General features: G+C 44.7%; 1 protein-coding gene and 3 pseudogenes across 3 annotated transcripts; 2 read left to right on the forward strand and 2 right to left on the reverse strand.

Annotated features, from left to right (window-relative positions):
* The first annotated feature begins 247 nt into the window (after positions 1–247).
* Positions 248–10,941, forward strand: LOC143390246 (helicase MOV-10-like; annotated as a pseudogene).
* A 1,104-nt stretch (positions 10,942–12,045) lies between these two features.
* On the reverse strand, positions 12,046–14,572 carry LOC143390239 (rho-related GTP-binding protein RhoC-like). Of its 3 annotated transcripts, none has more exons than XM_076842744.1 (4): positions 14,438–14,572; positions 13,396–13,477; positions 13,001–13,131; positions 12,046–12,165 (listed from the first exon to the last, which is right to left on the reverse strand). In XM_076842744.1, the coding sequence occupies exons 1-4, from the start codon at positions 14,570–14,572 to the stop codon at positions 12,046–12,048; spliced, it is 468 nt and encodes a 155-aa protein (XP_076698859.1). The 3 variants fall into 3 exon arrangements, with proteins under 3 accessions (XP_076698859.1, XP_076698858.1, XP_076698860.1); XM_076842743.1 differs by having other exon boundaries at positions 13,396–13,516; positions 14,417–14,572; XM_076842745.1 differs by lacking the exons at positions 13,001–13,131; positions 13,396–13,477 and having other exon boundaries at positions 14,417–14,572.
* A 5,934-nt stretch (positions 14,573–20,506) lies between these two features.
* Positions 20,507–30,422, reverse strand: LOC143390227 (protein phosphatase 1J-like; annotated as a pseudogene).
* Positions 30,423–33,679: 3,257 nt separating this feature from the next.
* LOC143390228 (chemokine-like protein TAFA-3) lies at positions 33,680–35,951 on the forward strand (annotated as a pseudogene).
* Positions 35,952–71,677: the final 35,726 nt, after the last annotated feature.

Raw genomic sequence — 71,677 nt, forward strand, 5'->3', positions numbered from 1 at the left:
CAATGTGCTATTTAAACCAGTTTTATTTTGCCTTGGGAAGTCCCATTGCCTTGCCTGAAGACGTTAAAAATTTCTCCTGTCCCCAGCCTGAATCTCTGTGTCCCTGAACCCCAGCCTGCTCTGCGGCAGAGCTGGTGTGTCCAGGACAGAATGACCCTCAGAGACCCTTGACCCCCCCTCCCCCCACACCCGTCTCCTGGCCCTGCCTTCTCCTCAATTACCTGTCTCCTCTTCTTCTGGCAGCTTTGGGATTCCCGCCCCTGACTTCACCTTCATGCTGTATGGAATGAAGATTGCAAATCTGACCTACGTCACCAAGACTTGGGTCAAGTTCTTCAAACTCAACTGCTGGACTGACTCGCGGCTCCCAGAAAAGAGGAGAATGAAGCTGAGCTCAGATATCAGCAAGCACCGCAAGTCACTGCTAGCCAAGAACGTTGATAACAGGTGTGTGTTCATGTGTGTGTTTGTTCATGCACACACAATTGCTGGTGAGTGGTGCTCAGGGCATGGGGGAAGGGCTGTCTAGCCAAGAAAAGAGTAGTTTGCTCAGGTTGTGGGGAGGCCTCTTCCTTAAGGAATGGGGGAAGCAGGTGTGGGGCTTGGTGGGAGCATGGCTGGCACTCTCCCCAGGGCATCCCCCAGCCCAGGCCGCTCCTGCCCTGGCCCCCACCCTTGACTCCCACTCTACCCAGGGCTGAGTATCTTCACGGGAAGCATGGGGTAGACATGTAAGTCCAGGGGCCACATGAAACACGAGAGGGGCAACTCCTTATCCACCTGGATTTGAACTGCACAAAGGTGCTGACCCTGAGGCTCCAAAACGGAGGAAAAAAACCTGTTACCTTCACTCACCTATTTCTACTCTGCCGGACACCCCATTTTGCCTTCTACGATGGTGACCAGGAGCTTCCCTGCCCACCGGGCCCAGGTGAGTAGCTTTCCAAAGGGAAGAACTCTAGTGGGCAGGGCTTGTCCTAGCAGGGCTGCAGCTTTGGAGCACACACTCTGGCTGTCCAGTGGTCTTCTCTCGGGATGGGGCCGACTGGGTGAGTGTCGGGGTCAGCATGTTGGTGGGAGGGTCCCTGCCTTTCCTCCCCCCTCCCATTCACTCAGCCTTCTTCCTGCAGGTGAATGCTATGAGTTGCATGTGCACTGTAAGACCAGCTTTGTGGGCTACTTCCCAGCCATGGTGCTCTGGGAGCTGCTGGGACCTGGGGAGTCAGGTTCAGAAGGAGCTAGCACTTTCTACATTTACCATTTCTTGGCTGCCGTCACCCACAGCCATCTGGATGCACAATTGAAGCCCATGACTCCCTTCAAGTGCACCTGTATCACTAGAAACCCTGTGTTGACCCACCAGATAGAGGAAGGAGAAAGACCTGACCCTCCTCTGGGCTCAGAACCTTTTTTTGCCTAGGAAGCAAATTTCAGGAGAGTAGCAGGTCCAAGGACAGTATGAAAACATTTTTTTAAGAAGTGTTTTCACTGTGTAATGGATTATCAGGCAGCCCATTATAGACCGACACACCTCTCTCTCTCTCTCTCATAGCATTGGGGATAAAAACCATGCATGCTAAGCCCATGTTCTACCCAGCCCCCTCTCTTCTCTTTTTAAATTAAACAAAAATTTGTGGTACTGGGAATTGAAATCAGGGACAATTTACCACTGAGCTATAGCCCCAGTCCTTTTTATTTTGAGACAGGGTCTTGCTAAGTTGCTGAGACTGGCCTTTAACTTTTGATCCTCTGTCTCAGCCTCCTGAGGTGCTAGGATTATTGGCATGCACTGCCACACCCAGATCTCTCTATTTTTTAAAACAACTTTACTGAAATAATTCGCATATTATACAGGTCAGTGATTTTTAGTATGTTTATAGATATGTGCAATCATCATTACAGTCAGTTTTAGAACATTTTATTATGCCAAAGGACAGACCCAATACCCTTCAGCTACCACCCTTTTATCACTTACTCACCTGCTCAGTGCTTAGCAGCCACTCACTTTATCTCTGTCTCCAAAAATTTTCCTATGCTGGACATGTCATGCAAGTTGACTCATGTGTAAACATCCTTTCGACATAGCTAGCTAGTTACAAAATACTGTAGGACCTTCACAGTTAGATAATTGTTCACTTTTTGTTAACAATATATAGGTGCGAGGTGCAGTGGCATATGCCTATAATCCCAGTGACTTAGGAGGCTGAGGCAGAAGAATTACAAGTTTGAAGCCAGCCTCAGCAACTTTGTGAGGCCCTAAGCAAATTACTGAGACCCTGTCTCAAAACCAAAATTAAAAAGGTCTGACTGGGGATGTGGCTGAGTGGTAAAGTGCCCCTGGGTTCAATTTCTGGTACCCCAAAACAATAACTATATATATACACATATAATATAAATTAATCTGGAAGCCTGCATACCCCCCAAAATTAACATTGGCTGTCCCAGGATGGTAAAAATGTTATTATAATTTTTTTCCAGATTCTTTTTTAATAATGAAAATGTATTATAAATAATATTTTTTAAATATTCCAAGTATTGGGTTTTCCAAAATTGGTCCAGCCTTGGACAGAGCAGCCCCATGAGCTAGTGAGCTCCATGTCCTTGGGCAGAAGCTGCCGACCACCCTTTGGCAATGGCATCACAGAGGTCCTTGTGCATCCTCCATGGAGGGGCATTCCCAGATTTTTGAAGGTGACAAGTTCAATGTTTATGACAGCATTTCCCCCCACTTCTGCAGTACTAAAGGCTATGACTTGAAGCTAAGTATGGCACTGGGGACAGACTACCCACCCCCACACCTCAGGCAGCTGCTCCCCATCCTTCTTCAGGGAACAAGTGTCTTCACTGCCCCAAAGGAAATTTCTGAGATAAAGTAAGTGCCTCCCCTCGGTACCACACTCCCGTCTTCTCTCTCCCTGCTGGCCTCTTCCTGTTGCTTTGGATGTCTGTCCAGCCTCCCAGGCTCTAATCCTTCACCTTTGCTGAGCATGCCCACTTGCCAGGTGCTGTTCCAAATGGGTCTTGCCCATTCTGGTGGGGAAAAGTGAGCACTGATCATTTCTTTTATTTTATATTGTACATTCCATATTGTTGTGAGTGCTTTGAATAACTCACATAATGCTAAAGTAAAACCAAAGCAGGACAAGGGGATGAATTGGTGATGTTTTACAGAGAGCAGTCAGTCCTGGCCTCTTTGAGGAGGTGACATTTGAACAGAGAATGGCATTTGAATGAGGTTAGGGTGTGAGTCATGGAAGGAGGATCTGGGGGAGAATGTTTCCACCATAAGGTTTACCATGGATACTCAAGTCAGGTCTGAGGTTGGGTCAAGGACATCAGAGGAAATAAGAGTTGGGCCTCCCTTTTTCAAGGCCTCTTACCCCATCCATTTCTCTGTCCTTCTGGTCATCTCTGCTTCCTGGTGTGTTCCTAGTTGCAAATGGGAGAGGGTAGATACTCCTGGTGATGGGGGTGCTTGACCTGTCCCTTTCCTGCCCTTCCCACTTCCTCTCCCAAACATCATTGCCAGGGTCCAGCTGGAGACAGCCCTGATGTGGAGGAACTATGAGGTGAAACTCTGCTGCTGTACCTAGAGGAGCTGCGGATGGAGCATGACATCCGGCACTATGACCTGGAATCGGTGCCCATGACCTGGGAACCTGTCAACCAGAACCCCAGCCTGCTCACACTGGAGATTGGTGCTCAGATCAGGTGCAGAGAGGGCAGGCTCAAGTTAGCCAACCTGTATAGGCCATTCCTAAATACAGGGCAAACCTAGAAGAAGGATGAAATGGTTCCTGTCCCAGAGAGGTCAGCAAGGGGTAGGGTGGGCATCTTTTGTCCAAAATGGTGTCAGAGAAGGACATTGGGATTTTAATCTAGACTTTGCTACTACTCGCTGTGTGATCTTGGGCAAGATCCTTGCTTTCTCTGAGCCATAGGTCCCTTATCTAAAAATCTTTGAGCTAGACTGGATAATTCTTAGGGCCCTTTCTAGCTCACAGATTTTGAATGTGTGTACCTTAGACCAGAATTACCCATGAGAATGAATTTCTGCACACAAATGCAGGTGGGAAGAGAGAACAAGGATGATCAGGGCAAGATGACTATAGAAGATGAGTTTTAACAAGATTTTAAAGGCAGTATAGAACTGAGCTGGTGAGAGGGCAGCTGAGTAGAGTGGGAAGCATCTGCCAGGCCTTAAACTAGCACCCTGGAGTTCTGCACCTATGAACAGCTTGGGAAAGTTGTCTCCTTCCTCTCCCCACAACTCCTGTCTGGTGGGAGAGGAAGGGGAACAGGGAAAACGCAGTTCTCTGAGTCTTGGGTTAGAAGGCCAGAGCCTCAGGTTTCATCCCTCAGAGGTCTGGAGAGCCTGGGGGTTGGGTCCTTCAGTGACCATGCTTGGGACAGAAGCTTGCTAAAGTTTACACCCTGTAGGTTCCTGGTGTGACTGAGAGCTGTCCCTCAGTTCTGTGGGGAGACCACCTGTTTGCCCTTCTGTCCTCTGAGAAACACCAGGAGGACCCCATCACCTATAAGGGCTTCGTGCACAAGGTAGAACTGGACTGTGTCAAACTGAGGTTTTCCATGAGGTGGGTGTGGGGCGAATGCTTCTTCAGTCTTCTCCCTCAGGCCAGGGGAGACGAGAGGCTTTCTCCTAAGATGAGTGGATCCCAAGCACAGGGCAGGGACTTTTCTTCCAGGGAACTTTGAGTTAGAGAGAGCTTTTATGGAAGTCTTGGAAAGAGGGAGTGGAGCAGAGGAAGGTGGAGGGAGGTCCTGGCTTTTTACTGCCTGGCCCACCTAACTGGAGCTCCTCTACCTTTCTCCCTATCCAAAGCCTCCTGAGCCGATTTGTGGATGGGCTGACCTTCAAGGTGAACTTCACCTTCAACCGCCAGCCCTTGTGGCTCCAGCATCAGGCCCTGGAATTGACAGGGCGCTGGCTGCTGTGGTCCATGCTTTTTCCTGTGGCCTTTCGTGGGGTCCCGCTGCTGCCTTCAGAAGCGAAGCTCAAGTGAGACTGAGGGCAGGGGACTTCAAGGCTGGTTGGGTTGTGGGCATTGGGGATGGAGTCCTAGAGGCCTCTGGGATGCTAGATAAGTTGAAGTTCGGATTTCTGGCCTCCCTGCCAGGCTGTATGACCGGAGTCTGGAGTCAAACCCAGAGCATCTGCAGGCCACAAAGCACATTGTTATGGGCACCACACGTCTAGCCCCCTACATCATCTTTGGGCCTCCAGGCACTGGCAAGACCATCACATTAGTGGAGGCCATTAAGCAGGTGAGGCTTGATTATAAACCTGGGACCTATATCCTTGACTCCCCCAGGTGGAGTGGTTCTGGCCAAATTCTGCTTTCTTTCATCACCCTGAAAGTTCTTACTTCTCAGCAGCCATCAAAAGGAGGTGGGGAGGGCTGGGGCTGTAGCTCAGTGGCAGAACACTTGCCTAGTATGGGTGAGGCACTGGGTTTAATCCTTAGCATCACATAAAAATAAATGGATAAAATAAAGGCATTCTGTCCATCTACAACTACAATTTTTTTTAGAGGTGGGGTGCTAGAGTCAATGTGGCTGTTGAGCACTGTTGGGTAGGTTGGGCACTGTGTGGCTCTTGGAGTGACCTTTTGCATTTTGGTCTTCATAGACTTGTGTGTTTATTGCAGTTGTTGTCCCACGTCAAAGTGTTAATTTGAGTAGCAGGGCTCCAGGATAGAACTTGTCTTTTATATCACTGCCTCCCTTAGCTGTGGGAGGCAGATGCTGCACTGCCCCAGTGTGAGTCACCAGAGTTTGTGAAGGTGCTTCCCACACTCTACCTGTCCGCATCTCAGGTGGTGAAGCACTTGCCTGAAGCTCATATCCTAGCCTGTGCTCTGTCCAACTCAGGTGCTGACCTTCTCTGTCAGCGGCTCCGGGTCCACCTGCCCAGCTCCATCTACTGCCTCCTGGCCTCAAGCAGGGACATCCACATGGTACCTGAGGACATTAAGGTAAGGGAAGTGCAGAGGGTCAAGGGATGGCAGATGTCTGGGAGACACTAAGGGTAAACCAGAAAACTAGGGAGACTTGGATCCTAACCCTTGGGTGGGTGAGAACCCTCCCTAGGCCTCAGTTTCCTTGTCTATAAAGTGGCCCATTGCCAGAGTGAGGGTGGGAATTGGTAGAGCCAAGCTGATGTCTCATGTTGCTTCACAATCCACAGCCCTAGTTTAATGGGGATGCGAAAAAGGGGGAGTATGCGTTTCCTGCCAAGAAGGAACTGCAGGAATACCTCATCTTAATTACCACTCTCATCACGGCCAGCAGGTGGGGAGTGTGTTTGTAAATAAAAGGGTAGTGGGCTGGGAAGATGGGGAAGGGTTCTCAGTGGGTGAGTGAGGGACCAGATTGGGTGAGCATTCAGGTTTGGTAGTTGGGTGCCTGGGGATGACCAGCCTGGCCTGACACCTCCCAGGTTGGTGTCGGCCCAGTTTCCCATCGATCACTTCACACACATCTTCATTGATGATGCTGGCCACTGCATGGAACCTGAGAGTCTGGTGGCCATAGCACGTGAGTGGCTCAGGGTGGGCTGCAGGTGTGCCACCCTGCATGGGGAGATCCCACCACTTACCTTTCTCCTCATACCACCCTTGCCTTCTAGGACTGATGGAAGTTAAGGAAATAGGCAATTCAGGAGGGCAGCTGGTGCTGGCTGGAGACCCGCAACAGTTGGGACCTCTGCTGTGGTCCCCACTGACACAGAAGTATGGGCTGGGGTACTCGCTGCTGGAACGGCTGCTCACCTACAATGTCCTGTACAAAAAGGGCCCTGATGGCTATGACCCTCAGTTCATAACCAAGCTGTTACGCAACTACAGGTATCCCCACACCCTCATCTCTTTCCACTGCTAACTCATGCCTTTGCACCCACTATGCCCCAGCAGGAGGCTCTGGTCTGCATTCCTCATTACTGGTGCTCTGCACCTCTGTGATGCAGAAAGGACTATAGACTGGAAGGTCAGAGGCCTCCTTTAGCTAGTGGTTTCATTCTGTACTAGTGAGATTATCTAGATATGCGGGTGGTCAGACACAAGGATGTTTCTGATGTCTGTCTCAGATGGCATTTCTAAGCAATGCAAGGAGAAATGAGAAAATGAATAATTTTTCATAAACATTATCAAATTAGAGGGCTAGGCAGGATTGTTTGTTTTGCAGTGGTGGGGATTGAACCCAGGCTCTCACACAAGCTAGGCAAAAATTCTACCACTGAGTTACATCCCCAGCCCTGTTTTGTTTTGTTTTTTTAAGAGTCTCTTTGTTGCCCAGGCTGGCCTCAGGCAGTCCTCCTGCCTCAGCCTCCTGAATGGCTAGCTGGACCTACAAGCACACAGAACCACACCCTGTTTATATACTTCTTTTACTGAATAAGTTTAGACATTAAAAATGCTTGGATGAGTACCATATAGGACAGTTGCAGAAAGGAAATGTTATTGTGTCATTACTTCTTTTATTTTTGGATTTAACATATTATATCAAATAAGGGTAATGGGAAGTGATACATTGTTTTTGCACTGCACTTCCCTGGCAAAATTGAAATCTGAGTCCCTAATTTCTTGGTTTCTTTTCTTTTTTTTTTTCTTTGAGGGGTAGGGTGTGCCAGGGATTGAACTGGGCATGTGACCACTGAGCCACATCTCCAGGCCTATTTTTGTCTTTTTTAGAGACAGGGTCTTACTGAGTTGCTTCAGTGCCTTGCTTTTTGCTGAGGCTGGCTTTGAACTGGTCATCCTCCTGCCTCTGCCTCCCAAACCACTGGGATTGCAGGCATGCACCACCATGCCTGGCAAATCTTTGTTTTTAAAAGTAATTTGAAAAAAATAATAATAATTTCACTGGTCACTAGATCCCTATAGACCCACAAGTTCTGCTTTATGTGGTGTGCAATGCCTGGCAGGAGAGTTTGCAGGTGAATGTGTCCTGCTATGCAGGAAGCAGGAAGCAAGATGGTCATGTGTGGGCCTAAAACCTGTCCCCCCAGGGCAGGACAAAAGTAATGCAGGTCTTGGTCTAGCTCTCCCTCCCTCCTTCCTCCCAGGTCCCATCCCACCATCCTGGACATTCCCAACCAGCTCTACTATGATGGAGAGCTGCAGGCCTGTGCAGATGTGGTGGATTGAGAGTGCATCTGCTGCTGGGAGGGTCTGCCTCAACAGGTGAGGCTGGACAGAGCAGGGCTCAGGCCCCCACCCCCATATCTTGACTGTTTACTGAAGGTAGGAAAAGGCTCGACTGGACACCAGGGTTCCCTCCAGTTGTCACCTTGGCCTGAGCTTCCTTATTCCCTGCAAGGTTTTTGGACTGGGAGGGAAGGGAAGCAGGGAAGTCCAGCTGAGGGTTTCTTCTGACCCTGTGACCAGGGATTTCCTATCATCTTTCATGGTGTGATGGGCAAAGATGAGTGTGAGGGCAATAGCCCATTCTTCTCCAACCCTGAAGAAGCTGCCACGGTGACCTCCTACCTGAAGCTGCTCTTGGCCCCTTCCTCTAAGAAGAAGAAAGCCCGCCTGAGCCCACCAAGTGTTGGAATTATCTCACCATACTGGAAGCAGGTCAGGCCCTCAGTTCCCAGCAAGGATGGGTCCTCCCCAAGGTGATACCTCTCGAACACCTCTGGCTTCTGCTGGCCCTATATCTCAGAAGAGTGCAGAGGTCAGCTGCCTCCTCCCTCTTTGCTCCCTAGCTCCTTGGCCTCCTTCCTGCCTGGTTCCTCTTGAATTGAGGTGACTCAATAAGAAAAAGATGCCTTTCCCTTCCCTCCAGGTGAAAAAAACCCCCATTATTGCATCACCAAACTTGACAGGGAGCTTTGGGGACTGGATGACATAAAGGACTTGAATGTGACACACTACTCCACATTCACTCTCACCTTTGTACCCTTCTTTTTCCCAAATCAGAGACCTCAGCTCCTATGCCACTGCTTTAGTCTGGCCCATGTCCCTGTCCTACCTCCACTGCCTTGGGACAGAACTGGGTTTTTCTCCAGCCTGTTGCTCCTCAGAGCTCCAGCTTATAGTTCTGGCATGGAATCAGAAAGCCTGCATGTTTAACAAGCTCCCACATCACTGTGATAGGGCAAAGACTCAAACCTGCCCTAAGAATGAAGTCCAAATGCCACAGCCTACTCCCGCCTGTCATGTGATATTGTTGCCTCATCTCCACCCTCAGTAGCTTACCACTTGCTCTGAGGTGGTGATTTGAAGCTCTTAGTACACAGAAAAATCACTTGGAGGGCTTTTAAAACTGCCAGGGCTCCTTCCAGCCAATTAACACTGCTATGGGGGGAAGCTGAGCCAGGGCACTAGTATTTTTTACATCTCCTCAGGTACAAGCCTGAAACCTACTCTTTTGAGATTTGGAGACCTCTGCCTTGAAAAATTCTGATCAGGAGGTCTGGGTTAGTGCCCAAGGTTCTATAGTCTTAACAAGTACTTGCTGATTATCTCCAGAAAGTTTCAGAAACACTGTTTGTGGTTACTGTGTTCTTTGCAACACTGTTTGCTTTGTTCTGATGGCTTTACAGGCCCGATCCCAGAGCTGGCTTCATTCTTGAGGTTTGTGCTTCCACAGCATGCCTCCTGTCCCCTGTGGCAGCACTCACATGTTAGAGTCTGTAAACAAGTCAGGATATCACCTGGCATTTTGCCAGAGAAATGTTAGAGTCTGTAAACAAGTCTGGATGGCGCCTGGCAAAATGCCAGAGGGAGTGGTTTGTGAAGTAAGGCCAGCGAACCATTAAGTTCGGAGATTATTTATTGGTTGACTGCTGTATCTATTTTATGCTAATTAAGATAAGCTGTGTGGAATGTATAAATACCACTCCTGTCCTACAATAAACGGCTCCTACTCCTGCTGTATCAAGGTACACAAGTTGTTCGTCACCCCCTGGTTATTTTGCCCAGCCAGCCGGGCTGTGGCACTCGCCCACTGATCGACAATTGCCCAGTGTACCCTCCTTGCAGCTCAAGCTCCATGGGGCAGACATTGCCCCTTAAGTTCCCCTTGAACCCACCTATTCTCATGCTCTTCCTCTATCTCTTCTAGGTGGGCTCTATGGAAGAATTCCAAGGCCAAGAACACAGCGTGGTCCTGATCTCTACTGTGCAAAGCAGCCAGCTGCTTTTGTGCACTTTAACCTGGGTTTCCTTAAGAACCCCAAGGTTGGAGGGCTGGTGGGTGTGGCAGGAATTCTTCCTTCCTCTGGCCCTTCCTTCCCATGACCACAACACTTCTTCCTTCCAGAGGTTCAACATGGCTGTGACCCAGGCCAAAGCTTTGCTCATCATAGTGGGAAACCCCCTTCCCTTGGGCCATGACCCTGACTGGAAAGCTTGAGCATTGCTGCCCTGTAATCCCTCTTGGTGGCCACAAGTCCCAGCTTAGGCAGGTATATCTTCATTAGTACCTGCTTATGGCTCAATCCTCAGGATCAGTTAATCTTCATAAAACCTCCATCTTATTTGTAAGTGAGCTGACATTCAGAGCTTTAGCAACCAAGGCTGAGATGTGGCAGGCCCAGGCCTGGCCTCCAGCCTGTGATGGTACTCCTCATCCAGGCCTGCGCAGCTCTGTGTGCCAACACCTCTGTACCCCACAGATTTCTGGAGTTCTGTAAAGAAAATGGAGTGTATACAGGGTGTCCCTTTCCTGCCCAACTGGACCTATAGAACGGACAGAACTTACTTCAAGATCTGAGCAGGCTCAGCCCCTCTATCTCAGGTATGGCTGGGCCAGGGTGGGCCAGGCAGGGGACAGTGGTGAAAGAGAAGGTAAAGAAGACAAAGCATACGTCCTTTCTTTCTAGGGCCCCATGGTCATGACTACCTCCACCAGGAGCAGGAGAGTGAAGGGGGCCTGTCCCTCCAAGTGGAGCCTGAGTGGAGGAATGAGCTCTGAAGACACAGCTGCCTGCCTTCTCACACCAAGCCAAGCCTTAGCCCGCTGCACCCAACCCTGAACCAGAACCCAGCTGAGCTGCCCCTCTAAGGGACAGGAAGGCTGGGGGAGGGTGTTTACAAACAAGCCATTCCACCCCTTCCCCTGCTGGGAAGAATAACACATCAAGCTGCTTGTTAGCATTGTTATGGGGGAAGGGCGAGGAAGAAAAACTCTGAAAAAAAATCTTGTTCTATGCAAAAGCCTCTTGATCATGTCACCTCAGCTTGGCCCCAGCTTCCTTTCTCCCCAAGCTGACGTGCAAGAGGGTGAGACTGTCACACCCAGTCCAAGGCCACATCTCCTCACAGCCTCCATGTCCAGGGGAGAAAACTCAATAGGCAGGGAAGCCACCCACCGTTTTCTAAGTTTAGTCCAGGCTAGAGACCATGCTCCTCACTTGTCTCACAGACCGAGCCAGGCATGATCTCATCTCTGCTCTAAGATTCCACCCTTCCACCCTAGTCATGCCCTTGCCAACAGGGGGCCAGTCTGGCAAGCAACTTGGAAATTAAGAGAGAGATTGTACGCTGGGCTTGCAGCCAAGATAGGAACCAAACAAAGGAAACAGAAAGCTGCCACAAATGTGTTGGAACCTGTGGCCTTTATTCATGCCCCCCAACAAGTGCAGTCAGAGACAAGGCCCCTGCCCAAAGGAGAAACTCCAATCCACCAACCTTAGAAATGCTCCTCTGAGCCAGAAGTATATAAAGTGCTGGTGTGTGACCATCCTCTGGGGAAGGCCAAAGGGAGCAAGAGCCCTACCCCTGGACCAAGGCAGCAGGTTGAGGGACTGCTCAAGAAAGGCAGGGCACAGACCCAGCTCCCAGAGGACAGGGAGGGAGGGCAGGCCCACCACCATTCTGGGGGCTAGGGAAACGATGCAGTCCTGGGCAAGAGGGAACTGGAAAAAGGAGCCTTCACCATGGAGTCCTAAGGGTGGAGCTCAAGTGTGGGTGGGTGATCCCTAAGCCCCTGTGAAGGAAAGGGGCATCCGGAGCCGTGGGGATCTTAGAGAATGATCTAGCCCCTCCGGCACTTATTGTTGCAGACCTGGAGGCCAGCTCAAGTGGCCATCTTGAAAACCTCCAGCACTCCCTCCTTGGCTTTGGCAGAGCACTCAAGGTAGCCAAAGGCACTGATATGATTTGCCATATTCCAGCCTTCCTCAGATCGAACAGGATCCTGAGAAGACAGAAGATAAGGCAGAGGAAGCTGGTGGCTAGGTGCACCTCTCACCTCATCACCCATAAGTATAGTAACTCCTCCAGCCCTGAGCCCACAAAGCATCCAGGCCCTGGCTGCCCCAGGCAGGTATCTAAACCTCATGTTTACATTCAAAGTTGTTCCCAGATTAGCCCCTCCTCTCCCACCTAGTCGCAGACCCTATGGTACACATATGATTTGCCTGAATGTGTGTCAGCTACCTCCTAAATGACCTACCTTCTCCATCATCCCTTGAACCCATCCTCTGCCTGCTGTCCCAGTTTAATACCTGCCTTATATAATTATCCTCTCAAGATAGTCTCTATTCCATACCCTGGCAGCTTCCTGTAATAAACTCTTCCTCTGGTCAGTGGGCCACTAAGTGAGACCCTGAATAAGCCAGCTCCCTCATGCCCTAAGCCTTTCTTCAGACATTGATGATGCCCTTCCTCCCCAGGTACCCTGATGGCGCAGTCTGCATACCCCAAGTGAAACATAACCTGTCTCCCTGTGGACAAGGACTTCCTTATTCATCTTAGTAACCCCAATTCCAAAGACAGAATAATAAACTGGAATAAATGAAAATGCCAAGCGACCTTGGACAAGTCACTTCATTCTCTGATCATCTGATTTGATACTGAGGTTTCTTCTGGTTCTTAGCAGGGCACACACATGGGAAAGAAAGAGGTAGATATCACTATCACTGCTTAACACAGGACAGTTGGCTGGAGAGAGAGCTCCTTTCTGCCCCAGCCTGAAACCCCTCAGAGGGCACCTTCCTCCCCAAAGTTCCCCATCACGTAGCCCCACCCACCTTCTTCATCTTAGCCAGCTCTCTCCTGGTATGCTCATCTTGCCTCAAGTCCTTCTTATTTCCCACTAAGATGATGGGCATGTTGGGGCAGAAGTGCTTCACCTCCGGAGTCCACTTCTCATGAACGTTTTCTGCACAGACATGTCCCAACAGGTACCTCAGCTTTAGCACGTGAGCCCTGGTCTTCCTTCCCATAGAAGTCTGAGGCTGATGGTCTCCTTCATACCTCAAAACTCCATCCCTTGTAGCGTATCCTCCCCCAAGCCCTTCCAAACACCGGAGATGCCACAACAAAAGAGCCAGCAGGGCCTGAGTGGCCCTTGTGACTCCATCCCCACAGCCTCAGAAATGGCTGACTCCAAAGGGTCTCCACCTCCTCTCTTCAAAGTCCTCACCCAGGCTGTCAGGGCTGTAAATGGAGATGCACATGAGGATGACATCTGTGTCAGGATAGGAGAGGGGCCACAGACAGTCATAGTCTTCTTGCCCTGCTGTGTCCCACAAAGCCAGCTCCACCTGACAAACAGGCAATGCATAGCTGACCCCAAGGGCCCCAACATGCTACACAGAGATCCTCTCAAACCACTGGTCCTTCTGTGTGCCAGGCACCATATTAATCACAGTCACAACAAACTCAGATGAGTTTTTCTTAAATGATCTAAGATGTAAACTGGATGTACTCGTGCATACCTATAAACCAGCAATGAGGGAGGCTGAGGCAGAAGAATCGAAAAGTTCAAGGTCATCCTGGGCAACTTAACAAGATGCTGTCTCAATTTGTTTAAAAAAGTAAAAAGGGCTGGGGATGTAGTTCAGTGGCAAAGTGCTGCTGGGTTCAACCCCTAGTAATCCCTCTCCCACAAAAATCACTAAAATGTGTTTGACTTTTGTGATCTCAAATGAATTGCTATCATGAATACCACTTTAATCCTCACACTCCTTTGGGGTAAGTCATGCCATCATCACCATTTTGTGGCGGTGGGGAGTTTAAACCCTGAAGCAAAGGGATTTGGCCCTGATTACAAAGTGAGTATGTGGTAGAACCAAAAAATATATCCAGGTTTTCTTTGGGTACTGGGTATTAACTCAGAGCCTCACACATGCTAGGCAAGTATTCTACCAATAAGCCACACTCCAGCCCTTTTTATTTTAGATAGGGTCTGGATAAGTTGCCTACACTGACCTCAAACTTGTGATCAATCTTCCTGCTTCAGCCTCCTGAGTAGCTGGCATGATGGGCATGTAACACCACATGTGACTATATCCAGGTTTTCTAAAAGAGCAGTTTCATTTCTCAAATTTTACTTGTTCCCACAGGAAAATAAAAAAAAGATGTGAGTGGGTGGTAAGGAAGGACATACTACATGACCAGGAACAGGGTTCTAAGGCAGGATGGAAAAGGGCTCTTGGCCTTACCTGCTTGCCATCCACCTCAATGTCTGCAATATAGTTCTCAAAGACAGTAGGGAAGTAGACCTCTGGAAACTGATCTGTGCTGAAGACGATGAGGAGGCAGGTCTTTCCACAGGCTCCATCCCCCACAGCCACCAGCTTCTTTTTTATTGCAGCCATGGCTGGGATGGGCAAACAAGAGGCATTAGGGATTTGGGAGAAAAAACAAACAAACAAAAAAAAATAGTAGTCCAGAAACTGCTCTGTGGCCTCCAAAACCTCTTCACAAACCTGGGCAAAGAAAGAGAAAACAGAAAAGGGGGTTGTTTCGGCACATTCTTGCCAAGCACCAATTCTGTAGGAAATAGAGTTTAAGATTCCTAATTTCTGGGGCAGGGACAGGTCTTCTCCAATGGGTTAAAATATAGCAGTGGGAGGTGGAAGAACCCACTTGGGAACCAGAAAACATGACTTTCAATGTTGTCCACTCAACTGAGGGGAAACATTCAGCAAGGTGTTCAGGGATGCCTCCAAAAGAGCCAGCTTTTATCTGCTTTGCATATTGGAGTCATGAGACAGACTTCATTTGTAACAAGATTTTGATACATTTAAGGTTTAATAATTGCTAAGGTGTAATCTAGAACAGATTGTCCCTCAGCTTGAGACATGCCTGCCTAGTCACAAACAAGGAGTCCCTGTACAAAACCAGATACTAGCAGAACCACTTACTGGGTGACTGATAGGTAAGAGAAGGAATATTTATAAAGCCCCCAGGTGCCCTCTCTTTGTTGGGTATTTTGACAAAAATTATTTCCCTCAGGTTCCAGTGGCTTTTTAGGTGAATGGTGCACTTCCCATTTTGACCAACAAGGAAAAACACTAAGGGTTAGATAATCAGAGTGTCAAGGACAGCACTCAAAGCAGGGATGTATGCCTTCAGAGTCTCTGCCTTTCTACATGTCACCTCAGATGTGTAAAGAAGAGCAGGAGGAGGAAAGCCCAGACAAAAGACAGAGGCAGCAGCCAGCAGCTTCTCTGACCCATCCCACCCGGTCGGTCCCCAAAGCCTGGAGTCACACAAAGGAGGTTCAGTCGAGGCAGTGCCCACAACTCACATTCAGGCAGCCTGCCTTCCTCCCCACTTCCTCCTGGGCCTGGTGGCAACACTAGGTTACTCCGCCCTCAGTAGGGAACAATGACTACACTATAGGGAGTCACTCATCCACCACAGCATAGAGACAGAATAATCCACTAGGGAATCACCTTTACCCACTCTGGAACAGCCCCTTCCTCCCTCTATCCAGCTCACTTTTATGCCCTGCCCACCCCTCCCTGTGACTCAGGGCAAGGAGTCAGCTTCCCAGTGTTAGCATTTGTCCCTAGTCACCAACACACATGAACAAGCAGTTAATCACACCTGCAGTTCATCACACCTTCACAGCTCCCCTCACTTCCTCCTTCCCCAGGGAGGGAAGCCAAACTCCACCCAGCTAGATTCCCCAGCGCTGCAGTCAGGGAGAAAGAGAGGGTGGGCTCTGGAGCTGAAATAAAATCTAGGCTGTTGGGAAGAGCGAGGGAGCTAGAGCCTGGGCTGGGAGGAGCCACAAAAGAAATGACAAATGAGGACCAGTGCCTGCACCAACTAGGCAGGGAGCACAGAGTATGGTAAGTAACCTGATCTCTGCCTCAAACCTAGGTTTTCCTCAGTCCCACATCCTGTCATGCTGGGCTGAGCTCTTCTAGTTCCTGCATCCCACCACTTCACACTATATAGCCTGGGTCTGCTTTTTGGGAAGCAGGATACTCCAGCCCCAGGCTGTTTCTCTTCTACAGTGGGATGCTAGGTGGCCCCTCCCTCTCCTCCACTTACACATTCAGAAAACTGGGATGTGGGGGAAGAGGATATGAGTCACTGAGAATTTATAGGAGCCACTCTCCAGATCACAAAGGGGCTCTTCCTGATTCCGCAAATGACAGGGAAGATGTGCCCTGCCAGCACATCCCTGTCTACCTAGGTGACTGACTCTAGGATTTCTTCCAACTCCCCCACCTACTCCCATTAGTTCAACTCATTCAGCTGTGTAAACACGGACTGGGTTAACTCCTACCCAGGCAGTGCAGATACAGAGCAATCACTAGTGATCTACCAGTCACTTAGGCAAGAGTGCACCACTGCCATCCCCCAGCAAGGCAACTGGCACCAGATGGTGGGAGGCAGAGGCCAGAACTTCAGGACAAGGACAAGAATTAAGTGACCAGGAACCCACAGCTCAGAAGACTTTCCCTCCAGGCTGTGGTTGGGTCAGAAGAGCAAGCAGTCCGGGCCAGGCCAGGACACAAGGCCCAAGGCAAGAGGGCATGAACAACAGTTCCCTGTGAGAGACTGCCAAAGAGGAACTGCCCCACTGACCCTAAAAGGTGCAACTAAACCCCACGCAGAGACTGAAGTGGAGCTGGAATGGAGGAGCCTGGAACTTCTGGCTCCTCCCCTGAGACAAGACATGTGGATATGTAGCTCATTCTCTTGATTTTCCTGAAGATCCAGTGGGCCTCCTACCAGGCTCACTCCCCCTGAAGTTTGGGAAAGACTCACTCTTCAGTGACATCTCTTTCTCAACTTTAAAGCCAGAACTGAGAGAACTCTGTGCCCCGGACTCCCCAGCCGACACCCCTAAAATAAATCTTTAGCCTAGCTGGGGAGTGTGGAGGGTAGATTTCTTCACACACTCACATGAACAAACACACTAACACACACGGGCTGGATCCTTCCGGGTATCCCCTACCCCAGGCAATCTCCAAGGACTGTCGATGGCAGCGTCGTCCAACCTCCACCGAGCAGTGGCAGCCCCCAAGGGTCACACTGTGCCCTTATTAGAGCCATTCCACCATCCGGGCCTGGGAGAACTCCCAGCCCATGCCCAGCAGCCCAGGCCAGGTCCGCGCTGGGCCATCCAGCCTGGACTAGCCAGGGCCTCTGGGCTAGCCAGGGAGGGAGATCAAGGCCGCCCCCTTATTCCGCGGAGGAGACTCAAGGAAGCCCGGAGGGAAGGGAAAGGGCTCTGTTCTGGACCTCAGCAAAAGAGAGCCCCTGCCAGGCCGCTCCCGGGGCCCCTCGCTGCAGTCCAGGGAGGAGCCCAGCAGGCCTGACCCCAGCGCAGCCCTTCCAAGGGGAGGGAACGCGGTCCGCACTCCGGCCAAAGCCCCCTCGCCTACCCCGCCTGAGCTCCCTGCGAGTGGAGAGGAGGAAAGTGTTCTCCCGGGAACTGGGACACCCTTCTCCCCCTGCCCTGACCCCAGTACCTTCCGCTCTATCGCCTCCAGGTGCGCGGGCCGCTGCTGGAGTCTGAGACTGACCCTAGGGGCCGGGGCCCGCCCCGCCCTCCTTCAGCGCCAGGGCGGGGAGGGCGGGCCAGCAGGGGGAGGGTCGGCCCGGTGGCGGCCCTTGGCCCATCACCGGCCCCAGCCCCAGGTGGCCACAGGTCGCCTTGGCTGCGGCTGGAGGATTGGGGGCGCCTGTCCCGGGCTGGGGGAGAGGTTGGAAGGAGAGTCGCAGTGAGCTGCCAGGACTGCAGAGGAGTGGGCGGTGACCGGAGTGGGTGGGACCCCGGAGGACTCAGCCTCTGCCCCGCCTTCCAGCCCCTAGGGGCAGATGGGCGTCGGGAAAGTTGAGAGGCGCTTGGGGTGGCCTCAGGGAGGGCAGCTGCTGCCCTCCCGCGGCCAAACAGCACCTGCTCCTGCCCCACCTGGGCGGTCGCGGGAGGCAGGACAGGGAAACCCGGTAGCCCACGCGGGAGATGGAGTGGGATGTGGTGTGTGCAGAAGACCACTCTCTGCCACTAGAATCCTTGCGGAGCAAGCATAGCCTGACTTCATTCCTAGTCTGAAGGTCCTCCAGGACCTTCTGGGACCTGCAGACCAAGATCACTGTTCTGCCTCATATTCCCTTCCTTCCACTGCCTGGAATTTCCCTGATTCCAATTCCTACCTACTTCTCCAAGGGTACTCTTGGAAGTGCTTCTGGATCCCCAACCGAGAATACAGTTCCCACTCCTATTGTATTATTGTGCCATTAGTGACACTTAGCCTCTTATGATTTGTTACATACCGTATTTACCTACATGTAGATCTTCCTTGTAAAAATGACTGAGGAGGTGGGCAAAGAAGGAGAAAATCTATCAACATTTTATTAACTTGTGTATTCTAGGAACTACATAACTCAACCTTTTAAATACTTGTCACAATCCTTTCAGAGGAAGTATACCCATAACCTTTTGCCTGTAAGGAAACTGAGGTTTGAAGATGCAGCTTAGCAAATGTTTGAGATTTCTGATAGCAAGAATTTATACAGTCAGGCCTGTGTGACTACAATGCTGGTGCTGTCTTCTGATGGCTACCGTGCTCCTCCTCCTGTCTTCCCCTCCCCTCATCTAGCACAGTGTGTGGCAAATGATCGGTTTTCAAGAAATATTTGCCGAATGGATGCATGTTAGAAGTCTTACAGACTTTAAAGATCTGAAGTATAGGCAACACATTTGGTAAATGAGCAAACTGAGTTCAAGACCAGTTTGGTCCCCAGGCCTCTTAATCCACTCAATAGTTCACTCAGTATGAAGTGAGAGCTATGTGCTGAAGATTGATTTATGCCTTCAAATAATTTACAGTCTAAATGAGGAATATAGACAATCTCAAGATATCTGACTCTTATGGAACCTGACTCTATGTACGTTAAGTATTTCAGTCCTCATAATAACCTGATGGCCTAGTAGTGTTATCTCCATTTTACTGATAAAACAAATGAGGGCTCAGAGAGATTGCAGAGTTGATGTTGTGTCTGGTCCTAGAATTCAAACCAATGGACTCTAGAGACCTTGCTCTTAATTGCCACTCCCTATGGACAACTCTTGCAGGTGGCCATACAGGAGGCATTTGCTGTTGGGGGGTGGAGAGAATGCATTAGCTGTGGGATGCCCAGCCCTGAAGAACAAATGAAGTATTCAAATTAGGTTGATGTGTATATTTTAAATAACAAGTTGAAGCTACTGCAGGCCTACAGAGTCATGAGAACTCCCCAGAAGACAGTGAAGGTGACGGAAGATGAGGCTGGAGAAGGAAACAGGAGATAGACCATGAAGGTCCTTATATGCCATGCCCAGGAGTTGACTGTGAATTTTACTCAGGTGCAGCAAGGAGCTGCTAGAGTTAGGAAACTAATATAATGAAAAACTAAGGAGGTGACAGTGGGAGTGAAGATATGTGGGAAAAGGTACACACACACACACACACACACACACACACAGATACATAAATGTATATATTCAACAATACAGTTATGCATCATTTAATTATGGGGATATAAGAAATGCATCATTAGGCAATTTTATTGTTGTGTAAACATCATAGAGTGTACTTACACAAACTGAGAAGGCATAGCCTACTACACACCAAGGCTATATGTTGTATACCATCATAAATGCAGTTCATTGTCATCATATAGCACATGATGGTATTAGTTATTGATTAGCATGATGAAGAGGAAATTAAAGGGTTGCCAACTCCAAGATTTCTAATTTGAGCAGCCAAGCTGATGCCCTTTGAGAAGATGAAGTAAGAGAAGAAACATGCTATGGGGAAAATAGTGGATTGAGATGTGTTGAGGTGAAGTGCCAGTGGGCTTTCATGGAAATGTTTGGGAGATGACTGGTATGTTTGAATCTAAAGCTCAGGAAAGATTTGGGAAGAGACCCCAACATGGAAGAAACATCAGCAGATGGATGAAGCTACAGAAGTGTCTGAGAACACTCAGGGCAAGTGAGTGGATTGAGGAGAGGAGAGGGCAGAAAGAAGAACCTGGAAAAAAATTCATTTTTTGGGCTGTTCTGATGTCCTTTCCACCATGGCACATAACTTTTCCTTAACTTTTAGTTTCTAATCAAAGCAAATAAAGACACACACCTTTATCCACCAGGTTTATTTGCCAAGAGCTGTAATTCTGGGTCTAGTAGATATCCCTTTTTTGGTTAAACTGCCACTAAAGGGAGGCAACTGCAGAATTTGGGCTGAGAGAGGGTAAGCATGGAGAGGCTAGATGGTGGTGGGAGTGATGGACTGAGCCCCTCAGGAGTAACTGCCTGGCCCTCCCAGAGGGATGACAAAGACCGAGATGTCATTCCCAGAACCCAGCTTGTTGTTAGAGAGATGCCAGCCACAATCCCAGGGGGTGCCCTGGGCCCCCAGGACCAGAGCTTGGGCCAGAGCTGTATACCTGCCAGGAGCACATGTGCACATTCATGTATATAAAAAAATAGACACAGAGGCCCACATGAGGTCACCAAGCATTGCTTCCCTTTGCCCTTTCCTTTGCCAGTGCCATCCCCTTACCATCATGCCATGGAACCCCTACCTACTGGGGTCATTGGGTTCATAGACCAACAGCACCCTGTCCACAGTGGCAGCTACCTCACAATCATTGGTGACATCCCATAGGCCATCTGTTCCTAGGACTAGCACATCGTCTGGGCAGTGCTCATACTGTGTCAGGTTATATACTCGAAACTGGTGGTGAAAGAGTATAGGGAGGATTGAGGTGTGGGGTTTGCTGGACAGGGAGCTTGGGGATAATAGGACCCTGAATGAAAGCCAGCTTGAGACCCACAGAGGAGGGAAGGTATAGTTAAGGAGGCCCCCATACAGCTCACCTCAGGGAAGAAGGAGAGGAAAGGCTTGATGGGCAGGGTGGATCTGCAGACATTAAGGTTGTAGTCTCCCAATCCCCGGGTTACCCCAATAGTGGCCATCACTCGGGCCTGAGGGAAACATTGAGGGGGACTTCTATTTAGTCCTCTGCCAGGCTCTCTGAAACCACACAGCCCTCCCACACCTACCCTCAGGTAGAACCTCCACCTCCCTAGACAAATTGTGGTGGGTCCTCCTGCCCTCTCCCACCTCTACTGTGGAGTTTACCTTTTTGCCCTCCCCACAGACCAGAGGAAACCTGAGGTCCTCCAGCTCGATCTTTTTGTAGCCATGGGGAGGGGGGGAGTAGATGTATCACCTAGGCATCAAAGCCCCCTCTCTTCTAGGAGCTGCACACAAGCACACAAACCCTTAGAAGGGCCCCATTCCCCAACTCCCAGTTTGGGCCAGCCTTCAGCTTCCATCTTGCTACTGGTGAGGGACTGGTTGGGTTGCCATGGGAACAACCCAGCTCTGAGGGAAGTGTTACCAGCCAGTCATGTTCTGGTCCCAGTACAGCATCCTCTGCCCGGGATCCTTGGGCTGAGCTCTGCAGGGGAACTCAAGGTGGGTGAATTCACCACCCAGTAGCTCTGGTTTCAGGAAGCCCTGGGGTTGAGAATGGCCAAACAGAGCAAAGGGCCAGAGGGTGTTGCACTCACAGCATACCCTGGTACAATATATAGATTATGTTATTTTTCTCTTCTTTTGCAGTAATGGGGATTAAACTGAGGGGTGCTTTACCACTGAGCTACATCCCCACCCCTTTTTAATTTTTATTCTGAGACAGGGTCTTGCTAATTTTTTGAGGCTATCTTTGAACTTATGCTCTTCCTGCCTCGGGCTCCCGAGTTGCAGGAATCACAGGTGCACCACACTGTATTGGCTAGATGTTATTTATTATAGCAGACCTTTAAGTATAGTTCCACATGCTACACACTATTCTGATACACATATTAACTCAGTTACTCTTCAAAACAACCCATGGGTTAGGAACTATAACTGCACACAGAGGTTAAGGAATTGCCAAAGGTCACATAATTAGCAGAGAACAACAAACCAGGATTCAGTATCCAGGCAGTCCAGTTCCAGAGCCCAGGGGCCTTTTCTGTTCCCTCCCCCACCTATGATTTTACTTCCTTCCTCAGCTGGGGCCACAGTGGGTGCTCCAAGCCAGCTCAGGCTCCTTCCTGTAGCATTATCCCCTGGGCTCAGCCCTGCACTCAACAGCCCACACAGCCGCCTTCCCAAGAAGCTCCCAGTAGGGAGTGTTCTGTGTTTGCTGGTGGTGGTGGTGGTGGTGGTGGTGGTGTGTGTGAGAGAGAGAGAGAGAGAGAGTAGGGTTGGGGGGGGTATTCTCAGGGACAAGAGTGCAGAGAGGCACAAGAACCAGTAAACAATGGGGGTAGGAAGTTTGGTTCCAACTTACAAGCAGCTGAAGACGCTGGTGCTCAGTCTCCGGGGTAAACTCCCGGAACATTGGAATGATTTTACCATTCCAGACAATGATGGCCCTGCCCAGAGACAGAAAAGACCTGGCTCTCCTCAGCCCCCTTCATGGATAATTCCAGAGGGAAAAGGCCTTCCACTTAGGACCCCTTATCCAGGACTCCATCTTTCCTCTCCTTGTGGATATATCAGGCCTTTCTTTATATCTATGGTCCTCCAAGCTCCTTCAATCTTTGGGGTTTCTTTAAATATTATATTTTATTTTTTTAAAGTACTGGGGATTGAACCCAGGGCAGCTTTAGCACTGAGCTACATCCCCAGCCCTTTTGATTTTATTTAGACCCAGTTTAATATAGGGTCTCACTAAAGTACTGAGGTTGATTTTGAGCTTGTGATCCTCCTACCTCAGCCTCCTGAGTTTCTGGGATTACAGGCATGTGCCACCATGCCAAGTCCAATATTTGACTTTGAACCCCACCACCTCACTCTTCTATCCCCCCATCCTAGAGAGTATGGTCCCTTGTAGCCACTTTTAAAGCCCTTATCCTCCATACCTGGTGTCACCTGCAGTGGCCACATATACCTTGCCTAGCAGGTACACCACAACCAGTGCATAGCAGCCCCCCTCTACTTGGTGGCCATGACACTCCCGCTCCCAAGCCATCTGCTCATCCTGCCAAGTGAGTAAGGGTTAAGAGGGAGGAGAGTAAAAGAAGAGTTTGCAGACACTGGGCCACCCTCCACACTCCCATCTGCAGAAATCATCTGGCACAGCCAGACCACAACTGAAAAATAGTGAAACACTATCCCTTTTGCCTCCCCTCAGAACCAAACTCTGCTCTGGCTCTCAATGATGTTGTAGGTTCTCAGGGTCAGTCCCTAAGGCCACCTGACTGTCACACAGTTGGCCAGAGTGTCTGCCTAGCCAGCCTTTGGCCCAGGCCTCCCACTCACCATGAGCTGGAAGGCATTCTCAATGGCCCCTACCACCAGGCTTTCATGAGTCACTTCCTTCTGTGAAGACCGGCAAGACTGAGGACCAATCAAGTGAGTAGAATCAGAGCAACCTGGGGTCCCTGAGGTGCATGGGAGGCAGAGGGGAGGTGGTGAGGGGTCTTGAAGTATTTCTATTAGGTCCTTTAGTTGCTCCCGGATGTGGCGATGCAGGAGCTATGAGGCCATTTCGCAGCTCCACCACAGGCATGTCCATCAAACAGGCCCCAATAATAGAAGCAGAGTCCCTGGTGGGGGGAAAAGTTGAAGGTGAGTAAATCTGTGTGTGTGTGTGTGTGTGTGTGTGTGTGTGAGTGTGTGTGTGTGTGTGTGTGTGTGTGTATAGTATAGTATAGTATAGGGAAAAGAAAAAGACTGTAGGCATCCAATAAATATCAGAGAGGTTGGCATTACAGGCTAATTAGATTTATTCACTTATTCACCCAGGGCACACTATGTGTCAAAAGAAAGGAGAGCCTCAAAAAAGCCAAATTCTGAGGATAAAAGATGCAAAAATCAGCATCAGTAATTAATTAAATTATCCCTAATACACAAACATCTACATTTGAAGTAGAAAAGTAAACAATCATCTGACATGGCAGGACTTAATGATTCAATGCCACATAAGGGTTCTGTGGCAAACACAGAAAGCTAGTGAGTTAGGAGGCAGTCTCAGAAATAAAACCAGATGCCTGATATCCCTTAGGATGAGTGTCTGTGTCTCTGGAGGCTAAGAGAAGGGGTGAGGTCTTACTGGGCTTTAGCTAGGCTCCCTAGGGGCCCCTGTAACACTCCTCCATCCTTCCACATACACCACTTCACAGCAAGCCTGGTCCTCATTGTGCAGGTTCTTTCCAGCATTGATGACCCTGCCAGGCCAGAGTGACCACATCAGGTTGGACACCAGATGAGGTCCTGGAATAACCCCTACATTAGACATATACACATCCTCCCCTGTCGGCTGGCCAAGCTGAGAAAGGTCACAGCCACCTGAGATTCAGGCCAGAGAGAAAAGGAGCAGGTAGAACTGATGAGGAATACTGTCTTGGTGGCAGGCCCTACTTCATAGAAAGGTAGACAGTAGCACCTGCCTGCCTCAGATCCCCCCTTAAGTGGCAAAAGCGGCTCCCTCAGGGGTTCTGCTGGAGTAGCCAAGATGAGGGTAAGAAGCTTTACTTCTCTGTTCACCAAGACCCTTCATTCCACCTCCAACCTCAATCAGTTCTCCCAGTACTTTGTCCCCAGCAATCCAAAACTGATGGGCCCACTCACCCTCACCCTAAAACTACCCAGCAAAAGTTTCTGCCTGTTTGGCAGTGAGGAAGTGCTTCAGCCCAGATCCAGAAAGAGGAATTGAAAGTAGAGTAAGAGTATAGGCCCACCTGGACTGGGAAGGAGCCACTTAACCACAAACTTCTCCCTTGTAGGAAGTTAAAAGAGGTGATGTTGGGGCCATGAGACCACCAGCCACCTTTCTCAGCAATCTCAGTATCCCCAACTCCCTCAGGGTTAGGTTTTCTGGTAGATACATTAAAAAAACCATGTAGCATAGGAGCATGCCCGCCGTCCTGATCAAGGGGTCTATTTCCTTGATCTGCTGCACCAATAGGTCCACCTGGAGAATGCAGTCCAAAGGGTACCCTCCCACTGCAGTGGGCTGTCCCCTCCCCCACCCTGGGAGCCGGTGGCCTTCTGGTGTCAGGCTATTTCTGGGTGTGGAGGGTGAGGGGAACGGTAAGAGGGACAGGGAACTGGAGCTCTAGGGCTGGGAAGCTGCTGATAGTCTTTCCAACCACTATCCCCTGGTTAGAAGGAACTCCGCTCCTTTTTGAACAACCGCCTCCACCCGGCAGTCCCTTAGCCTTTAAACTGCCAAGCCGCCATTAGGAACTGGCGAACTCATCTTTGGCAGGGGCCCCCATCCCCCACCCCCCAGCTCTGGGAGACAACGGGGTTTTGAGGGGAGAGAATGAGGGTGATCAACGAGTTACAAAGTCCTGAGGAAGTTGACTCAGGCTGCACCCAATTGAAGAGAGGGCCTGGAGTGGGTGGTGCCCGAAGCCCAGAGGATAGCAAAGGTCCCGGGAAAGGGGGGTTCATGGCTCCAAGCGCAGCACGGGGGCGGGGGGGGGCGCATCCCTGGTGCGGGGATGCAGAGTTGGGGAGAAGTGGTAGTCCCATCCAGATTTGGGTGCGGGGGTGGGGAGGGAGGGCGCTCACTCGGTGTTGCCAGTGCTCCAGGGAAGGCTGCGGCCCCTGTCCGGAGGGCTTTGCACAGCCCGGCCCGCGTGGTCCTCTGTGCGTAGCAGCCCCCCCCCTTCCCCCCGGACTCAGCTGCAGATAGGTCGGTCAGGAGAAGCTCGCTGGAGCCTCTACGGTCTTTGCTGACGCCCCGCTTTCGCTCCCTGGCCTGGATGGAGGGCTCTTGGGCATTTCTGGAGCGGTGGCCGGGGGCGCCGAGGTCATGCTGGGCAGGTCTGGGGATTTGGTGCGCGGAGGTGAAGCACCCCTAGAGCTCACCAGGTGCGCCACTGCCCAGCGCACCAGGTTTAGCAATGTGCTTCTTGGCCACGGCCTAGGCCCTGCCCCTAGGGCTCGGCGTGGGCGGTGCTTACCCCTGTTGGTCCTTTGAGGCCATTGGCTCCCTGCCGGGTTGGGGCTGTGCCAGGTAGAACTTCCCCTAGCTGTAGCCCACCCAGGAAATCGCCCCACTGGCTCCCGATCTCTTCTCCACCTCATTCTGGCTTCGTCCTGCAGCAGTTTCTCAGAGGGAGAAGGTTTGTTGTGGGAAAGGTCTGAGAGAAAGAAATTTTACTTCAGTCGTGCTGTAGGAGAGACATCAATTAGACCTTCCTTATTGTGACGAGGGTGGTGGAGGTGGTCTCCCCGCTCCTGGTTCAGGGTGGTCAGGCTGCCTTCAGGGCAACGAAGCTGATGACCTCAGAGCGAAACAGACGCTTCGAGGCCGCTGGGTGTGAAACAGCTGGTGTGACAACACCTCTGGAGATACTGGAGTGAGAGCGAGAGCAGCCAGCTGGTGCAGAGTGGAGGCAATGGTAACCATGCAGGTCACAGCTGATCACCTTGGATCAGAGAGGCGGGGTAAATTCCTGGACTTTTTACGCTACTGTTATCTCTGAAGGCCACTTCCACGTGTGGGAGAGCGGTTGCCACTCCTACCCCACTTACTTTCTCAGAACCTTCCCCGTACACTCAGATTTAGACTTCTCATCAGTTAATAAGAATAACAACGTAATATAATAAACAAATAAATACCATTTATAGAAGACCTACTGGGAAGTGGCCTTTTACAAAGCACACTCTATACACCAATTTGTCACTCCCATTTTACAAATGAGACGGGACTGGAAGTACCTGTCATTTAATATGATGTGTCAGAAGAGATCATATGGCCATTGAGAGATTCATAACCACATCAGTCTCCTGATACCAAAACCTGGTTCTGACTTGAGAATCAAGTTGATTTCTCTAAATCAGGGAGGGAGAGTTAGGAAGAAGATGACAGCAGTTAGAGGGATGAGGTTCCTCCTCTGCCTTTCTCTCTTTGCTCAGAGGCTGGGGAATCCTGGAATGCTGGGCAAGTTCTCTTTCACCAGGGGGATACAGAGGCCAGGTTAAACTCCTGCCTGGGTGGATTAAAAGCCCACTTGCTCCAGGACTGAAACTAGACCAAGTACCAGGTGGGATGCTTATTCTTTCTGCTTTCTGCCTCCTGGGGGAGTGTGGTACTGACCTGACCTGGGAAGAGCTCTATTCCTAAACCTGGTATCAGGGAATAGATCATTTTAGGTCCCAGGTACGCCCACACAACACACAGTTCAAATGAGGTCAAGGTCTCTGTGCCCTAATGCAATTTGGGCTAGCCATCATGGGCCACTAGAATCAAGTTCATTATAGGGACCCTACCTCTAGGCTCTGTCCATTGAGTGCTTCCTGACAATAGCATACTCTGTACCCCAGGCTAAACTGTGCTCCCAGAAGGGTTGGCTTTCCTGACCTACAAAAGTCACTCAGGTGTATGGATTTTCTGTAATTATGCCCGAGATTTTGGCAGAAAGCCAGAGCAAATGAAGTCACAAGAGGGAAAAAAACATCAGACCCCACAGAGCAGCAAAGACTGGGATAAAGAACACGCTGCTGCTTGTTATGGGTGTTCCTCTCCTGTTTTAGAAAAACGGGAACCAGCTCTCTGATAAATGACATAACATCACTGCCAGCTCAAAGACTGAAGAAAAATATGACTCCTGGCTATTTTTATTATTCAGTGTTTCTGGGATAGTTTACTTATCACTTCTCACTGTCACACAGCTCCTTATTCCCTGCTCTTTCCAGCATCTATGGAGTGGCTGCAAAATAGGCCAAAGAGTTAGGGCCTGGAGACCCCTTGCTTCTGTACCAGATGATCCCCAGGGAAGTTGGCAGCATCTGTGGGCTGTTGAACAGCACCCCAGCCTGCCCAGACCATAAGAATTTCATCTCACTGAGCTACCCACCCATTCCTGACATCATCACACCTCCTCCATCTTCAGACTGCCCCAGACCTGGTAACATGGTCATTGCCCCTATATCAAGGTGGCAGAAGGTGAGAGGAGAAAGGTAGCAGGCTGGGAAGAAGCAAATCTGTGGGATGTTTTCCTTAGTTCAGACTGATAATGTCTAGCCATAAAGGGGGACTGGAGAGCCTCAAGCCAGGCCCCTTTTTCACAGTCCACATGCAGGGGTTCAGGGCCTATTATTTTTATTATTTGGTGTTTCAGGGATAGTTTGCTTACCATTTCTTCATCCTTGCCTTTTCCTTCCATATTACCCCAACCCCAGAGCCCTATTTCAGTAAGACTTATGTCCCTCCTATGAAGAGAAATACTCACAGAACCTTTGTGCCCTTTATTTTCCTAGTACTTTTCACATACAAAATATAACCTTACAAAGAATTATACAATTGCCAGGCATAGTGGTGCATGCCTATAATCCCAGGGGCTTGGAAGGAAAATGGCAAGCTGGAGGCCACCCCAGCCATTTAACAAGGCCCTAAGCAACTTAGTGAGACCCTGTCTCAAAATTAAAAAAAAAAAAAATTAAAAAGGACTGGGGAATGTATCTCAGTGGTAAAGCACCCCTAGGTCCAATCTCCAGTACCTAAATAAATAAATCTACAGTGGAAATTTATATTACAATTTTTCTCTGATGCAGACACTGGGTCCCAGAATTTGGTTCCCAAGTTGAGACTCACACCCATCATCCATAGGGGTATGTGTATATATATATATATATATATATATATATATATACACATATATATATATACACACACACACACACACACACACACACACATATATATCCCCTTCATAAAAGACCTCCTTTCGAAATAAAAAGGATCAGGGATGTAACTCTAGTAGAAGGCCCCTTAATCAAGCCCTAGTAGGAGGAGGACATGGAACAACTTTCTGCAACCATGGGAATGTTCTATATCTGCTTTGCCCAATACACTTTTTCCTAGTTTCTTGTGGCTACTGGACACTTTAAATATCATTTGAGTGCTAAGTAAAGTTTTAATGAGTTTAGATTTAAATTTAAATAAAATGCAGCTAGCGACTACCCAACTGGACAATGCAGTTCTGGAATCTTCAAAGCTCAAAGACACCTTGCAGATCCAGGCAATGACTCCTCACTTCCAGCACCCCACCGCCACCCCCATCGCGCTGCTTCCCTTCACCTCTGAGCATCACCTCCTTCCCCTGTGCCACAGAACTAGGCGTCAGGAGACCTGCAGGTTTTGGAGGACTTCCTCAGGGTTACCTATCTGACCAAATCCATAGGGGCCAGTGGTTCTCCCCTCCCTCCTCCTGTCCTGAGCCTTTGTGCCCGCCAGCCTGGCCGAGCGCCCCACACTGCCCTGAAGGAAGCGGCGGTGCTGGCGCAGGGCTGGAGGAGTGGGGAGGCACCTGAGCCTAGACTGCAGCATCTGCAGCATGCTCCCTGGCCTTCAGGCGAGAGGATCAGAGAGGATCCGACTGATTGAAGCCAGGCCCAGAGCTCTCATCACTGCTGCATGGGTGATATGGGTTTGGCCAGAGCCTCGCCATCCTGGGGGTGCAGCAACTTGGTGAGGGACGCAGACATAGCCCTGAACTGGACTGCATTCAAACTGGAGGCACCCGACAGTAGTCTGCTTTCTGAGTCTTGGTCCCTGGTTCAGAGGTAGTGCGGACCTCAGGCCAGCAGGTAAACAGTGGGCACTGCTGTAGGGCAGGTAGATCCCTGTGAAAGTGCTCAGAATTATGGAGGACTGAATGGACACTGGGGGTGGGTGAGGGTAGGTTGTGGAAGGTTGGAGCTTCTTGTGATTCACGTCTTCAACTCCTTGTTGGTGTGCAGGCTGCTCACTCAGTCTCACTATAGCATGGGTTGGATGAGGGGGGAAACAGGTTGAGAAACTGAGGTAGAGCATAGAAGTTGAAGAAAAATTTTCAGGAGCTTTCTGCAGCTTCCTCTATCCCCAATCCTCTCCCCTCCCCCAGATCTTTTGAGTCTTGGGGTTCATAAGAGAGACCAGGTGAGTGGAACTGAAGGGTCTGGAAGCTCAGAAACAAGATCACCTGAGAGAGGTTGAGCATGTAGCTAAGAAGTAGAGCCCTTGTCTAGCATTCCTGAGGCCCTGGGTTCAATCCCCAGCACCCCTCACCTGGGAGAAGTTGCATTTCTAATAGTTGAAATGAGGTTTCCTGATAGGGGTGAAGAGAGGAGAGACCAATTCAGGAAAGAGATACATCCAGACAGGTGGGAGCTTACCTATCCCCAGGATATTGCCATTACTTCCTTTGAACACCTTCATTCCCCCTTTGTAGGACCCTTGTTGCTGGGAGCTAGAAGGCAGTGTTCTCTTCCTTCCAGGGCCTCACCATCCTGCGTTTCACTTCTGCCTATGTAGGAGGCTGAAAAAGAAAAAGTACTTAGGAGAAGGTGTTGGGGAGCTGTGGCCTGAAGTTCAGAGACCTGCTGTACCCCCATTCTAGCTCTGTGGGGTGAAAGAGGGTGACAGTGGCAGAATTGAGCCAGCTGTATATAAGTCCAGGAAGCAAGTGCCATGGGACATTGGTGGTACAGGCAAAGAGGATTCAGGGCTCGGGAATCCTCCCCAGAGGTCTCTCCCAGCAGGGATCTATCTGGCAGATTCTGCTTAGAACCCTCCCCTGATCCTCAGCTCTGTTCCAAGATCAGAGAGATGACAGTGCTGATTCTTAGACTCCTCCCAACGCTGCTTCACTCCTGCCTGACAATGGTCCCAAGCTCATGCTGACTCTGTAAGGGTCATTCCCAAGCCAGAAGAAGAGACTCAGCCCCTGCCTAGAACAGCTTCAGAACTGGACTCCAGCCAGCCCACCCCCTTGCCTTCTCCCAAGCTTTCCTTTACCCTACCAGACCAGGGCCTGGGCTCCCTCTGGACCTCACAGCTCACTGAAATCTTTCCTACTTGTCCAGGTGGAGTGAGTCTGAGACCAGCAGATGAGCAGACTGAATCTAAAAGATCCAAACAAAAGGTAAGTTAAGAAACAGTTGAAGATATGAAGTGTGAGGGGTGGGCAGAGATCGGGCATTTTATTCTAAGAGAGCAGCTGGGTCCTGGCATTTGTTTGATCCCTGATACTCTCAGAATTGTGCTGGCACTTGAGGGAGGTCAACAGTGACCCAAGGGGCTAGGTGAGCAACAGAGGTAGTGACCCGGGTCTGTCCCTGAGCTTGAGACTCTGATGCCTCCTGAGACTGCTTTTGCCCGATCTGGCTGGGCAGCTCTCAGCCTTTGTGTACCTCTACTTCCCAGATGGAATTCCCTCCATTTCTAGCCCTCTCTCTGGAACAGATTTGGGAGTTTGAACCACCAAGGATGGAGGAGGATAAGGAAAGGGGAAGAGAGTTTGGCTCAGAAGCAAGGTGGGCATAGGGAAGATTGCTGGGTTCTGGCGCCTGCCACCCCCATGCTGCCTGACCTTGGCAAATCATCTGACTTCCATTAGCTTTCTTTTCATTTTTAAATTTAAATATTGTTTAAATTAAATGGCCATTACATTCCCCAGGTTTGAAACTCATAAAATGAAAAAGAGCCGGGTATAGTGGTGCACACCTGTTATCCCAGCAACTCCCTGAGGCAGGAAGATGCAAGTTCGAGGTCATCCTCAGCAATTTAACGAGGCCTTAAGCAATTTAGCAAGACCCTTTCTCAAAACAAACAAACAATAGATATAAATGGTGGGTCAGGGGATGTGGCTCAATGGTTAAGTATCCCTAGGTCCAATCCCTGGTACAAAAAAGGAAAAAATAAATAGGGAGTAAAAAAGAAATTGGTAGAAAAATAAGTCATCTTCTTTCTCAGCCAACCACTTTTCCTTCTAAATGGCAAAAAAAATGTTATTCCTGTTTTTTCCATAGCTAATTTTTTGACATTTTTGTTTGGTGATGTTTGGTTTTGTTTGGTTTGGTGTTTTGTGTGTGTGTGTGTGTGTGTGTGTGTGTGTGTGTGTGTGTGTGTGTGTTATTAGTGATTGAACTCAGGGCTACTCTATTGCCAGCTACTTCCTTGGCACTTTTTATTTTTAATTATTATTTCTGAAATTGTCCTTTATTTTGTTGTACTAAACTTTCTGATACAAAGAAACATTTTAGTAGAGAACATCCCAGGCTATCAGATCCTGTATCTGCCTGCACACCACCATCACAACCCAATCTGCCTGCAATATAGAAAAACAATGTGTAACCAATTCCTCAAGAATGGTCTATAGTTTTTCTCAGTTGTCTGAGCTAGAAAACTTGTACCTGAAAAAGAAAGGTCAGCATTGAGAACCGAAGCTTGTTTCTCTTTTGAAGTGCTGTGCAAGAAATCATATCCCTTTTTTAAAAATATCAGTAATGGCTAAACTAAAATCTTGTTCCTAGAATTACAAAGAATAATATCAAGTCAAAGACATCTTGCTATTAAATGCAATGTTAGGAACAGTATTAAAATATGGATCCTACATCAATGACATGCAGAGCCTGGTATAGAACCTACTAACAGGACACTGCAGGACACACCATTTAAGGAATCTTCAGCCAGACTTATCTGGCCTCCAAAGTGCATGCCCTTTTTTATTGTATTCTGAGACAAGCTCTCACTAAGTTGCCCTGTCTGACCTCCAACTTGCAATCCTGCCTCAGCCTCCAGAATTGCTGAGATTTACAGGTACAGACCACCACATGTGGCTCCAGATATAGTTTATGCCTATTCAAGCAGCAAAAATAATCGCTTTCTTTTATACATTTTATGCACATGATCCCACATGTTGCTGCCCCCTCTTAACTGTGGATTATCATTGGAGATCACTGCATGCATCATTATATAAAGCATTTTCCATTGTGTTTACACAGCTGTTTGGAAGAGACTGCCCAGCTTCTCTTCAATGCATTTAGCCAGTCCTTCACTGCTGGCTGTTTGGGTTGTGTCCAGACTTTTTGAGTTTCCGTTTGCTCATCTATAAAATAGGTAATAACTATCCTACTCTTTGGAATAGTCATGAAAAATTCAAGAGCATTCCTGGGTTAAGAACTGAAAAAAAAAAAATGGGAGTTAGCATGATTGTTCCTCTCACACCACAGCCCATTTTTTTTTTAATTTTTGGGGGATACCAGGGATTGAACTCAGGGGCACTCAAACACTGAACCACATCCCCAGCCCTATTTTGTATTTCATTTAGAGACAGGGTCTCACTGAGTTGCTTAGCGCCTTGCTTTTTGCTGAGGCTGGCTCTGAACTCTGGATCTTCTTGCCTCAGAATTACAAGCAGCTGGGATTACAAGTGTGCCACATTGTCCAGCTCTAAGACCCCTTTTAAATGTCACTTCCTCCTCAGGTTCTCCCTTCTTGCTCCCCTGTTCTCTGTGGCATCCATTGCTTCCTACAGTGACTTTGTGCCAGGCTTTGAGCTGCCAGGGGACAAGGTGAGCATCTTACCCACCCTTGCCTCCCAGATGGCATAGCACAGAGAAGCGACTGGGGTTGGGCACTAGGAGAGCCCCTTCTGCCTGGAGCTATGCCAAGTGTGCCCTTCTCTCCACACGATGAGTGAAAGGGCCCTGCAAAACTGGAATGCAGGCCACTGGCTGTTGGCACTGTGCCTGATGTGGCTGTGGACCCTCTTGGCCTCTGCTTCCTCACAGCATCCAACTGCCACAGGTTAGGGGGAGGTGGCAGGGACTGGGAAGGAGGTTTTCCAGCACACCTGGAAAACTGCATAACACCCCACCCTGTTCCACACAGCGAGCAGATCTCAGAGGCAAAGTAAAATCCATAGATTTCAGAGTTCTGACTCCTCCTCTGTTTATCACCCAGGCAACTGCTCCCTTCTGCTATCCCCACCAGGAGGATGCCTGGGCAGACACACTGTTCTCTGTCCCTTCCAGGTCAGAAGGTGTTCTGCAGAGAGAGAGGCCCTCAGGTGGGGGCTTAAGTCTAGCCTCCTGGCCTAATTCTGGGGTTTTCCTTCTGGGATTGCTAAAGCCTATATAAGCGGATGATCCTCCCCACGCACTGTAAGCCCTGGGGCCCTTGTCCTCACCCTGAGAAAGCAGGGAGGTCAGGGCAAGACCTGGTGCGGGACTTCAGCTTTCTTCTGCTCAGACCCAGGGTCTACCAAAGGGTGATGAGTGCGGCTTCACTGGGGAGGAACAGGAAGATTTCATCTGCTTCTTTCTCCCCTGCCATTGGATTTTTCTGTGTGTGATGCTGGGGATCAAACCCAGGACTTTATGCTGATGGGCATGTGGTCCATCAGTGAGCTAAAACCAAAGCCCTGGAAATTTCTTAAATAACCTTCCCCCTGCCAGGTGTAGTGGTTCACACTTGTAATCCCAGTGACTTCTGAGGCTGAAGCAAGTTGAAGCCAGCCTTAGCAACTTAGCGAGACCTGGTTTCCCAATAAAATATAAGGGGCTGGGGTGAGGCTCAGTGGTAGAGGGCTTCTTGGCTCAATCCCTAGTACTTCCTGCCCAACACACACAAACAAGAAAGGAAGGAAGGAAAGGCCTTCTCCCTAGCAGGTAGAAAGGGCTCAAGGACCAGCAGGTGGGTGGGAGGGGAGCAGGGCTGGAGGCCTGGGCTGGGGACTTGATCTGATGTGGCTGGCCCCATCAGTCCTTGTAAAGCAGGGCACCTGTGAGGTGATTGCTTCTCACCACTGCTGCAATAGGAACCGTATTGATGAGCACTCCCAGACTGTAAAATGCTCTTGCTTTTCCGGCCAGGTGGCTGGTACTATGCGGGCAAACCCCTCCTGTGTGGAAGGTGAGTGAGAATCTAGGCCCTGGTCAGGAGGACTCTGAGCAGAGAGATAAGGAGGTCTGGTTGGGCCTTGCCATCTGCTGGGGATCCAATTTCATACCCATCTCAGGGCTTTCATGATCAGAGTCTCAAATGATGGGGCACCCTCTGGGGGACAGGAGGGCAGATATGACTATCTCTGTGTCATAAACAAGGAAAGCTCTTGTTGTGTGCTGTCCCTCACTGCCCAGCCCACACCGACAGGCACGTTCCCTCATACTTTAGGCTATCTGCCACACACAGCCTTTCAGACGTGGGCTCTTCACCTACTGTTCTCTCCCCAGCCTCTTCCACATGCTCTACTCTCAACCCTGCCTTTACTTGGACACGTGTGTTCCTTCACATCACCCTTTCCCACCTACCAACTCTGGCTTCTGTTCTCATGCTTAAGTGGCATCCAAGTAACCATGCCCAGCATGATCACATGCATGCCAGCTTGTGCCCTCCTGGTCTGTGGACCTCTGCACATGGTGCATAGTTGCTCACACACACCAAGCTGAAGATTGGTGCCTCTGTGCCAATGACATTGTTGCCTCAGAGGCAACTTCAACTGCCTCATTTCCCCCTCAATGTCTTTGATGAGATGCTGGGACCTATAGGATTAAAGTTGGTAGGGGTATGTCCCCAAACCTCAACCGTTCTGCCTCTCTGGGGAGCCCAGAGTAGGCAGAAGACAAGGGAAACATGGAACTTCATGCCAGGGGTGTGTGGAAATGTATGCCTCATTCGTAGACCCCCCCTCTTGACTGCTGGCTGTGCTCACAGAGAGCTTAGAGCTGCACTCCTGCCTCTTGCCCCAACAGCCTCCATCGTGCTGCAGAGGTGGTGGAGCCCTGCCTGCCAGGGGAGGAGTGTAAGGTGCTCCCGGACCTGTTGGGATGGAGCTGCAGCAGTGGACACAAAGTCAAAACCACTAAGGTATCTAGGTGGACACCTCATTCTACTCCTCTTCTTCCCCTTTCACCTGGGGCAGCCAAGGGGGAACAGGAGCCCTGGGGATGCAGGATGGCATGACCCAAGGTGGTATCTGTGAGCAGTGAGATACTCACTGCGTCCCCAGGTGGTCCTTCCACGTACAGTCAGACTCTGGGGACTGGCGTTAGGGCTCTGGATCAGAAATCCAGGTGTGTCTTTTTGGCAGATTTTTTGATGGTCCATATGCCTTGATTTCTCTTCTTTGCCTACAGAGAGTTTGCTTCTGGAAAACATCAAGTCTATACAAACAAAGTGGGGAATTGGGGAAGCTATCTAGGTAATTCAGGGAGGAGTCTCTCCTCCTACCTGAATTCCAGGTATAGCAGCCACTCTGCCCATCACTTCTCCATGGACTGTTTCCCCTTTCTCACAATTCTAAACTCCTTACAGTTCATACTTCCCTTCCTCTAGTCAAATTGCTCTGTATGCTGTGACAGCACCCAAGAGGATTATTATTTTCATGGTTTGTTGCCTGTCCCATGAAACAAAGGGTAATTAAAATTTTATCAAAGTTGTTAGCAATTCCATGTGTGTCATAGTTAATTAGTTGCATCTCTTTGTCATCACCATTTGTACAGATTAGTGACACTGCGGGGCAAGCCAAGGCACTGCCTTCTACATTCCGTGCCCATCACCACACACATCAAACAGGCAAACAAACAAGAAGAGAAGGAAAGGCAGCATCAATAGTTTTGAAGAAAGCAACCATTTTCCCAGAGCACAGAACAAATGGAGCAGGGAGTTTGACTAGATATAGAGCATGTTATCTGTAGGCAGAGAAAGGAGACAGCCATTCTGAATATACCTAAGCCTAGATGAGAATGAGACCCACCACAGAGCTTGTGACATTTGTCAACACATTATATGTTTAGGTTTGTAGCCCATAAAGCCTACACTGTGCTTGGCAATTTGTACAGTGACCTGGAATCAAATAGTGGGTAAAGTGTGCCTGATTTATGTTTGCATGGTCCACCTGGGCTAACTTTCCCAGCCTGGCCTGCTTCAGGAGCCAGGGGCCAGCAGCACTGTGACCTGCATATCCTGGAGAGTCTCTGGCACACTGGAATGGATCCATCTTACCTTCCTCTATTATTTGTTGTCTAGGTCACGCATAGCTCTTAGGGATCACAGCCTGAACAGGAGATACTTGATTGAGCCTTGGACTGAAGAATGGCATCCAGTCATCACCCAGCAAATTTAAGAGATTCAGTCACCTGGACTCATGCTCCATGTCAAATTCAGCATTACCACTCTTGATTTTAATCAAGTCGCTAAGCAGATATGGAAGGATCTCCAACCACATATCTAGAAAACTGTGCTCTGCTAGAGACAAAGAAGGTCAAGACACAATTCCTGCCCTTAAGGAATATCCAGTCAGGCTGAGGAATTGAAGTCAGATACTTTGGGTCATTGAGAGTCTATGGCACCATGACTTCTGAACCACCTGCTGTGGGCATGGTAGGAGTTTGGGGATGAAATTTTTGAAGCTCTTTGGCTACTCCCTGATCACAAGACACAAAGATAAGAATTCACACTCATCACCTTTCCATGCATCCTGATTCCCTGGTAAACTGCTAACAAGTTGAAGGAAAGCTTTCACCCTTATGCCAGGCCAGTGATCTCACATTTGGATGGGATTGGATTGATTTAAGAAAGGAAAGCAATGATTGTGACAACTTTTCCAGCAAAGCATCTGTGCAGTCATGGCATATTTGAGCTGTTTGTTGGGTATGGAATGCGCAGGTCCTTAGAATCAGCCTCATCCAAGCCCCTCACCTTTCTGTTCATTTGCTTATTGTAACAGATAAGAAAGCTGGATGTGGTGGTGCATACCTATAATCCCAGCAACTCTGGGACTGAGGCAGAAGGATCACAAGTTTGAGGACAGCCTGGGAAATTTAGCAAGACCCTATCTCAAAATAAAAAGAGCTGTGGGTGTAACTCAATGGTAGAGTACTTGCCTAGCATATGTGAGGTCTGGGTTTGATCCCCAGCATTAGAGAGAGAGAGAGAGAGAGAGAGAGAGAGAGAGAGAGAGAGAGAGAGAGAGAGAGAGAAACTGAGCCCCAGAGTGCTGAGATTGAGATGATTATCCCATGAGCTCACAGCCTGGTCTTTCGAATCTCTAAGACTGTAGCCTTTCACTAGTGTTGACATTGGAATTCCAACATAGACATTCCTTATTACACCTGACCCTGTAAAGCATTGGCTGGACAGTAGCAACATTTTACTTGGAACATGATAGACACTTTGACCAAGTTTTCTGTTCTCCTATCTGCAATAACCCAGAATCTTCACACACCAGGATGTAGAGTCACTTTGTCTCCATTCTGCCCTAAGTCCCCCAAATTCCAAATAGACTCCATGATAACACAGAGGACACTCAGCCCACTTGCAGTGGGGCATCCCCACATCCCCATTGCCTGCTCTGACCCATGTCTTTTATGGTCTTTAGCCTGTGATGTTCTCAGAGGTTCTGGGTCTAGGAGAAAGTCTGGGAGGAGTGAATGGCTGGCCAAAGTCCTGTTCCTTCAAAGTCACCTGGTGAGGTGGTAGGCTGGAGCCTTCGTCTAGGGCTGAGGGTCAGCTGGCACCATAAGATATCTTGGGTGGAGCCTCTGTGACGGTGGGGATCAACAGGGCATTAGGGGTAGGGTGTCATCAGAAACCAACTGGGATGTTGCCACTTTCTGATCCTCAAGAAGGCAAATAAGATGTTTTGGGACTAGTTTCAGTTCTTCCCTCTCTGCCTACCTCTTTATACAGTAGAATCAAGACTGATGTCTCCCTCACCCCACCCTAGTGTATTTTTTCTTTTTCTTTCTTTTTTTGTTAATGGGGTGAACAATGGTGCCAGCTTCTTGCTGGACTGTAAATATCAGTGCTGTGACAACCATAATCTCTGCATACAGTGGGCTCCTGGGTGGGGTTATCAGGGAGCTGATCAAAGCCATTCTTGCCTCCTTCAGGGCTGTGAAAGGACCTGGAGGAGGGAGTAAAGGTTGATATACTATTCCTGGAAAGAGTTGGAGAGTAAATATCTTAGGCTTTGCAGACCACAGAAGTCTCTGTTGCACATTCTTTGTTTTTGTTGTTTGTGTCATTTGGTTTTAAAAAAAACTTTCAAAATTGCAAAAAACTTTAGCTCAAATACAAAAAGCAACTCTTGGTCTTTTTCAGAAGGTCACGAACCCCAGTGAACCTCTGAAATCAGGCCACGTTTGCAGCTTGGGATGGCTTCCCAGGCTCCTGGCCTGCCCTGGGTGTCATGGAAACCTGAACTTGAGGGCAGGGGTGGGATTTGTTTTTCTCTGAATGCCCCTTTAGGGATGGATAAGTTAATTATTTAGACTACAAGTGAGACAACTTTAGCAGAGTCAGGCAATAAAAGCTCTTCTGGAGGCCAGAATGTGGGCTCCTCCATTCCCTCCTCACCCTCAAGACTGTGTCTAGACAGTAGGGACAGAACTCCAGGCCCCTGCTCATCATAAGCCAACCAGTGCCAGCCTCTACACCAGACAACCTCATTCTCCTACCTTCCCTGGCCTCCCTCACCCCTGCTCAGAGGAGACTGCTTTCCTTTGACACATGCTGGTATCTGGTAGTTTATTTTATTAGCTCCTCAAGGGCATATTTTCTTCAAACCTATTCATATATTTATCTGAAGGGCTTTGAAGGGTATCCTTTGCATGGCCATAAAAGCCCCACATGAGAGGATCTGATGGAGAAGGTGTCCCACTTTCCAATAGTAGCTCCCTGGGATCTTGTTTCCAACTAAGTCAATATTTGTGTGTATTTTGAGGCTGTACAATGAGAGCCTAGAATGTAAATTGGTTTCCATGGATTGTCTTTCTCGTCTCCCCTTCATGTGCTGGGTCTCACATCCTCTGAGTTCACAGGCACCCTCTGCCCCTCAGCTGTGAAGGCCTTAGGAAGGTTGCTAGTTACAGATCACGTAGCAGATTTCTTTGCCTCCTGCCAGTTTCCTTAAGGTCTGTGAGTGACATCTTAATTAATGGCCCCAGACAGTTGCACAGAGTTGATGCTGTAGCTTGCTAAAATCACAAGCTCACAGGTGGAAGGTATTTCAGGGGCCAGTTAGTTAACTCGCTCATTTATTAGATAAGGAAAGGGTGGCTTGGAGAGCTTAGGTAATTTTCCCAAAGATACGCAGCAGACTGTTGGCTTGTTCTGCCCAATGACCCACCCAGACAAGTGATCTTTTCATTACTGCACATCACTTCTTACCCCAGAACTGATGAGGGACCTGGAAAGTAGTTAGCAAGAATGTATGTGAAGCTAAATGTAATCTGTAGTCCCAGAAGCTCAGGAGGCTGAGGCAGGAAGATCTAAGTTCAAAGTCAGCCTTAACATTTAGCAAGACCCTAAGCAACTTCTTGAGACCCTGTCTTTGAATAAAATATAAAATAGGCTGGTGGTGTTGCTCAGTGGTTAAGCACCCCTGGGTTCAATATCCAGAACAAAGGAAGAAAAAGAGGAGGAGGAGGGAGGGATGAAGAAGAAGAAGAGAAAGAAAGAGGAGGAGAATTATAAACATGAAAGAGTCTGGACACTTTCATGGCTTGAGTGCAAGATGACAGAAGAAAAAAAATGGAAACATTAGAGATACACACACAGAAAGAGGGAAGAAGCAGCCAGGTGCAGTGGGCACACATGTAATCCCAGTGACTGGGGAAGCTGAAGTGGGAGGATCACAAATTTGAGGTCAGCCCAGGCAACATAGCAAGACTCCGTCTCAAAATAAAAAGTAAAAAGGGGTGTGGATATAACAGTGGTCAGTGCCCCTGGGTTCAAGCCCAGTACTGCATCACTTCACCACAGCATCAAAACACCAGAGCACAGGACACAATAAAACAAAACTAATGCCATGACAGAATTCATTTTTGCCTTTTCTGGAGGAAACGGGATGGAGCCCCTGTCAACCCCTGAAAGATGTAAAGCCAGCCCTGATGGCTTCTAGGTTCTTACACTCTGCTACAGGAGTCTGTAAATGAAACTCCTTTCTCACCTTTTCTTATTAATAAAGTTTTATTGCAACAGAACCATGTTTATTTGCTTATTATTGCCTACTTATTATTGGGTGCTTTTGTGCTATAACAGTAGAGTTGATTTTTTTTAAAGAGAGAGGAGAGGGAGAGAGAGAGGGAGAGGGAGAGAGAGAGATATAATTTTTTTAATATTTAATTTTTTAGTTTTTCGGCAGACAAAACATCTTTATTTGTACGTGGTGCTGAGGATCGAACCTGGGCCGCACACATGTCAGGCGAGTCCACTACGGCATGAGCCACATCCCCAGGCCCAGAGTTGAATTTTTTTAAAAGAGACCATATGTCCCCCCTCCTCAAAAAACCTGAATAATTATCTGAGCCTTTATAGAACAATTTTGCCAATCTCTGATAAAGTGTTTTTTTTTTTTTTTTTTTAAGCTTTCTTAATACGCACACTTCACAATCTGGAAAATGAGACTGCATTGTATTCCTGCTTTGAGGGGGCTGTTTGTCTGACACTGAGTGTGCATGTGTCCTCTTTATTCCCTTCCATTGTCACTTGTGATACCTGAAAAGAATTGAAGACATCAAGACTAAGAAAGAGGGACTGAGACTGTGGCCCAGTGGTAGAGCGCTTGCCTAGCATGTGTGAGGCACTGGGTTGATTCTCAGCACTACATACAAATAAATGAATTTTAAAAAAAGAAAGAAAGAAAGACTAAGAGAGATGCCAAGAGTAGACTTGGAGCAGATAGAGCCTTCCCTAAGGTTTTGTCACTCCATATATCAGTTCAGTTCATGCTTTCCAAGTTCTTGTTGTTTCTACTTTTAAACTTAAAGAATATAATTGCAGGGGCTGGGATTGTAGCTCAGTGGTAGAGAGCCTGCCTCGTGTGAGGCAGTGGGTTCGATCCTCAGCACCGCATAAATATAAATAAATAAAGATATCGTGTCCATCTACAACTAGAAAAATTCTTTAAAACAAATAAACTGCATATGTAGCTTGGGGTAATGATATAATTGTACATGCATGTATGCTGCTGGTGTTTGGGGTATCTGTGGATTTTTGTATTTCCATATCTACAAGCAAGGATGATATTCAAAATACGTACAAACTAGTTCAGCACAGAGATGATTAATCAAGACAGATGGCTAGACCAGGGCACACTGGCTGCACACAGCCCAGCACATAATTGTACATTGCTCCTCCACCTGCTGGGGCTAAGATGGGACTCCATTACAGGGTAGAGAGGACTCATTTCTCTCCTCCCCCAAGGCAAGTAGCTGAACTGGATCCCGTTATCCTTAAGCTTGTGGTTTGTCACTAAGTGTGGTTCTGCGGTGGACATGGGCACAGCAGCTACTGGACCCAGATAGCTATTCATGTATTTGGAATAGACTTGTAGAATAGGTAAAAGATAGCCCCTTTTAAACCATTCATGAGAGTACTAACTCTGAAAGGGAGTTCAACTTTTGAAAATGATTATGCATTTTCAAAAGTTGGATTGACCTACATGCTGGGTGATTGGCAATGTACCATCATCACTGCTATTAATGAATGTCTACCATGTATCAAGTACCATGCGAGGTAACCATATATTAAACATATGAACTAAAGATCTCCAAAGAGCCTGAAGACTGTTTGATCTTGAACATCTAACATATCTTGAGTGGAGAGATGGAATGTTGCAGATCAAGAGCCAAGTTATTTTGGGCTATCTTTAATCTCTTTTAATAGCTTTTTATTATTGATCTGTGTATCCGACCCAAGCATTCTTGTGACTATGAAATAAAACTCTTGAAATGAATACTAAGCTTGGTAAAAATGTGATAACATCTGAATCTTGTACAAGATTTCCTCAGTTAATGAAAGATAACACCAGAATCTTCTAGAAGAGATTTCTCCATCTGTTTGTAGTCCCCATCTACTTTCTTCTGTGACTACAAAAGCCCATTCAACTTCTTCCACAGGAGAACCATGTTATTCCAGGAAATTTGAATCTGTTCCCAGCCCATGGTTACTTATGTTTGGCTCAGAATAAATCTTTTTCTTATTCCTTAGAGCAGAGTTGTTATTTTTGGTTGACAAATGGAACCCTCCTGTCCTAAAATTTTGAGAGAAATCTTAAAGGTTGGAAAAAGAAAGTAGGGTATGAATTATTCTCAAGCAACCCTATATTCTAAATCAAGATGCAAGACTATTTGTTCAGACTTGTAAAGTGGGTGGTCAACAGCTCATTACCTGCCTCCTCTCAGAAGGCTAACAGTTGAGGCTAAAAGGTGCACTTGAAGAGCTGTCTGCAGAGAGATGTCACTTTCTACCCCCTTTAGCCAAGGGTATTGATTCTTTCTTACGATAACCCTTAAGGTGGGTATTCCAGAGGGAATAACCCTGAGAGTTTGACTGGCATCATTGGTATATGTGTGGGGGTTAAGGGACTCAGGCCTAAAGATGATCTAAAGGCAAGTGGCTGTGGCAGGATTGCTGCTCTGATAGTGAGTCCAGATGACTGCCTTCAGGGTGAGTGCACCCCTGAGAGCTTAGTAGAGCAGATGTTTGCATTTTCCATGGGCCAGATGCAGACTTCTTGGGAGTGCCTGGAAAAGAGAGGTGACCCTAACTAGGGAAAGACTTACAGAAGCCACATGGCCAAATGGTCTTAAGTGGCCACTGGAAGGAGGCATTGCCCACATCAATTGCAGAGAACCTCTTACTTATACCTATAAGTAAGAGATCTTCTGCAATAGGACATCATCCAGAAACCCAGGACAATGTTCCTCGAGACAATGCCAAACTTTGATAAAAAGAGAAAGTTTCATAGACATTAAATAATTTACTCAATATCAAGAAGCTAATAAACGGTGTATGGTGGTTTTGTATAGGGTCAATTTGGGTAAGCTAGAACTACATTTTCCAGAATCATCTTCTTGTCATGGTTAGGGTTGGCTAAAAAGATATATTTTTAAATTATGTGGAAGGCAGAGAAATTTAGCAGAAGCAGCAATTACTTCCAGCATGTTCCAGGTTGTACTTATTCTGCCCCATGCCACTACCAGATGTAGTAGCAACTTCCAGCCCTTTTGACCCACAAAAATACCAGTCCATATTTCAGACGCAGAGACAACAAGACTTCTATTGACTCTCTAGGATCCTGCTCTAGTAGCTGGCCTGCCTGAGCTCAAAATGTTTGAAAGGCTTTCCTCTGATCTTCCAATTTCTCTATGCAAATCTTATTACCCCAGTGTCTCCAAAAATCATTGCTATTGCTTGATTATGGTTTATTCCCTTCAAAGCTCATGTTGTAATTTGAAGTAATGTGAGATGGAACCTCTAAAAGGAGATTTGGTTGTTAATGCCTTTCTATTAGGAGTGGGTTTTGCCTCTTCTGCACACACCCATATGCCCTGCCACACTGAGGCCCTCACAGAAACTGAGCAGCTGGTGGCTGTGCTCTTGGATTTCCGGCCTGTAGATCTAAAACCTCATACGGCATCTTGTTCACAGGTGTTGACCTGGCAAAATGCTTATTCTTTATGCCTGTTAGGAAGGATCACCAGACTCAGCTTACTCCCAACTGGCAAAGCCAGCAATATGCCTTCATCTTCCTTCCTCAGGGCTTTATCTACTATAGGAATGACATGATGCTGAATGGACCCGGTAGGTAGCAAGTAGCAAGTAATTCAGAGGCTTTGGTAAGACACATGCATCCAGATGGTTGGAAATAAGTACCACGGAAATTTGGGTAAAATTTATTGAGGCCCAGAGATTTGAGGTACTTTAAAGTATCACATCTAAGGTGAAAAACAAATTGCTACCTCTCACTTCTCTACACTAAGAAAGGGGTGCAGTGTTTGGTGAGCCTCTTAGTTTTGGAAAGTAACATTCAATTCCTATGGTCATGCAACTTTAATATATCAAATAACTCAAATTTCTGGCAGTTTTGAGTAGGACCCAGAATGTGCAAACTTATCTGCTTCCTGAATCAAGCTGTCAGGTTCAATGGCACTTCAAGTGTCTGGTACTGTATAGAACTATGAACAAGTGTATGGAAACTTCAGCAGATGCTAAAGATGAATCACAGAACAAACCTTTAGGATTTTGGATGGAACTATGCCATTCTCTTCAGATAATACTTTCCCTTTTTGGCTTCATTGGGGAGGGGCTACTAGAAACTCAATGTTTGACTCTGGATTACCAAATTACCATGAGACCTGAGCTGCCTATCATGAGCTGGATATTATTTACAGCAATATTCTACTATCAAGTGGAAGTGGTATGTATATCTGTTAGAACTTGAGCAGGCCTTAAAGGTGAAAAAAATATTGCATGAACAAGTACCCCAGATTCCCTAGGTTTCTAACCCTGCTAAACTGTCTCTTCCCTGTCATGTGCTTCCATGAGAAATTCTCTCTGACCCAGTTGACCTAAAGGAAAATATTTGCACTACTACTGTCCCACTCAGAGGGGACGCAGAAAGATAGCTGGAAAATCCTCCCTTTGTTCAGAAGTTTGAGCAATACACATAGTTGCTCATTTTTCCTGAAAGGCCAGATAGCCAGTGATAAAAATATATACTTAAAAAAAGTTTTTGTGTGGGTGTGTGGGCTGTGGCTGAAAGTTTTACCTGATACTCATAGTATTAGAGGGAAATACACATTTGGAAAATCGGTAATAAGGAAATCTGGGGAAGAGGTATGTGAATGAACCATGATGAACTGAGACAAAGTGAAAATATTTGTGTCTTTATGAATGTCCACTGAAGTGAAATCTTAGTGGAGGATGATCTTCATAATCAGGGCACTAAGATAGCAAATTTCTTTCTCCAGCTGTTTTTATCAGCCATCTCTATCTTTGACCAGTGTCTCATAGTTCCATTATATAAGTTCAGGGACAGAAATTGTGCATGGCTTAGTAATATGGGCTTCTATTCATTAAGTCTGATCTGTCTACAATCACTGCTGAGAGGCCAACTTGCCAACAGCTTAGACCAACACTGAACCTTCAATGTGGTGCCATTCCCCAGGGTGAATAGCATCAGTGGATGTCCTCTGGGAGACGCCGCCAGAACCCAGATCTGCGGGCTCTGCAGCTCCCCGAGGGGTACTGACAGAGCCTAGCCCGATCAGGTTCAGTTCCGACGGTCCTCAGTCGGTGCTGCTTCATTGATCAGAGGCATCTGCCCACCTCTAAGTAAAATAGAATTCCTGGGAGTCACTGTCCAACCAGAAGGGGATGGGGGCGACAGGGAAGCAGAATCTGTCTTGGAAGAGCTGTAGCCCTGCTTAACCCAGAGATAACCTTCCCCCCCATCTTGTACATATCCTTCACCCACTCCCCACCTCCACCTTTTCAACCCCCCACCTATCCCTCAGACGTCTAATTGACTAATGTCCATGATTGCAACCAATAGTTTCTATGTAAACATAATTAAAAGATTTTTTTTCTGGAAGATTATTGTTGTGCAATCAGCTTACCAGCAGCTTAATCTTTAGCAATCAGCAAATAAAAGCAAACGATGTTTGCATGTCCCCTGGCTTGTGTTGGACAACCCAGACAAGGGGCACAAGCTGGTGGAGAACAGCAAGGAAAAACCCCCTCAGGTGGGAAAAAGGGAGCTATCCTCGACCTCCAGCTATGAAGACTTTCCCAGATATCACTCTTAAGCAGAAAACAAAAAACAAGAACACTTTCTATTCCTCTCAGCTGGATGCTTTGGGCTCAGTCCTACATAAGAGCTTACGGACTGTGCAGGGTGGGACTTGGATACTGAGCTGCTCACACTGCTTCTGTTTTTGACGGGTCATTGATAGGTCTTGCAAGTCTAAATGGGCCACGTTTTCCACATCTGTCACTCCTTTCTTATGGAAAAATGCATCAGAGCAAATGTTCTATCATGTGCCTCTCCAGCTCCATCCAAGCTCTGGCTGGCATGTAGTGATCTTGTTCTGGGAATCCTTGTGCCTTAAGAGAACTTAAGGAGAAACTTGACGCTGTGTCAGAATGAGAGGGAAAAGACAAAGCTCAAAATTCCTAGAAGCCAAAGGGCAAAAATTATTTGTGTTCAAGGAATCCCCTTCCCACCCCAGCAGTCCATCCTTCCGGGGCAGAGTGGACTCTTTTCTTTCTTGGGAATTCCTGGACATCTAGTCTTCCAGAATGGCCATTCCATCAAAACTTTTGCATTTCAGTCTTTCCTCACAGTTGGTTCAGATTCAAATGGTAGCTCCTAAAGATGTCATTAAACAGTTCCACCATGTTTGCTTGTTATGAATAGAGCTGTAAAAATAAATAAGTAAATAACTCACATGAAGGGTTTATAGGCTCTGCAGAAGGCAGTATATTGGAATACTGAGACTTCAGTATGTAAGCAGCCACTCATCTGCCTAGTAGATGGAATTAGGGCTGCCACTCATCAATTGCGAAGAGAAAACACACACACACACACACCCCAAGCATTGACTATAGAAAGAGCCTGGAGATGGAAAACATCTTCATCTTCCTCTCCCCTATCTCTGCACCCCCAGGCAAACTTTTGGTTTAAGGGCTTATCATTTCTTTCCTAGATTATTGTCAAAACTTCTGATCTTTCCTGTGCAGTTTCCCCCCTCATCTGGACTTAGCAACTCTGTCTTTGATGTGCAAATCTACTTTGGCTCTTGCTCCTGAGTTCTTGTGTGGTTCTCCATTGTCTTTAGTGTAGAATTCAAACTACACAGTGTCTAGCTTCTTCCAAGCTCACCCTTGGCCAACTGTCAGCTTCTACAGCTGTCAGCTTCTACTCAGCCTATCCCTAGGCCTTCTTATCTTCCCTAAGCATTTCTTGTGGTGTATTTGGACTATGGAGAATTGGGTCCCCAAGGATATGACCAGGACACAGCCCACATGTTATAAAATGCTACAAACTCTAGAGCTGGGCAGTCCTGGGTAAATCCTAGTTCTTTTGCTGGTGGGCTCTGTGATCTTGGGTAAATTAGTTAGCCTCTGGGTCTTAGATTCCTTGTCTATAAAATGAGAATAGTAAGAGCTACCTTATGGAATTGTTCTGAGGATTAAATGAGACAACTCACATTGCCTGATTCTCCCCCACCAATTCTCACTTTCCATATGCATTTTCCTGGTCTCTCTCCCAGTTAGTATGAAAGCTAATGAAGGCCCAAAGGCTTTTTTTCCCTCTCTGCATCTGTAAAATGGTGTTAATAGCACTTACCTCATAGGTCTTGAGCGGATTACATGTTTCAAGGTACATGTAATCAGTTCACTGAAAAATTTTTTCCAGTTGGATGAAGTATAATGACTTGGGGTGGGGGCTCAAGCAGGAAATAGTTTCATTATTTACCACACCTTTGTCTTTAATCCCAACCTATGCACTCATTTTTGTGGTTCTGGATGAATCTCAGGCAGCTTCTGTATGTATTTCTGGTTGCTTTCAGATAATAAATTGCCCTGATCAATTTTGTGAGTTTCAGAGAAGAAAATAAATTTTAGTATTTATGTTAATATATTGTATTCATATAATGAATTATGTTATAATTGTATAATTATGGTCATAATACTATTCATATTAATGTAAAGAAAACATTTTTAACTATTGCAGTTCTCTTTTTTATAGGTAGTTATGTGGTCATAGTTGGTGTTTTTAACTTCATTCTCTATTATTCAATCTATATTCCCTTTGCTTCCAACACACTAAATGTCATAACTGAAAGATATCTGTATTATTGGGCTGGGATTGTGGCTACTGGTAGAGGGCTCCCCTAGCATGGGTGGGACCCAGGTTCGATTCTCAGCACCACATAAAAATAAAGGCATTGTGTTGGGTCCATCTACAAAAAAAGATACTCTCTATCTCTCTCTCTATCTTAAAAAAGAAAGATATCTGTATTACATGTTTTACTTACATGCCATTAACCTAGGCAGTTATATTTTTTTCTAAACCTGAAAAGAACAAAGTTGTGAGGTTGGAATGAAAAAATTTTCCTGGTGGATCACTAAGAATGACAATGATAGGAATCATTCTCATTTCAACCTCTTGATTTTTCAGACCATGAATCCTGACTATGGGGGAAAAAAAGCTCTACATATTGGTCATTGCTTCAAGACATACACAGCTTCCTGGAGGACTCGGTTGACTCAGAAGTGGAACGCGGCGGCGCTCAGTGCAGGAGCGGGTGCGAGGCTGAGGCATGGCGGACCCAAGGAAGGATCCACTACCTCCAGGGCCATCAGGCCTCCACGCATAGTCAGGGGAACGCATTTTGGTTGGGTGTTCAGGTCCTCCAGCCTCAGAAGAATCAGCGGCCCCAAACGATGGGATCCGGTTGTGCTCCCGGCGCCCAACCCGGCGGGGGCGACGAGGGAGCTCTGCATCCTACCTCTAGCCCTTCCCTGGCGTGTTCGCTGGACCCAACCCGCGCCACCTTCGCTGCTCCACTGTCCGGAGTTCACCTGGGCTGAAGGTATTAACTAGAGTTCCTCTCGATGTTGGGCTCTGTGGCACCCCGACAGTCTCCAAGCAGAAAACCTGGGCTCTGTAGGTGAAAATGAAGATACAAAGGTGCCAGAATATTGCCTGTCCAGGTTGAAGCTCAGTAGAAAGCTGTCTCCTTTTTCTTTTCTTTTCTTTTTTTTTAAACTCTACTTCATCAAAGTACAGTTTGCATGCAATAAAATGCACCCATTTTAAGTGAATATTTAGGTGAGTTTTGACACATTTACATACCACTGAAATGATTATTTATATACCACGTACATCTCCTTAAAAGTTGCCATGTATCTTCAGTAACACACACACACACACACACACACACACGCAAAAAAAAAAAAAAAAGGTTATCTGTGCGGTATCCCAGACTACTCTCAGCCCCCACTCCAACCCATCCACGCATCTGGGTTCCAGGCAATCAATGGACTGCTTTCTGAACACTATAGATACATATTTATATTTAACTTTGCGTAATTTTTTTCACTTAGCATAATGTTTTTGAGAATCATCCATATTGTTGTATGTCATTAATTTACTCCTTTTTATTGCTAATATTGCATTGTCTGGTTGTATAGCAAGTTTATACTTTTCCTTGTCTATAGATATTTGGGTTTTCCCCACAGTTTTGGCTATTTAAATTAAGATGTTATGAATATTCAAGTGAGTCTGTGGGGAATAAAACTTCATTTTTTTGGATGGTTATCTAGGGATGGAATTGCTAGGTCATATCAGAAAATGCATTCAATTTTACAAGAAACTGTCCAACTATTTTTCTGAAGTGGTTGGAGAATTTTACCCTCCCACTTGTAGTATATGAAGTTTTGATCACTTTCACACATTCACCAACATTTGTATTTTAGTTATCTAGTAGGTGTCTTGTGGTATCTTACTATTTTTTAAAATTTTAAGTCTCTAACTATGTGGGGTTTCTTTTTATCTGCTTATTTTAACACCTCATATATCTTTTTAGTGCAATGTCTGTTCAAATATTCATTTGCTTTTATAAGGTTATTTGCTTTGTATTATTGAATGGAAAAGTTCTTTGTATATTTAGGATATAAGTAAGTCTATGTTTTTTATGTATTTTCTTAAGTCTGTGACTTGTCTTTTTTTCTTTCTTTCTTTCATTTTTTCTTGGTACTGGATACAGCGGGCTCTCTACCATGGAACCATATTTCTAGCTTCTTTTTATTTTTTATTTTTTTGGTACCAGGGAATGAACCTAGAGGAGCTTAACTCCTGAGCCACATCCCCAGCCCTGTTTATATTTTATTTAGAGACAGGGTATCACTGAGTTGCTTAGGGTCTCACTAAGTTGCTGAGGCTGGCTTTGTAATCTCGATCCTTCTACCTTAGTCTCCCCAGTCGCTAGAATTACAGGGGTTCATCACCACTATTTTTTATTCTGAGAGGAGGTCTCACTAACTTGCCAAGAATAGCCTCAGATTTGCAAGTCTCCTGCTGCAGCCTCAGTAGCTCAACTCTGAATTGCAAAGAATAAAGTCTTAATTCTGGTGAATCCTATTGATGATAATTTACCCTTATGATTTGTGATGTTTGGATTTTAGCTGAGACATATTTTTTTAATGAAATTATTTATTTATTTATTTTTATGTGGTGCTGAGAATTTAACCCAGTGCCTCACATGTGCTGTGCTAGGTAAGTGCTGTACCACTGACATACAGCCACAGCCCTTAGCTAATAAATCTTTTGCCTTAAATTAAGTTGTGCATATTTTTCTTCTTTTTCTTATTTTTTTTACAGTTTTAGCTCATATCGTTATGTCTATGATTTATTTTAGGGTAAATTTAATATGTGGTGTGAGGTACGGGTTGAGGACCATTTTTTTTTTCTACGTGGATGTCCCATTGCTCCAGCATCATTTCGTTTGTTGAACAATCTTAGCACCTTGGCAGCTAGATCTTAAGATGGCATCAAATGAACACCTATATTCAGGCCCCTGTGTAATCTCCCACTACCTTGGTTGTATTGCAATCAATAGTGTATAATTTTGCAGAAATGGAGGAGTAAGATTTACAATGCTATATCATAAAACCATTAGCTTCTACCTTGCCCTCTTGGATCACTTTCTCTGGGAGAAACCAGTTGGATACTCAAACTACTCTATGGAGAGTTTTTTTTAGCAGGGAACTGAAGCCGCCTATAGCCCACATCTACCTACCAGACAGGTAAGTGAGCCATTTTGGGAGTAGCTCCTCAAACTGCACTCAAGCATTCAAATGCTTAGTCTCAACCAACATCTTGACTGCAACCTCAGGTGAGCCTGAACCAGAACCACACATCTAAACTGCCTCTGAATTCTTAACATACAGAAACAATACTTCTGGAATCTTATAATTTTCTGGTCCTTGGATTTATGTCTATCCTTACATCAATATCACATTGTCTTTATTATGGTGACTTTATGGTGAGTACTGACACCCTCTAATCTTGTTTTCTTTTAACATTGTTTTGACTATTTTAGGCTTTTTGTCTTTTATACCAGTTTTAGAATTAGCTCATTGATTTTTAAAAAAAAACTTGCAGAGATCTTAACGTGGCTTGCATTAAATTAAATTTTAATGTGGGGAAAATATTGAAACTTCTGGTCTATGAACATGGAATGTCTCTGCATTTACGTAGGTTTTCTTAAAAAATTTTAAGCAATATTTTGTAATTTTGAATATTCAGGTTTAGGTCTTGCAAATATATTTTGGCAAATTTATCTCTACATATTTTATGTTTTTTAATAATAAAATGGCTGATACAATGTTTTAAATTTCTGCTTTGATTGGTGGTAGTAGTAATGATAAACAATTGATATTTCTATACTGACTTTTTATCCTGTGAACTTTTTAAACACCCTTTTTACTTATAGTAGCTTTCAAAAAGATTCATTTGGATTTTCCACATAAATGATCATGTTGTTTGTGAATAAAGATAATTTTACTTCTTGCTTTCTATTATGGAAGATTTTTATTTATTTGTCCTGCCTCACTTTATGGATTGGACACTCTGATACAATAATTACTAGAAGTTGTAACTACAGACATATTGCTCTTATTCCTGATATTGGAGGAAACATTCAGCCTTTACTCTTCAATATGACATTAATTGTAGGTTTTCTTAAGTATTTTTTATCAGATTGAAGAAGTCACTTTCTATTCTGAGTTTGCTGAGAAATTTTATCATGAATGGGTGTTGATTTTTACCATGGGATTTTCTATATCTCTTGAGATGATCATATGATTTTCTTTTTTTCTGGTAAGGAATATGGTAAATTAATAATGTTTATTCTTGAATGTTAAACTAATTGTGCAGCATTCCTAGAATAGATCCCATTTGAGCATAATGTAGTTCCTTAATATATTGCTGGATTTTATTTGCTAAAATTTGCTAATATTTGGTTAAGAATTTCTAACAATCTGTGTTCATGAGTGATATTGTTCTGAAGTTTTCTTTACTTATAATATCTTTGTCTTTGTTTGGAAAACAGAGTAATGCTGGCCTCATATAATGAACTGAAAAGTATTCACTCTTCTTCTACTTTTTAGGTAGAGTTTATATTATTTTGTTTCTTCAATTGTAATGATTATTACTCACTAATGAAGTCATCTGGCTTAGAGTTTTCTTTGTGGTTTGATTACTAACCACAAATTAAAATTCTTCAATACTTATAATGAATTTTCAAGCTATTTCTTCATGAATAGTCATCAGTCTTTCAAAATTATTTTTTTCCATTTCATTGAGGCATTTAATTTGTTGGCATCAACTTATTCAGAATATGCCCTTTTTATTTCTTGAATAACTGTACAAACTGTAGTGATGCTTCCTCTTCCACTCCTGATGTTCATAAGTGAATCTTTTATCTTTTTTCACATTCATACTAGTTAGAAATTTTTCTAATATTGTCTTTTCAGAGAATCAGCTTTTCAGTAATTGATTTCCCTACTTTCTGTCTTTTCTAACCAGTTTATTTTGTTCACCTTTATTTTTGCTTTTTTTAACATTATATTGGATTTATTTTGTCTTTTGTTTTCTAGTTTCTTAAGGTAAAATCTTAGAATACCAATTTGAGATTTTTATTCTTTTTTACTGTCAATATATAATGCTCTCAATTTCCTCTAAATCTTAGCTTCTTCCTATAGATTTTGATATGTTACATTTTATTATTATCCAATTAAAATATTTTCTAATTTCTCTCTTGATGGCTTCCTTGGCAAATAGGTCATCAAGAAGCATGTTGCTTCATTTCCAAATACTTGGGGATTTTCCACTTATTTTTCTGTTATTGATTTTAATTACATTTGTAGACAAAGAATACTCTACATGGTTTTAATTACTTCATATATTTAGGGACTTATTTTCCAATAAGTCTGTGGTAAGTGTTTCCAATATGGTCTATTAGGTAAATGTTTAGTATTCACTTGAAAAATATGAAAAATTTTTCATTGTGTAGAAATTCAATTAAATACGTTGGTTTGTAGGATTGCTCAAGTCTTTTATGTCTTAACTGCTTTTGTATGTAAGGGGGGGGTCCATTTCCACAATTACTGAGAAAGGATTGTTGATGTCTCCAATTATACTTGTAGGTTTGCCTATTTTTTCCTTTTTATCCTATGAGGTCATATTTTCTGTGTTTCAGTCTACTTTGTGTGATAATATTATAGCTATTTCAGCTTCCTTGTAACTGAGTCTTCAGATTGGAAGCATATTTCTTGTAAAGAACATATAGTTGGATCTTGCTTCCCCCCCCCTTAATTTGATCTGATAGTTTCTTCATTTTAATTAGTATATTTACAGCATTTTCATTTAAGGTAATTATTGATATGGTTAAATTTAAGTCTAACATCTTACTCTTTTTAAAAAATACTATTTATTTTTTTAAGAGAGAGAGAGAGAGAGAGAGAGAGAGAGAGAGAGAGAGAGAGAAAATTTTAGTATTTATTACTTCGTTTATGGTGGACATAACATCTTTGTTTGTATGTGGTGCTGAGGATTGAACCTGGGCAGCACGCATGCCAGGCGAGCGCGCTACCACTTGAGCCTCATTCCCAGCCACCACACAAAACATTTATTTTTTAGTTGTAGATGGACACAATACCTTTATTTTATTTTTTATATGGTGCCAAAGATTGAACCCAGGTTTTCCATATTTTTTTAAATTTTTTTACGAGAGAGACAGAGAGAGAGAGAGAGAGAGAGAGAGAGAGAGAGAGAGAATTTTTTAATATTTATTTTTTAGTTTTCAGCTGACACAACATCATTGTATGTGGTGCTGAGGATAGAACCCGGGCCGCATGCATGCCAGGCGAGCGCACCACTGCTTGAGTCACATCCCCAGCCCATCCATATATGTTTTTTGTGTTTTTTTTTCTTGAAGTGCAGACGTTGAATGCAGGGCCTAATGCATGCTAGATAAAACACTCTACCACTGGGTATCCTCACAGCCCCACCATACATGTCTTTAACTTATTGTAGTTTACCTTTTCATAATTGCATACTCCTTTAAGTATCTGTGACATCCTTACAAGAGTTCAGTCAGGTTTCTCTCCTCTCGGTATTTGTGCTCCCCTCTGTATCTGCTGTTTCTGGAGCTCTTTATTCCTTGGTGTACATGCAGATTTCCATTAACATGATTTCTTTTCTGCTTAACATGTTTTTTTAAAATAATGTTTTTTGTAATTCTGCTCAAAATGAGTTCTCTTAGCTTTCATTTGTCTGAAGAAGCCTTTTATTTTGCCTGCATTTCTGAAACATATTCAGAATTGAAAATGTGGGTGAAGAATTATTGACAGGTTTTCTTTGTCTAATTTCTTTCAGTACTTTAAAGGCGTTGTAATATTGTGTTCTCACTTACATGGTTTTTATGACGTATTGCTTTCATACTTATTTTTGTTTTCTTAATCCCTCTGTAGTGTCTTTTTATCTCTGATCGCTTTTTAGATTTTTTTCTTTGTTACTGATTTTTAGTGTTTGGTTATTATTTGTCTTAGAATGGAATTTTTTCTTTTTCACCAGGGATTGAACCCAGGAATTGCTTAACCTTTGAGCCACATCCCCAGCTCTTTTTATCTTTTTATTTTGAAAAAGGTCTTGCTGAGTGGCTTAGGGCCTCACTAAATTGCTGAGGCTGGCTTGGAACTTGTGATCCTCTTGCCTCAGCCTCCTGAGTCACTGTGATTTCAAGCTTGCACCACCATGTCTGGAGGTATGGGATTTTTAAGATGTGTATCATGCTTAGGATTTTTTGAGCTTCTTGGATCATTAGGGTTATAGTTTTTGTCAAATTTGGAAAATTATCAACTATTTTCTCCCTCTTTCTTCCTATACTTCTGGGACTTCACAGGTACACCTTGCACATATTACACATGTCTAGTCATACATAAAACTAGACCACTTGTTATAGTTCCTCAGGTCACAGATGAGTAATACCATTATTTTTCAGTCTTTTCTGTCTCTTTGCTTGTGATTTTTTTTCTGTAGTGTCTAACCTGTTGCTCTTTCTATCCAATGTACTTGTCAACTCAAGCTAGTATCATTTTCATTTCTAAAAGTTCCATTTGAATTTTTTATACTTTTCTTTCTCTCCTATTTATGTTCTTCTGGACCTAATTAAGCAAAAGGAACATATTTATGATAGCTATTATAACATTTGTGACTGCTATATACATTATTTTTGTCATTTGAGGGTCTATATTTTTTCTACAGTTTTGGAGATCAAACCCAAGGGCACTGCATCAATGTTACATCCCCAGCCCTTTCTATTTAGAGGTAGGGGCTTGCTGAAGTGTCAAGGTGGGCCTCAAACTTGTGATCCTCCTGCTTTCGGCCCTGGAGTCACTGGGATTACAGGCATGTACACCATGCTCATTTATGGAATTGAAATCTATTTTTATGGACCGATTTTCATCTTTGGGCAAAATCAACCAATCAACCAATCTTGATTGGTTGCTGTCATAGTGAATTTTCTGCCTTTTTTGGGACTTTGCTGGCTTGCTGCATTTTGTTGTACTCCTTTAAAAACTGTTGGGTTGTTACTGGTAGATAGTTAAGTTACTCGTGGGTTAATTTCATCCTTAGAAGAGTATTTTATTGTGGTCCTTGAGAAGCCTTTATTCCAGGATTTATTTAGCCATACTTCTAAAATTCAGCCTGTGCATAGTCTCTCCATGCTGTCTGGAAAGAAGTTGAATGGCACACAGCCTGGTGTCACCTTTGCATATTGTTGGTTCTCTAGCTCTTAGGTAGGGGTGGTCCTACTGATCTCAGAGATCTGATCATGGAGTCCTCAATTTTGTGAGATTGCTGAGCTTCCTTTGGGTTTCTTCTCCACTGTACCCTGAAACACTGTCTGGAAAGTCAGTGGATGAAATCACACGTCTCACTCCATTTGTTTCTTTTCTTTTTGGGCTCTCTATTGTTCTGTGGTTACTCCATTGGGGGGGATTCAGTCCCCATCCTAAGTGGGTTTGGATGTCAAAGTGAATGACGCCACATATGGACCTAAAGGGTATGAAAACATTTATTGCTCACACAATAAGACTTTCTGGGGAAGAGAACAGCAGGCTAGTGCTAAAGCTTTTGGGATAACTTGAGCAAGAGGAGGAGTGAATGACCTTGGTATTTAATGTGGTTGGAATCAGGATAAAAGTTCCTGCACATAAACCATATTTTGTTTTTCCAGTGGAGATCAAACCCAGGGCCTCCCACATACTAGGAAAGCACTTTTCTATTGAGTTATGTCCCCAGCCTGAGCCATGTTTTGAACTACCCCTGCTGGTCCCAAGGAAGGAAGCATGTGTCCTTTTGGGTTTGCTTAGATGGATCAAAAAAGGAGAGAGAATGAATGGGGATTGAAGGTTGTTAGCAGTGAAACATCAAATGATGCAGTCAAACACTTTTTTCAGTTGACCTGCACTGTTACCCAGGGTCTTAAAATAGTTATTTTATATATTTAGTCTCTTTTTCTTGTTTTTTTTTTAGCATTAAGTCAATTGTCATAGCAGTTAATCCTTCACAAAGGAAGCAGAAGTTTTCTGTGCTGCAAAAAAACCTGGGTTTGCAGTGATGTGCTTATCCAGGCCAGGAGACTGGGGAGTACCTTATTTTGAATGGTTGACATTATAGAGCCTGGAGTAGGTGCTGGGCAGATCAGAGGCCCTGGTGAGGTAGGCCTTCTCACAGGAGGTCTCCAATCTACATCTGGCAGGGAAGGCAAATAGAACTCATTGATTTCCTGAAACTCCTAATAGAAAAGGCTTGTACAAGTCTAGGTATGTTTTCTACATTTGCAAAATATAGTCTCCTTTACCCTCTACAACAAATGGAAGGGAGTATGGGTAGAGGGTAGGGGAAGTGCTTTGTTGTTGGGTACATTAAAAAATGACACCTGCGTCTTAGTTGACAGGCCAGTGGAAATGGAGGAGAAGAGAGAGTCCTGACCCAAGAGAAGAGATGGAAAAGACTGGCAAAACTAGAGATCCAGAGTGAGTGTAAGCACACAATTTTCTTTGATATGATTCCATTCTTCTGATAATACATATCTATTAAGCATCTGGACCCAGACCCTGGTGCTCAGCACTTAGCTAGCCGGATCTTAGGGACAGGTGCAAACTTGAGCCTTGTAAAAACCAGACTAGGACTTTCTGTCTCCAAAGATCAAGGCACCTGGGACATTCATTCAGCAAGTGACTCTTTCTCTGTACCCCAATTTCCAGGGCCTTCTGGGCTGGGCTCCTACCAAGTCTTTGTCTGGGTAATAGCTTGTCTCCCCCTGATCCTTCAGATCCCAGCTCACCTCCTCCCCCTGAGAAGTCAAAGTGGTGCAGGGGTGGAGACTAGAGGGTTGAAGGGCAGTTGTCCCACATTGATAGAGCTGCTCCCCAGTCAAAGGAAGCAAAGTGAAGGAAGAAGAGAGCAGTGATAAAGAAACCAAGGGTCAGAGAGGATCCTAGCAGACTACCCTACAATTATATTGCCCAGGGTCATACTTTCCCTCTGCATTGTCTCTTCACAGGTAATAGGCACACATTAAATAAATATTGTCATGTTTTTCTGTTTCATGAACTGAGCACAGGCCTATCTATGAGTAGGAGGAATATGTACGTGTGTGAGGGAAAGAAGGTCTGACTTGGGAGGATGCGTGTGTGGCAAGCAGCTGTGTGCAGATGGAGGTCCGTGGGGCTGTGTTTTCTCTGTGGGCTAAGAAGTCTGCATTTCAACCATGTGGTGGTGTGTGCTGTGGCCCAACTACTCAGGAAGCCAAGGCAGAAGGATGGCTTGAGCCCAGGCATTCAAGACCAGTTAGTGACACCAGGTCTCAAAAAACAGAAACTAACAGGTTAAAATGTTCAGTCTTATTGTAGAGGTCTCCAGATGAGTGTGGGCAGATCTATCAGAGGGGATTCCTCAGGGGTTGTCTGGCAGCAGTACCCACCCTTTGCAGCAAAAATAGTTCTTGGGCTCCCATTCTTATGCCTCTATCAATCCCTGGTGACCTGTTAAAAGACTTCAAAGGAGAAACTTCAGACTGGGAACCTCATTTGCCATTCACATCTTTTAACATGGAGGACTTGACCCTAAAGACCACATCTGTCTGTGAGTGCTAATTAGTCTCTAGAGAGAAGGAAGGAGAGAATAATACACAGACCCAGAGCTGTAGAAGGCCAGAAAAATGCTGCCAAGGCAATGGGGAAAGGGAGTTACTTCCCAAATTCTGTAAAATAACTTCAAGGATCCACATGCTTCATGAAGGTGAGGAAGACTAGGGGTGAACAATTACAGAAGGATCTGGGCCCAGAGATGAGTAAGTAGAAATAGAGGTGAAGCCCAGCTGGGGATCTCCCTGTACAAAGAGGCACAGGGAGTGGCCTGGCTGCATTGTCCTCTCACAGAGAGGACAGAGGCCCCACAAAATGGGAAGCACTAGGCACTGCAAATGGGGGGGCACTGCAGTCTTCACCCCTAATCTTTCTTACCTATATCTATTAACTAACCACAGTCACTTCTATCTAAAGTCCTACTTTATTAGGAAGAAAAAAATTAGCACCAGAAACATTCACAAATACTAGGCTTATTTAATTCTGACACTGTCCATAGTAAGTAGAGAATTAGGTAATAGGACCTCCAATTTATAGATAAGTATTTTTTTAAACCAGAGATGGAAACCAGGGGCATAAGACAAGAAAATTGAACACCAAAAAGTTATGTCTAGGGGCTGGGGAGATAGCTCGGTTGTTAGAGTGCTTGACTCAAGTGCACAAGGCCCTGGGCTCAATCCCCAGCAACACACACACACACACACACACACACACACACACACACACACACACAAATGAAATGGCTGGGGTCATGGCTCAGTAATAGAGCACTTGCCTAGCAGGTGTGAGGCACTGGGATCAATTCTCAGCACCACATGTAAATAAATAAAATAAAGGCCCATTGACAATTAAAAATATTTTTTAAAAAATATCATGCCTGGTCAGGTGTGGGGGGCACACCTGTAATCACAGGAACTTAGGAGGCTGAGGCAGGAGCATTACAGGTTCAAAGCCAGCCTCGGCAAATTAGCGAGGCCCTAAGCAACTTAGTGAGAACCTGACTCAAACTAAAAAAAAATAAAAATGAGCTGGGAATGTTGCTCAGTGGTTAAGTGCTCCCTGGGTTCAATCCAACAACAAATGTCATGCTTGGAAGTAATGCCTGAGTCTGGCTCCTAATGGTGAATTAGTCTGCTTCTATGTTAGTCACCTTTCTATTAATGTTGTAAAATGCCTGATATAATTAACTTATAAAGAAAGAATGTTTACTTTGAAGTTTTTATTCTATGGTGTCTATCTATTGTTTTGTGGCTGTGGTGAGGAAGTACATCATAGTAGCAGTGCATGGCAGAACAAACCTATTCACCTTATGTTTGGGAAGCAAAAGAGAAAGAAAAAGGAAGGGGCCAGAGTTCCACTATCCCTTTTGAGGGCATGTCCCCAATGACCTAAAAACCTCCCTTTAGCACCTCCTAAAGGCTCCACTGCTTCCCATATTATCTTGCTGACTACCAGTCCTTTAACAGTAACACGTGGGTCTCTGGGGGACATTTAACTCAAACTACAGCAACTTCTATCTTTTGGGTCTTGAAAGTTTAGTTTGTTACTATTCAATTTTTCAATCTTCATTTCCCCCTGGTTTCCAGGTAAAGCATGCTTACTGAAAGGCATTTTTAAAATACTGAAAGTTACAAAGAAGTATATAAAAATCATTTGTAATCTGTAGTGATTTCTATTTTCTTCTTTATACTTTTAATAATTATTATAGATAGACGCTGTTAGTAATGTTTTCAGTTGAAATACAACTTGATCACCAAAACAAAGATAAAAGGTATTTTTTAAATAGAGATTTGTTTTACTTATGTAATAGAAAGTCTGGAGGTTGACAGCTGCTGCTGCTGATTTAATGGCTTGGGAACAAATCAACATGTTGAAAATGATTTTGGTTTTTGCCTCATACTTAATAAATAACTGTTGAAGCAGCTCCAAAAATTATTGTCATGTTCAAGTGTAGTAAGAAGAAGGAGGAAGCACTGCCATTAATTTTCCTTTTCTTTGGTACTTTCCAGAGATACTTGACAGATTTCTGTTTATAACCTACTGGCCATGGATCATGAAGCCACTTTAAGTGGATTAAGTAGAAAGGGTTGGGAAGGGAAGTTACTTGCCTATCAATGATGTCTCCCATAGATTGACCAGGTCTGATTCACACCCACCTCTGAAACTGAGTAACATGGACTGAAAATGATGGAGGAACATGTGATACTTTAAGCATAAAAGGAAAATGGATGCAAGGGAGGCAAAGATGAAAGATAATGGACGTTACATTTTATATCACACTTACTGCTCAACAAATCACTCCCAAACTCAGTGGTTTAAAAGAAGCATTTATGATTTCTCACACCTCTGTGGATGCATTGAGCAGTTACTCTGTTCTTGAAAGTGAAATAATAATGGCTACTATGGACTGTTGTAATTGTCAGCTTTGTGTTACCAAGAGAAATGCCTGAGGCAATTAATTTTATAAAGAGAAAAGGTTTATTTAGCCCACAGTTTGGGAGATTCAAGGTCCAAAGAGCCTAACAGAGTCTTGATTAGGGGTGCTCTTGGAATTCATCCATCTCATGTAAGGGTGGCAGTGGTGGTGAATGGGTGCTGCAGTAAAAGGATCACATGTCTGACAGGAGCTGAGAGAGAGAGAGAGAAGGGACATGTTAGGTCCCACAGTCCCTTTCAAAGGCACAACCTCAATGGCCTAAGGACTTTCCATAGGCCCCACCTCTGAACAGTACTACCCTGGGGTCCAAACTTTTTTTGTGTGTTTGGTGCTGGGGATTGAGTCCAGGGCCTTGTGCATGCGAGGCAAGCACTCTGCCAACTGAGCTATATTTCCAGCCCTCCAAGCTTTTAAATGTGGACCTTTGGGGGACATTCAACTTCCGCAGTATAGCGATTGAATACCTCCTACTTAAATTCTTCCTCACACTTTCCCCCTCTCCCACTCCCAGAATCTATGAGGATGTTGGAAGGATTTGTATTCTAGGGCAGATTACATTCAAAGGCAGTTAGCAATTCTTGGCCATTCAGCATTAGGTACTGTACATGGAGTGTTTATAAATTTTCACCCTGAACCTGGGAGGCTTGAAGCATATCTATTTGAAGCCCATTTTTTTCATGACATAATTGCCAGTGTATAACAAGTTAACAAATGAGTCATTGGGCTGATATTGTCTTCTCGATGGTTAACATTTAATGTGAGTGGAACAAGATTTATCTTGTATCAAAATAAAGAATGTTAGCTGTTGTTGAATATTGTTGTTGATTTTGTTTCAGAGGAAAATCTCCACTATTATTTGAAAGTTCTGAAATTAGTATCCTCTAATTACAAGGTTTATAATATTGCTATGATTTACAACTATTTATTTGTGGAATCAGAATTTTTGTTCTGGGTAACCAAAATAAAATTAATAAACAGGATACATGGGATTGTAACTATCAATCAACATGTCAATTTTAAAACTTTGTATTTATGAAAGCAACATCTTGATTATTATAGTTATTAAGATGTTAATATTAGAAATTTTAACTTATGAAATGTATTTATCCATATAAGCATTGTTTTTATCTGTTTTAGATATTGAAGTTCTGCATAAAATTGGATTTTGGAAAAAGTTGTTCTGTTCTCCCCTTATGTCAAATGATCTCACAATAACCCTGGGTAGTCAAGATATGATTATTACTCTCACTTTACAAATAAGGACCAGACAGGTTAACTGATTGGTCCAAGATAAATCAAACAAACAAGAAGGTGGCAATTCTGGAATTGAAAACCAGTTCTTCCAACTGCAAATTCCAACATCTTTCTCTTGCACCAAGCTGCTCTGGCTCTTCTCATTTCCAAATTCCTAGGAATAATTATAGCTGGTCCTCACCCAAAGAGCTCTCAAGTCTGCCATTGGCAAAATGGTCCCTTTGAGTTGAGGGTGGAAGGATGCAAAAGCAGCAGAGGAAAAATAGCTTCTGGGCCCTGAGAATTCTCCCCAGGCCCAGCAAGGCTATTTAGGAAGTGTTAACAGGTTTTCTCCCTGAACCTAGCAAACCCAATATTCCATCCAGGATTCCGCAGGGGTGAACTCAGAGACACTTCCACCCTGCCAAGAGCTGACTGGGAGAGAGAGAAACCCGGACTACTCTCAAGCAATTCCGCAAAAGCTGCTCATCCTCGCTTCGGCTAAGTGTCTTGAGGCTGCTGGAGAGAAACTATAAGCAGAAACCTCTTTTCCAGGGTGGGACATTAATGCTTTCTTTGGTTTCGGAGGTTTGCGTTGAGGGAGGAAGATATAACGTCAGTCCCATGAGCTTTTTGAAATTTTCACACTACTCATCTTCCAGGATGAGAACCATTAGATGAGTAATCAGCCACTCCCACGCACGTTTATGTCGTCCACCCATTCCCAGGGAACTATTTATGGGTAGTAATTAATGGGTACGCGCTGCCCCTGATGATTCCTCTTCCAGAGCCTGGGACCCCTTGGCTGGAAGAGCGAACAAAGCAGAGGCACTCACAGCCCCAGGTCTCCCTTCCCGGTGATCTCCCAGGTTAGCGCTGGCTAATCCTTTCTGCTTTCCTTCAGCCCCCTCCCACTTTGCCTCATGTGGCCTCACCACTCTTGGCAGTTAAATGCCACCTCTTTCCTGGCCCTGAAGCAAAAACCCAGGAAGTCACACCTCCTCTCCAAACCAACTAGCTGTCCATTAATACTGTCCTCCCCTTGGGGCTTCCTTCCCCCAGCATTTCTCTACTTTCTTACCAAATGCAGCTGCAAGTTTTTTGCATAATCACCTCCCCCCTGCCACCTGCGAAGGGACCAGAGGGTAGCAGTCCCTGGATGGTCTCCCCACACCCCCGCCCACCTGCTGTTACAAATTGGAATTCACGCTTGGAATAGGAAGCTCTAATATTTATGGAACACTGTTCTGACACTTTACTGATATTAACTCACTATCACAATCATGAATTAACTACTGTTGTTAGCCTAATTTGCAGATTAAAGAAACTGAGGCACACAGAGTTTAAGTAACTTGCTCATCTTGTTTAGAAAGTGATAGAGTCAGTATGCAAACCCAGGTTGTCTGATGTGTACCCTCCTCTCTCCTTCTTCCTCCCCTCCCTGTCCTTTCCCTCCCCATCCCCTCCGACTCCTCCCCATCCCCTCCCCCTCCTCCCCTTCCCATCCCCCTCCTTCTCCTCTTCTCATTGTCTACTTTTTTCTTCTTCACTTTTATAAGTATTTAAACAGAAAGAATACTATAATTAATCCTCACACCCATCACCTCAATTTAACAACTGTTACTGCCATACTGTTCATCTATTTTTTTTAATTCTCTGATAAACAAGGATTTTTCAAAATAGCATTGCTGCAATATCACAATCACAGCCAACTACATAAAAAATTTCTTCATATTGCCTAATATTCAGTCCATGTTCAGTTTGGGTTTTTTCCCCTGGTTTATAAAAATACAATTCTTATATTTAAATGGATATGTAAAGTTCACACATTGCCCTTGGTCCACCTGCATCTCTTAAGTCTCTTTTAATCTATAACACTCCCCTCCCCCAGTTATTCCCTAAAGCAACTAACTTGTAGAAGAGACTTGGTCTTTTATCCTATAGTATTTCTCACATCCTGAATTCGCCTAATTGTACTCTCATGGTACTGTAAACCAGCCATTAGACCTGGAGTGCTGATTTATGAAGAACACACAGCTGATGTGTCTTCATTCCTCTGGGCATTCATTTCTACAGGTCAAAGGTTAGCATCATGCTGCCAAAGGGCCTTTTTCTCAATGTGAAGCCCACTTACCTGTACTTGGGGTAAGTCAGGAAGGAAGGAAAAGGAATATCATTAGGAACAACAAGATAAATACTTCATTGACTTTTTTTTATTCAAAAGTGAGTTGGTATCCCAGTAACCTCCAAAAGTGATAAATTATAGCTTTTCATAAGTAGAATCTATTGTACTCTTAGAGTTTATATTTTTGACATTTTTACATCATTGCTGTCATTGTTTCTGATGCTCCTATTTCCAAGCTTTGGTTTTTCAGAGCCCCACCAAGTTGACTGCTATGTCATTTTTTGTTTTTGGTACTAGGGGTTGAATCCAGGGGCACTTAACCACTCAGCCACATCCCTAGCCCTTTTTAATATTTTATTTAGAGACAGGGCCTTCCTGAGTTTTTTAGGGTCTTGCCCAATTGCTGAGGCTGGCTTTGAACTCAGAATCCTCCTGTCTCAGCTTCCTGACCCTCTGGGATTAGAAGCATACACCACCATGCCCAACTTGCTGTGTCATTTTGACATTACCTCAAAGGATTCAATAGCATGATTTTAGACAGGACAAGAAGACCCAGATTTTCTTGAACATTTCCAGTTCTACCTGGAATAAACCATTTCTAGGAACATCCCTGGGTGTTTGAGAGTACAACATTAACAGTAGCAGTTTTTGTTGCTACCAACTCGTCACCACTTCTGGATCATTTTACTAATTAGAGATGAGGAATACACATTTCTTAGAAAGAAAAATATATATTCTGAGTTCATACTGTTATTTCCAACTCCAAATAAATTTGACAGAATTTGCAGTTTGGGATTGGGGTATAGCTCAGTGATTGAATACTTGCCTGGCACAAGTGAGCTCCTGGGTTTTTTCCCCAGGAATACCAAAAAGGAAAAAAAAAATATTTTTACTCCTTTGGTTTTAATATTTGTATCTTGTTTGATTCCCATGCCTTGTCTCTTATCTTGAAAATTTTAAATCTTAGAAACATGAATATAATGACTTGTTAGCTTTATTCTATTACATATACATGTGTGTACACACATGTGTGTATGTGTTTGTATATGTGCACACCTACACATGTATACATAGATACACACATTAGTGTGGGAGACTGCATTAATGGCTTTAATTCTTTACTCTTTTCTACAACTATACCCTTTTTCATATGTCTTTTTAAGTTTCTCACTTAAAAAGTTTATTTTGTTTTACCACCTCTTGAGACCGGGTTGGGCTTGTGCAGAGCTTTGGTTAACAGAATGAAACAAAATTGATTATGTGCCTGCTCCAAGTCCAGACATCCAAGTTTCTTGGCCACTTCTATGTATTCACTTATACCTCCATCAGGATCCTGAGAACACACCTGAGCAAACCAGATCTTCAATAGATTGATGTGGAACAGAGCTGAGTAACCTGCCCCTCAGTTATTCCAGCAAGACTAACTGAGATCACCCATCATCTAGTTGTTCCTTCTGTTGTTAGTATTTAGAACATAAGCAATCCCATGCATGTATTCCTATTTCCGTGTCTATTACTTTTCTAAGGTACTGGTAATGAAGTACTACAAACAAATTGGCTTGAAAAAACCAGAAATTTATTATTTCACCTTTCTGGAGGCTTGAAGTCCAGAATTGGTAGGTGTTGACAAATCACATTCTCTATGAAGGCTCCAGGAAGAATGCTTGCTTACCTTTTCCCAGTTTTTGGTGGTTGCTGGCAACCATCTTGGTTTGTAACTCAATTATCCCAATCTCTGCCTCCATCATTCCATGGCCTTTGACATAGTTTCTGTGTCTAAATTTTCCTCTTCTAATAAGGAATTATAAATCATTGGATTCAGGGCCCATTCTAGTCCAGCATGACCTCATTGTAACTTGATTATATCTACAAAAACTCTCTCTCCAAATAAGAACTTGAACATATCTTTTTTGAGGGACACAATTCAATCCACAACACACACTGCCGTTTTTATACAAAATAGTATTGTATTGTTCTTGCTATTCAGTGCCTTGTAGAGTCCACATGAATCTGGCATGACCTGATTTCTGTTTTTCAAGATCTATTGGGCTGCAGTATAGAGGCTGAATTGGAGGCAGCAAGTCTGGACGCTTTCCTGTTAAGGGACTTTCCTCTGCCTCACAGTGTTCCCAGTTCCCCATTCTTTCACTCTCTTCTCTTCCCTCCAGACCTGGGGCACAGCCCAGTGACCTTCCTGTATGAGAAGAGACTTCCCTTATTGAACTGTGACTTTGGACTCTTTTCTGTAGTTTTGAGAGTGGGCGCTGGTGATGTTGAGAATTATTAATCAGCAGTTATTTTACCGCCTCAGGCTGTCGGGGCTCACCCCATTCCCCCATTTTTCAATGTGTTTGGGGCTAGTTTAGGGTGAGTCACTTCCAGGTCAGGGTGGACTCTTAATATCCTTTTTGCTCTTCCTTCCTCAGGAAGTGATTTTGCTGTCATGACTTCTCTACTGGGAGAGGTCCCCAAGTATTGTCCCTCTCACTACACATCCACTTATTTTCTTCTGTATTGTAAGCTGAACAAATTACCTACAATAAATGTGTAAGCCTCAGGGCATTTACTTCAGAATTTGAGCACCGCTTTTCTCTGCAGATGCTCTCATGATTGTTTGCATGTGCCTACGGCCCCCTAAGTGACTCTCTCCCTTGCATCTTGCAACCTCTTAATGATAATTAAAAAAATAGTTCTCAGTTTCTTGTTAACCAATCCAGAATAACCAATGAATTTTTTTTTAAACTCTAGAAAGGTTTGACGTAATGCATAAACCTTATGTTAACATAATCAAGTCTGGACAAAGCATCCTACCTTCTTTGATGCCCCATGGTGGTGTCTTTGGTTATTGTTGTATTTGTCAATGTGCAATTTATATACTTTTTTTGTTTAAAAGTGTCTTTAAGTACAACAGCAGGACCCGAGTGAGGTAGAATAACTCTTTTCCTGACAACTGCACACATTTTTTAAAAAGTTTGTCAGGGTTTTTTACTAAATACAGCATTTTAAGGCTTGTAGAAATTAGAATATTCTCACCAGATAACTCCTTATAGAACAAGAATTGTGTCTTTTGTTTCCAACAGTGACTGTTAATTCCAAATGTGCACCCCTGAGTGTTCTGTAAGTCTATCCAGATTTATCTTATTATTAATATTATTTAGATAGAGATTGGAGAGAAGAGGGGAATTCTTTATGATCCTGGAGTTCTCTCTACAGAATAATTTGATATATCTACATATGGCATGCCATTTTGAAATGCAGAAGAAGGTACTCAACACTTAAAAGCAATTGAACGACACTTTATCATTAGGTTTTCTCTTACTGGAAATTTATTCTCATAAGTGTTAAAGGTTTAGAGAAAAAACAATACTGGAAAGAAAACAATAATGTTTATTGTAAGGCAAATAGTTAATGGTGCATATATATTTTAATTATATAAAAATTCTGGGATAAAATATTTGGTAGTTCAACTGATGATCCACTTATTTTAAGCAAAAAATTGTTACAAAAGGTTTCACAAGGAATTTAGGTAAAAATAAACTTTGAGGTTAATTGTGTTGAAGTGATACACATTTAGCCAATATTGGATTTTTGTCTTTGCCATTGGGCAGCAATGCCTTTTTAAATAAACTTGGAAAAATATGTATGTATTTCAATGGGCAAATTAAAATGTCTTTAGATATGAAGTGTGTAAATCATTAACATTAATAGCCTAGATATTATAACAAATCCAGGACTAATTTCCTCTTCTAGTGTACTTCTTTTGTTGCTTAATTCTAATAATGGCATAATAAGCAAACCATAATTGGTAAATATGCCAAAAAATTTTGTTGAATTTCATTCATATTTAGTAAATTTGTTGGGGGGGTACTGGAGATTGAACCCAAGGGCACATAACCAATGAACCACAGCTCTTTTCAAAATCTCTAGACAGGCTTTTGATAAGTTACTGAGGCTGGCCTTGAACTTGTGATCCCCCTTCCTCAGTCTCCCAATGATCACAGGCATGTTCTACCATTCCTGACTTTAAAGATTTTTTTTAGATTAACAACATTGCCTTCCTTAGGGTGTATAATTAAGTTATAGCTGATACTATAAAAATCCATATGATTTGAGATTATTAAAATTTTATTAGGTTTTTATTCCCAGGGGTGAAACCTATTTATATCTATGAACCTGAAAGATTATATGAGTCCTCCTAACTTGTTAGCTTCTTCTAGACTTGAGGTAACTTTTTTTAGTTGTTTATGGGCCTTTATTTGTTTATTTATTTATATGTGCTGCTGAGAATTGAACCCAGTGCCTCACACCTGCCAGACAAGTGCTCTACCACTGAGCCAAAACCCCAGACCCTTGAGATATCTTTTAACTGAATTAAAAAAAAATGAGATAGTATTCTTTCTAACAGGAATTGTTGACATGAATGCCTTAGAAGTCATAAACTGTAAATCATGAGATTTTTGTCTTATAAGATGTATACAAACCATAGCACTATTAAACTGATTTTTTAAAATCAAGATATTTTCATCCTTAATTTGTATTTTTAATTATTGTTAAAGCAAGTTGAAAATCTGCCCTTCACTCTCTTCTTCTTTCTTCCCCTCCTAAGACTCAACTGTATTTGGTTTGGGTTATTTTAAGACATCTAAGCCATGATGCCAGATATGTTTTAATATTGCTGACTTTATATTTAAATATTGTATTAATATATTTTTTAATTTTTAAAATATTTTTAATATTTTATTTTTGTTACATGAAAACAATGGACCTGTAGGTAAATTTGTTGATGATGGTCTCTGATTTTCTTGCAATCATTTCTATGAAAAAAGCTAATAAAATCATTCATTCTTATAACTAACTGCTGAGGGTTTATCACATTTATAAAGAGGAAGTTGGTTTGTTAATTCTTTCTTTCAATACTGGGAATTGAACTCAGTGGTTCCTTACCACCGAGCTACATCCTCAGCTCTTCTTATTTTCTTTTTATTTTGAAACAGAGTCTCCCCAAGTTGCCTAGGCTAGACTGCAACTTGGGATCCTCCTGCCTCCGCTTTCTGAGTCACTGAGAGGTCTGCACCCCTGTGCCCCACCAGAAGTTGGGTTTTTAACTTCTTCATTGTTACCTGAAATGGTCATAATGAGTTGTCTAGATAAAATAGAAAGTAGAAAATGTAATAACATGCAGAAATATATGCTTTTAGCTTTATCCTGAGTTCTTTTCTAGGTACCCTACTTAGGGTATCTTGGTTTTCTAGGTACCCTACTTAGGGTATCTTGGTTTTTAGGAAGCTTGAAATGTGGAACGAACTACTTGCTTGGGTTCTTTGAATTGTTTCCTTCATTTCAAAATTCATCATTTTTTAAACAACTACAAAGAGAATTTTAGGGCTGAAAAAAGGTGGGTCCCCCTCCCTTTAGCCTTACTAGTAGAATATTTGTATATAACTTCAAAAATAAATTTACTGTTTTTAGTTTAGACAATAGTTTCTCTTGTAAGCCTTTTTTATCTCTTTTGGGAAACAGATGTATCAAAATCACTAGTAGAGATGTAAAAAAATGTTATAAATACAATCAGGGATTGAGGGCTCTGATAGAGCTCATGGAAATATATTAAACTAGGTTTCCTTGATTATGTATTCCCTCCTCAATTTACTAGAGTCATTACTCTTGTACAATGAAGTAAGCCCTAAAGCTATTTGCTATGACAAGTCATCAATTAGCATTAACACTTCCTTTCTGGGGTTTCTTTTTGGGAAGGTAGAGGGCAGTAGGTTTTTTGTAGTACTGGGGGTTGATCTAATGCATTCTAGGCAAATACTGTACTACTGAGCTATATCCCTAACCCTTTTAAAATTTTTTAATGATACAGGATCTCGCTAATAACCCAAATCGGCCTTGATCTTTTCAGCCTCTCTGTTTCAACCTCCCTAGTAGCTGGGAGTAGTAGTCTGGGCTACCACACTCATTACAGTACTTTCAGTCTTTATTTTCACTTCTTTTTAGTTAGCTTTGCTGAGTAGTATTCATAGAATGTCTTACAAAATTCAGGGTCAGGAGCACAAAGCCTAAGCAGGTACAATCCTTGTTAAGAGTACAGGTTTATCATAATTTCTTATAAAGCATTAAATTATTTTATTACAATCAGCCTTAATGCTAAACAAAGTAGTATAGTTAGCCAGAAATTTAAGACCCAGGTTTGTATGATTCAGACCCATGCTTTTTTTCACTACACTTTTTTTTTTTCACGTACCATGAATGAAATAACAGAATAGGTATATTCTTTTAAGGAATTACAAGTGAGGTGTTGTGATGTAGTGGAAAGAATGGTTTAGAGTGTTAGAAGACTTGGGTTCTCCCTGGTGTTCATTTAAACAACTAGATGTGTGGTTTTGGAAAAATCAATTAAATAAGTGGGCCACACGTTTCTTTCTAAACTAGGGAAGTAGGGGGAATTGAATCAAACCGGCCCAACAAAGTTTGATGAAATTTTTCAAACTCCAATAAAGAAATCTCTATTTTAAAAATTGAAACATTATAATGTTCTAGGAGATTCTTACATTGTCTGCTTGCCTATATTTCCCTGATAACAAGACTGAGTTCCTTAGTAATTGGACCATGTCTTTTTATCTAGTGCTTAGCACAGCATCAAGAACACAGTGTAGACACAGCCTATTGATGCAAAAGAGATCACAGCTTCGATAATTTTTGTATTTCCTCAGATCTCATGCCGGTACCCCCCAATAAAACACCCCTCTTCAAATTGTTTCGGATAATCTCTAGGTATCGTTTTCAGGAATATGTCTATACTTTGGGTGCCTTTTTGTGCATTACAGTATCTAAATAAATACCTGCTGCCATCACAGGTGCTGTGCAATACCA

Source organism: Callospermophilus lateralis, unplaced genomic scaffold, assembly GCF_048772815.1.
Source record: "Callospermophilus lateralis isolate mCalLat2 unplaced genomic scaffold, mCalLat2.hap1 Scaffold_52, whole genome shotgun sequence".
NCBI lineage: Eukaryota > Metazoa > Chordata > Mammalia > Rodentia > Sciuridae > Callospermophilus > Callospermophilus lateralis.

Coding starts and splice junctions, on each gene's coding strand:
- LOC143390239 (XM_076842743.1), bottom strand. CDS start 14,572: ATGGCTGCAATAAAAAAGAAGCTGGTGGCTGTGGGGGATGGAGCCTGT. Junction 13,517..14,416: donor TTGAGGTGGATGGCAAGCAG/GTAAGGCCAAGA, acceptor CCTGTTTGTCAG/GTGGAGCTGGCTTTGTGGGA. Junction 12,166..13,000: donor AGCTGGCTAAGATGAAGAAG/GTGGGTGGGGCT, acceptor CTGTCTTCTCAG/GATCCTGTTCGATCTGAGGA.